This window comes from Ranitomeya variabilis, chromosome 4 (genome assembly GCF_051348905.1).
Source record: "Ranitomeya variabilis isolate aRanVar5 chromosome 4, aRanVar5.hap1, whole genome shotgun sequence".
In the NCBI taxonomy this organism is placed as follows: domain Eukaryota; kingdom Metazoa; phylum Chordata; class Amphibia; order Anura; family Dendrobatidae; genus Ranitomeya; species Ranitomeya variabilis.
This window is the reverse complement of record NC_135235.1, coordinates 168,642,773-168,703,970: the sequence shown is the minus strand read 5'-3', so window position 1 is coordinate 168,703,970 and position 61,198 is coordinate 168,642,773. Positions and strand designations below refer to the sequence as shown.

Genomic DNA, 61,198 nt, shown 5'->3' with positions numbered 1-61,198 from the left:
CCCACATATGGGGTATCAGTGTATTCAGGAGAAACTGGACAACAACTTTTGGGGTCCAATTTATCCTGTTACCCTTGGGAAAATAAAAAATTGTGGGCTAAAAAATCATTTTTGAGAAAAGAAAAACTATTTTTTATTTTCATGGCTCTGCGTTATAAACTTCTGTGAAGCATTTGGGGGTTCAAAGTGCTCACCACACATCTAGATTAGTTCCTTTGGAGGTCTAGTTTCCAAAATGGGGTCACTTGTGGGGGAGCTCCAATGTTTAGGCACACAGGGACTCTCCAAACGCGACATGATGTCCGCTAATGATTGGAGCTAATTTTCCATTCAAAAAGCCAAATGGCGTGCCTTCCCTTCCGAGCCCTGCCGTGCGCCCAAACAGTGGTTTACCCCCACATATTGGGTATTATCGTACTCAGGACAAACTGGACAACAACATTTGGCATCCAATTTCTCCTATTACCCTTGGGAAAATAAAAAATTCCAGGCTAAAATTCATTTTTGAAGAAAGAAAAATAATTTTTTATTTTCACGGCTCTGCGTTATAAACTTCTGTGAAGCACCTGGGGGTTTTAAGTGCTCACTATGCATCTAGATAAGTTCCTTGGGGGGTCTAGTTTCCAAAATGTGGTCACTTGTAGGGGAGCTCCAATGTTTAGGCACACAGGGGCTCTCCAAACGCGACATGGTGTCCGCTAACGATTGGAGCTAATTTTCCATTCAAAAAGTCAAATGGCGCGCCTCCCCTTCCGAGCCTTGCCGTGCACCCAAACAGTGGTTTACCCCCACATATGAGGTATCGGCGTACTAAGGAGAAATTGCCCAACACATTTTAGAATACATTTTATCCTGTTGCCCATGCAAAAATGAAAAAATTGAGGCTAAAATAAGTTTTGTGTAAAAAAAAGCACTTTTTCATTTTTACGGATCAATTTGTGAAGCACCTGAGGGTTTAAAGTGCTTACTATGCTTCTAGATAAGTTCCTTGGGGGGGTCTAGTTTCCAAAATGGGGTCACTTGTGGGGGAGCTCCAATGTTTAGGCACACAGGGGCTCTCCAAACGTGACATGGTTTTCGCTAGCGATGGAGATAATTTTTCATTCAAAAACTCAAATGGCGCTCCTTCCCTTCCGAGCCTTACCATGTGCCCAAACAGTGGTTTACCCCCACATGTGAGGTATCGGTGTACTCAGGAGAAATTGTCCAACAAATTTTAGGATCCATTTTATCCTGTTGCCCATGTGAAAATTAAAACATTGAGGCTAAAATAATTTTTTTGTGAAAAAAAAGTACTTTTTCATTTTTACGGATCAATTTGTGAAGCACCTGGGGGTTTAAAGTGCTCACTATGCTTCTAGATAAGTTCCTTGGGGGGTCTAGTTTCCAAAATGGGGTCACTTGTGGGGGAGCTCCAATGTTTAGGCACACGGGGCTCTCCAAACGCAACATGGTGTCCGCTAAAGATTGGAGCCAATTTTTCATTCAAAAAGTCAAATGGCGCTCCTTCCCTTCCGAGCCCTGACGTGCGCCCAAACAGTGGTTTACCCCCACATATGAGGTATCATCGTACTCAGGACAAATTGGACAACAATGTTCATGGTCCATTTTCTCCTTTTACCCTTGGGAAAATAAAAAAATTGTTGCTAAAAGATCATTTTTGTGACTAAAAAGTTAAATGTTCATTTTTTACTTCCATGTTGCTTCTGCTGCTGTGAAACACCTGAAGGGTTAATAAACTTCTTGAATGTGGTTTTGAGCACTTTGAGGAGTGCAGTTTTTAGAATGGTGTCACTTTTGGGTATTTTCAGCCATATAGAACCCTCAAAATGACTTCAAATGTGAGGTGGTCCCTAAAAAAAATGGTTTTGTAAATTTTGTTGTAAAAATGAGAAATCACTGGTCAAATTTTAACCCTTATAACTTCCTAGCAAAAAAAAAATTGTTTCCAAAATTGTGCTGATGTAAAGTAGACATGTGGTAAATGTTATTTATTAACTATTTTGTGTCACATAACTCTCTGGTTTAACAGAATAAAAATTCAAAATGTGAAAATTGCGAAATTTTCAAAATTTTTGCCAAATTTCCGTTTTTTTCACAAATAAACTCAGAAATTATCTACCTAAATTTACCACTAACATGAAGTCCAATATGTCACGAAAAAACGATCTCAGAATCGCTAGGATCCGTTGAAGCGTTCCTGAGTTATTACCTCATAAAGGGACACTGGTCAGAATTGCAAAAAACGGCCAGGTCATTAAGGCCAAAATAGGCTAGGTCATGAAGGGGTTAAAACAGAGAGCCCATGACCAAGCACAGTCATGGGGGGCCTCCCTTTAGCTCTGCATATTCCTGCCCCCTCCTTTAAGGCCGAGAAGGGCCTAATAACTATGGACCTACCCAGTCTGATAATATAAACCTGCAAGTGTCTGCTTTACCTTGCCTGGCTATCAGAAATAGAGTGATCCCATGTGTTTTTTAAAATTAATAATATATTTATTAGGTTAATACAACTACAGCAAACTACACATGCACAACACAAATTTTATATCTTATGGATATCTATCTATCTACCACATATCTATCTCTCTATATGTTTGCACATCTATTCTAACATACCAAAAAGAGACAAAAATGCATGCTTCAAAAATGTGTCAAAAAAATATGCAAAATGCAAATAAAAATAGAAGTGAGGTAAGGTGTAGGATTCATGAAGAAATTCATCTGCATGAAATTCAGCTGCGTGAAAGTCTAAACAAACACTGATTATGGAAACGTAACAGCTGGGGCAGGGACTCGAGCATGGCACTCGAGCACCCACGATACTTGATTTATGAGCTTACCATGTATTTGGCGAGCACAGTCGCTCATCACTAGTTAAAGGGAACCTGTCACCCCGTTTTTTCCGTATGAGATAAAAATACTGTTAAATAGGGCCTGAGTTGTGCATTGCAATAGTGTATTTTGTGGCCCCCGATTCCCCACCTATGCTGCCGAAATACGTTACCAAAGTAGTCGTTTTCACCTGTCAATCAGGCTGGTCTGGTCAGATGGGCGTGGTGTCTTCCCCCATATCTTGCTTAGTTTTCCGTTGGTGGCGTAGTGGTGTGCGCATGCCCAAGGTCCCAAATCCACTGCACAGGGGAGTGAAAAGAGCGCGATGTGCGCTATTTCATTGGTGATCGGTGGGGGCGGCCATCTTCCTTTGGCCGCGCGTGCGCAGAAGCGGCGCTCTGCTGGCTGCGACTTCAGGAAAATGGCCACGGGATGCCGCGCGTGCGCAGATGGAGATCGCGGCGGCCATTTTCCTGAAGCCGAGATGTGAACTCTGTTTCAGGAAAATGGCCGCCGCGAGCTCCATCTGCGCACGCGCAGCAATGAGCCCAACATAAGTCTATGGGAAACCTGAGTATTTTTACCGCGATCCCCACTGGGAGTCCTTTTAAGGTCTAAAAATGTCTGAAAATGATGGAAACACTGCTCAAATGATACAGGGATATCATGGGGATCGACCCTGGAAGCATTTTTGACTCCATGGTCACAGCTGTAAGCAATATTGTCAGAGTTTCACGCCGTTTTTACAGGTGCACCAAAAAACATACAAAAACGAAACCAAAATGGATTTTGCAGGGAAATATGTTAAGGCACATCCTTTCCAGGGTAATGACTTGTATATAAGGCAAAATAATTAACCCCAGACCAAAACGTTCCTTCACCACTTGGGCTAAGTTCACACGCAGCGTTTTTGATGCTTTTTCAACTTTTACTTTGCTTTTAACCAATACAAATGCATTCACTGGGAAATGTCATTGTAACATTTAAGAACCCTAGCTGTGACACATAAGGAGACACATCCTGTTTCATTTATGAAAGAGGGACTCAGTCAAAGTCTCAAAGTCTATTTTAGAGGGGCATCAGGCGGAAGATATTCTTAAAGGGCCATTATTAAACAGTGGGTCTCCTATGCTGTTATTGCCTATGCAGTGAGTGGCTCGGCTGCAAACAATTACAAGGCACCCCAATACCCCTTTCACGAAAGGTTCAGGAGGGATTCCTGAAAAAATGTTGCACTGAATGCCAGGCCTGCCCTGCTATCAACTTACAGTATATGCACCTCAATAAGCCTTTGAACCCAGATACTGGATGGCCATAGGAAAAGCCACTTCACATTCTTCAGTTGGTCCTGCCTTACTGTTTTCTTATCTATTACCTGCAAGGCCTGCCCCGCTATCAAGTCATATGCACCACAATAAGCCTTTAAACCCAGGTATTGGATGGCCACAGGAAATGCCACTTCACATTCTTCAGTTGCTCCTGCCATACTGTTTTCTCATGTATTACCTGCAAGACCTGCCCAGCTATCAAGTCATTTGCACCCCAATAAGCATTTGAACCCAGGTACTGGATGGCCATAGGAAAACCCACTTCACATTCTTCATTTGGTCTGGCCATACTGTTTTCTTATGTATTACCTGCAAGGCCTGCCCTGCTACCAAGTCATATGCACCCCAAAAGGCATTTGAACCCAGGAACTGGATAGCCACAGGTACTTTAAAGCCACTTCACATTCTTCAGTTAATCCTGCCATACTGTTTTCTTATGTATTACCTGCATGGCCTGCCCTGCTGTCAAGTCATATGCTGCACAATAAGCCTTTGAACCCAGTTACTGGATGGCCAAAGAAATCCCCTTTCACAGTCTTCAGTTGGTCCTGCCATACTGTTTTCTTATGTATTACCTGCAAGGCCTGCCCTGCTATCAAGTCATATGCACCCCAATAAGCCTTTGAACCCAGGTACTGGATGGCTACAGGAAAACCCACTTCACATTCTTCATTTGGTCCTGCCATACAGTTTTCTTATGTATTACCTGCAAGGCCTGCCCTGCTATCAAGTCATATGCACCCCAATAAGCCTTTGAACCCAGGTACTGGATGTCCACAGGAAAAGCCACTTCACAATTTTCATTTGGTCCTGCCATATTGTTTTCTTATGTATTACCTGCAAGGCCTGCCCTGCTAGTGCAGCGCCCCAGGGTCCTGGTCGTTGCAGTAATATCATTTTCCTTTAGGGGGGAGAGATGTTGCATTTGGAGGCAATGAAGGAGATCTCTTTACCAGGTATTACAAACATACAACACATTTCATACTCCAGTCCACCAGGGGGAGCTATGCTCCTATTTTTTAGGGCACTCTTCACACTTAGGTAAAACTGGTGGCCTGGAGAGGAAGTTAGGCAGTTGCTGGCTGAGCTTTGCTCAGGTTGTTGGTCCCTGACAGGGGTGGGAGCCTGTCAGAGATCTAGACAGAAGGATATCGGGCTGTGCCTGCCCTAAGTGCGGCAGTTCCTAAGAAAGGACACGAACAGAGAATTGTATTGTAGAGAGAGTGAAGAAGTCATAGCAAAGGAGTGGATACCAGAAGGAATTCTGTCCTGCACAGGCTGCCTCCTTCTGAGGTGCAGGATCCCGGTAGCCGGAACACCGAGGGAGCAACAGTCCTTTATGCCTTGCTCCAAAGACTGGCAGAACAGCTAATTTCACGTTACTGATCCACCCCATACCCAGGAGGCTAGGTGGCACCCATGAGAGTCCCTGTAAAGTGCCTCAAGCCACCAGTCATACAGGTTGTCCTATCCATCTGGGGGACAGAGAGAGAGATAACATCGATAACATCTACAACATCTGTGAGGACATTATGAGAGGCTTATCAGTAAGGTACTACAACACCACAGTGCTAGAGGAAGGCTACTGATTTCTATCTGGATAAGGGGACTCTGGATTTGCCTCCAAACCGACTGGACTCTGACTGCCCTGTGATCTGTGCTCTGGACTGTGGATGCTGAAGCCTTCAGTAAAATTGTAAAGAGACTGCAACCTTGTGTCCTCGTTCCTCTCTGCGCCTCTCACCATCCACCATCTACACACTGGGAAGCCCTGGGAATACACTTCACCTGTGGGAAGGTATACCATCTAGCTGCAATAACATCACCCCAACGGACCCCTTAAAGCAGCGTTGGTCACCCTGAGCGAATACCACAGGTGGCGTCACGAACATTTCCCCTTTAAAGACCTTTCCCTTTTACACAGACCTCCCGAGGGCCACGGACCGGGTCAGCCACCGTGACATCCCCCTTGAGAACCGAAGGACCCTGTGCCGAGTTCCCCCTGCCCTTGGGGGCACTCCACTATTAAGTCATATGCACCCCTATAAGCCTTTTAACCCAGGTACTGGATGGCCACAGGAAAGCCAGCAAGCCTGGAGCACTGCCTGTCAGATCGCTGATCTGACACAGTGCTTTGCAAAGTGTCAGATCAGCGATCTGACACTATACTGTGATGTCCCACACTGGGAAAAAGTAAAAAAAAAAATGTACATATGTAAAAAATAAATAAATAATTTCCTAAATAATGAAAAAAAAATGTTCCAATAAATATATTTCTTTATCTAAATAAAAAAAACAATAAAAGTACACATATTTAGTATTGCCGCGTCCGTAACGACCCAACCTATAAAACTGTCCCACTAGTTAACCCCTTCAGTGAACACCGTAAAAAAAAATGAGGCAATAAACAAAGCTTCTTTATCATACCGCCGAACAAAAAGTTGAATAACACGCGATAAAAAGATGGATATAAATAACCATGGTACGGCTGAAAACGTCATCTTGTCCCGCAAAAAATGCCTTGATACATGATTATCAGTGAAAAAATAAAAAAGTTATAGTCCTCAGAATAAACGATGCAAAAATAATTATTTTTTATATAAAATAGTTTTTATCTTATAAAAAAAATAAATGAGGTATCGCTGTAATTGTACTGACCCGAAAAATAAAACTGCTTTATCAATTTTATCAAATGTGGAATGGTATAAACGCCCCCCCCCCCCAAAAAAAAAAAAAAAAAGAAGAAGTTCATGAATAACTGGTTTTTGGTTATTCTGCCTCACTAAAATCAAATAATCAGCAATCAAAAAATGTCACGTGCCTGAAAATTAGGGTTAGGGGCTAACGCTAGGGTTAGGGTTGGGGGATAAAGTTTGGGTTAGGGTTGGGGCTAAAGTTTGGGTTAGGGTTGGGGGCTAAAGTAAGGGTTAGGACTACAGTTATAGTTGGGGCTCCAGTTAGGTTTGGGGCTACAGTTAGGGTTAGGGTTGGGGCTAAAATTAGGGTTAGGGTTGGGGCTAAAGTTAGGGTTAGGGTTGGGGCTAAAGTTAGGATTAGGGCTACAGTTAGGGTTGGGGCTACAGTTAGGGTTGGGGCTAAAGTTAGGGTTTGGGCTAAAGTTAGGGTTAGGGTTTGGATTACATTTACACTTGGGATTAGCGTTGGGATTAGGGTTAGGGGTGTGTCAGGGTTAGGGGTGTGGTTAGGGTTATGGTTGGGATTAGAGTAAGGGGTGTGTTGGAGTTAGAGGTGGTCCAATTTCTCTGGTTACCCTTGGGAAAATAAAAAAATGGGGGGCTAAAAAATCATGTTTGTGGAAAAAAATGATTTTTTATTTTCACGAATCTGCGTTACAACTGTAATGAAACACTTGGGGGATCAAAGTTCTCACAACACATCTAGATAAATTCCTTGGAGGGTCTAGTTTCCAATATGGGGTCACTTGTGAGGGTTTCTACTATTTAGGTACATCAGGGGCTCTGCAAATGCAGCGTGATGCCTGCAGACCAATCCATCTGCCTGTATTCCAAATGGCACTTCTTCCCTTTCCGAGCTCTGCCATGCGTCCAAACGGTGCCCCCCCCCAACATATGGGGTATCAGCGTACTCAGGAAAAATTGGACAATAACTTTTGTGGTCCAATTTCTCCTGTTACCCTTGGGAAAATACAAAACTGGGGGCAAAAAAAAAAATTTTTGTGGAAAAAAAATAATTTTTATTTTCACGGCTCTGCGTTATAAACTGTAGTGAAACACTTGGGGGTTCAAAGTTCTCACAACACATCTAGATAAGTTCCTTATGGGGTGTACTTTCCAAAATGGTGTCACTTGTGGGGGATTTCAATGTTTAGGCACATCAGGGGCTCTCCAAACGCGACATGGTGTCCTATATCAATTCCAGCCAATTTTGCATTGAAAAGTCAAACGGCGCTCCTTCCCTTCCGAGCTCTGCCATGCGCCAAAAGAATCGTTTACCCCCAAATATGGGGTGTCAGCTTACTCAAGACAAATTGTACAACACATTTTGGGGTCCATTTTCTTCTGTTACCCTTGAAAAAAAAACTGGGGGCAAAAAGATCATTTTTGTGAAAAAATGATTTTTTATTTTTACGGCTCCACATTATAAACTTCTGTGAAGCACTTGGTGGGTCAAAGTGCTCACCACACATCTAGATAAGTTCCTTAGAGGTATACTTTCTTAAAGGGTTTCACTTGTGGGGGGTTTCAATGTTTAGGCACATCAGGGGCTCTCCAAACGTGACATTGTGTCTCATCTCAATTCCAGTCAATTTTGCATTGAAAAGTCAAACGGTACTCCTTCCCTTCCGAGCTCTGCCATGCGCCCAAACAGTGGTTTACCCCCACATTTGGGGTATCAGCGTACTCAGGACAAATTGCAAAACAACTTCTGGGGTATAATTTCTTCTGTTATCCTTGGGAAAATACAAAATTGGGGGCAAAAAGATCATTTTTGTGAAAAATATAATTTTTTATTTTTACAGCTCTACATTATAAACTTCTGTGAAGCGATTGGTGGGTCAAAGTGCTCACCACACATCTAGAAAAGTTTCTTAGGGGGTCTACTTTCCAAAAGGGTTTCACTTGTGGGGAGTTTTAATGTTTAGGCACATCAGGAGCTCTCCAAACTCAACATGGTGTCCTATCTCAATTCCAGTCAATTTTGCATTGAAAAGTCAAATGGCGCTCCTTCCCTTCCGAGCTCTGCCATGTGCCTAAACAGTGGTTTACCCCTACATATGGGGTATCAGCATACTCATAACAAATTGAGCAACAACTTTTGGGGTCCAATTTCTCCTTTTAAATTTAAAAAAACTGATCGTCACATCCAAACATAGACTAAGTGTGAACAGGTGCTGAACCTAGAGTCGCCAACTCTTATACATTCAAATAAATAAGGCAGCACACTGCGGTAGTAAAACATGCAAACATGAAACATGAAAATTGAACTGCATTACTGCACTGGAAATATGAAAAAAATGAGAGCGTTTAGCGCATTAATTGGCCAATTCATGTGTACCTGGTAGCCACATTAAGGCATCTCTCGTACACCAGGTCCTAAACTTTCCTTTCCTCGCTGAGAATAAACGTCTTCATCTGAATGGGTACCTGTGAATCCTCTTCTAAGACTAAATTTCTCTCTCTGTGGAGGGGTAATGGACCTGCTGCAATTAAAACACCTGTGGCTAAGAGGTGGAGGAGTGCTCAGTCAGAAGGCTAATGAATACAAATTTCAAAAAACTGACTGTCACATCCAAACATAGACTAAGTGTGAACAGGTGCTGAACCTAGAGTCACCAACTTGTATACAGTCAAATAAATAATTCAGCACACTGCGGCGCTAAACAATTGCTCCTTTTACCCTTGGTAAAATAAAACAAATTGGAGCTGAAGTACATTTTTTGTGAAAAAAAGTTAAATGTTCATTTTTTTTAAACATTCCAAAAATTCCTGTGAAATACCTGAAGGGTTAATAAACTTATTGAATGTGGTTTTGAGCACCTTGAGAGGTGCAGTTTTTAGAATGGTGTCACACTTTCGTATTTTCTATCGTATAGACCCCTCAAAGTGACTTCAAATGTGATGTAGTCCCTAAAAAAAATGGTTTTGTAAAAATGAGAAGTTGCTGGTCAACTTTTATAACTCCCTAACAAAAAAAATGTTGGTTCCAAAATTGTGCTGATGTAAAATAGACATGTGGGAAATGTTACTTATTAAAGGGAACCTGTCACCACGTTTTTGGAAGATGGGATAAAAATAGCGTTAAATAGGGGCAGAGGTGGGCGTTACATTAGTGTGTTTGTTATGCGTTTATTACCCACCTAAGTTGCCCAAAATACCTTTGCAAAGTCTCTGTTTTCGCCTGTCAATCAGGCTGGTCTGGTCAAAAGGGCGTCTTGTCTTCCCCCAGATTTTGCGTAGTTTTCCGTTGGTGGCGTAGTGGTGTGCGCATGCCCAAGGTCCCGAATCCTCTGCCAGGGGATTTAAAAGAGCGCGCTGTTCGTTATTTCATTGGTGATCGGTGGGCGCGGCCATCTTCCTTTGGCCGCGCGTGCGCAGAAGCGGCGCTCTGCTGGCCGCGGCTTCAGGAAAATGGCCGCCGCGATATCCATCTGCGCACGCGCGGCATCCCGCGGCCATTTTCCTGAAGCCGCGGCCAGCAGAGCGCCGCTTCTGCGCACGCGCGGCCAAAGGAAGATGGCCGCGCCCACCGATCACCAATGAAATAACGAACAGCGCGCTCTTTTAAATCCCCTGGCAGAGGATTCGGGACCTTGGGCATGCGCACACCACTACGCCACCAACGGAAAACTACGCAAAATCTGGGGGAAGACAAGACGCCCTTTTGACCAGACCAGCCTGATTGACAGGCGAAAACGGAGACTTTGCAAAGGTATTTCGGCAACTTAGGTGGGTAATAAACGCATAACAAACACACTAATGTAACGCCCACCTCTGCCCCTATTTAACGCTATTTTTATCCCATCTTCCAAAAACGTGGTGACAGGTTCCCTTTAAGTATTTTGTGTAACATATCTCTGTGATTTAAGGGCATAAAAATTAAAAGTTGAAAAATTGCAAAATTTTCAACATTTTTGCCAAATTTCAATTTTTTTCACAAATAAACACAGGTAATATCAAAGAAATTTTACCACTATCATGAAGTACAATATGTCACGAGAAAACATTCTCAGAATCATCAGGATCCATTGAAGCGTTTCAGAGTTATAACCTCATTAAGGGACAGTGGTCAGAATTGTAAAAATTGGCCCGGTCATTAACGTGCAAACCACCTTTGGGGGTTAAAGAGTTTAACAAATCTTTTCAGATAAAATTTATTTTTATTTTATACAAATCAAATCAATTATCACTAAACACGCACTATTACAATCATATACAGTGGGGCAAAAAAGTATTTAGTCATTCAGCAATAGTGCAAGTTCCACCACTTAAAAAGATGAGAGGCGTCTGTAATTTACATCATAGGTAGACCTCAACTATGGGAGACAAACTGAGAAATAAAAATCCAGAAAATCAAATTGTCTGTTTTTTTATCATTTTATTTGCATATTATGGTGGAAAATAAGTATTTGGTCAGAAACAAACAATCAAGATTTCTGGCTCTCACAGACCTGTAACTTCTTCTTTAAGAGTCTCCTCTTTCCTCCACTCATTACCTGTAGTAATGGCACCTGTTTAAACTTGTTATCAGTATAAAAAGACACCTGTGCACACCCTCAAACAGTCTGACTCCAAACTCCACTATGGTGAAGGCCAAAGAGCTGTCAAAGGACACCAGAAACAAAATTGTAGCCCTGCACCAGGCTGGGAAGACTGAATCTGCAATAGCCAACCAGCTTGGAGTGAAGAAATCAACAGTGGGAGCAATAATTAGAAAATGGAAGACATTCAAGACCACTGATAATCTCCCTCGATCTGGGGCTCCACGCAAAATCCCACCCCGTGGGGTCAGAATGATCACAAGAACGGTGAGCAAAAATCCCAGAACCACGCAGGGGGACCTAGTGAATGAACTGCAGAGAGCTGGGACCAATGTAACAAGGCCTACCATAAGTAACACACTACGCCACCATGGACTCAGATCCTGCAGTGCCAGACGTGTCCCACTGCTTAAGCCAGTACATGTCCGGGCCCGTCTGAAGTTTGCTAGAGAGCATTTGGATGATCCAGAGGAGTTTTGGGAGAATGTCCTATGGTCTGATGAAACCAAACTGGAACTGTTTGGTAGAAACACAACTTGTCGTGTTTGGAGGAAAAAGAATACTGAGTTGCATCCATCCAACACCATACCTACTGTAAAGCATGGTGGTGGAAACATCATGCTTTGGGGCTGTTTCTCTGCAAAGGGGCCAGGACGACTGATCCGGGGACATGAAAGAATGAATGGGGCCATGTATCGTGAGATTTTGAGTGCAAACCTCCTTCCATCAGCAAGGGCATTGAAGATGAAACGTGGCTGGGTCTTTCAACATGACAATGATCCAAAGCACACCGCCAGGGCAACAAAGGAGTGGCTTCGTAAGAAGCATTTCAAGGTCCTGGAGTGGCCTAGCCAGTCTCCAGATCTCAACCCTATAGAAAACCTTTGGAGGGAGTTGAAAGTCCGTGTTGCCAAGCGAAAAGCCAAAAACATCACTGCTCTAGAGGAGATCTGCATGGAGGAATGGGCCAACATACCAACAACAGTGTGTGGCAACCTTGTGAAGACTTACAGAAAACGTTTGACCTCTGTCATTGCCAACAAAGGATATATTACAAAGTATTGAGATGAAATTTTGTTTCTGACCAAATACTTATTTTCCACCATAATATGCAAATAAAATGATAAAAAAACAGACAATGTGATTTTCTGGATTTTTTTTTCTCAGTTTGTCTCCCATAGTTGAGGTCTACCTATGATGTAAATTACAGACGCCTCTCATCTTTTTAAGTGGTGGAACTTGCACTATTGCTGAATGACTAAATACTTTTTTGCCCCACTGTAGATGAAAACATAATATTTCTTACATAATAATTTATAGCAATACAATTGATAACTGCTACATAGTGAGCCACGTGGATTGTAGTATCGGCGATACTCTTTTTTTAAGCCTCAATGGCCCTTGAGCAATACCTAGTGGGGTGGAGTGTAAAGGACGGAACACACGGTGTGGTGTGAATAGAGTCCGTGCCTTAGATGATCCATCAGTTTTGTTCATTGGAATTTTTAATCGACCAAATTGTTCTCGAGCAGTGGAATTACCCACAACAATGGAGGGCACATTTAATTCCGCCATAGCATGCATAAACATATCCCAGCCACTGGGTAAATTCTTCCTGGACATGGCATGACTCTGAGTTGTGTTACGTACCAAATCCAGCGTTGGAGCCGGGAATTACAGTTCCTTTGAATATAAATTCACTTTTGTCATTCCACGATGTAATATTTTGGTTCAGTAACAGTCTGCTTAGTAAAAAGTCTGCACTCTTTTTATATCGAGGATTTACATGACTTACAATGTCAAATACATCTGTATTTTTATCAGGTTCTGAATTCAACAATTGTTGGTGATCAGATTCAGGAGTGCTAATGAGCTTTAAAGGGACTCTGTCACCTGAATTTGGAGGGAACAATTTTCAGACATATGGGCGGGGTTTTTGGGTGTTTGATTCACCCTTTCCTTACCCGCTGGCTGCATGCTGGCTGCAATATTGGATTGAAGTTCATTCTCTGTCCTCCATAGTACATGCCTGCGCAAGGCAAGATAGTGTATTTATTTTTCACCGTGATCTGGTTGAGATGCCGATAGTCTATACAGAGTCGGAGTGATCCATCATTCTTTTTAACTGAGAAAAATCGGCCCCAGCAGGAGAGGAGGATTTCTGTATGAACACCCTGGCAAAATTCTCCAAAATGTAGTCCGACAGCCTGAGTCTCAGCTGAGGAGAGGGGGTAAATTCGACCTCTAGGGGGCGTAGATCCAGGAAATAAGTTGATAGGGCAGTCATACAGCCTGTGGGGTGGCAAAGTCTCTGCCTCCTTTTTGTCAAATACATTAGCAAAGGACCAATATGCAGATGGCAAACCGGGCAGTGATACTGGAGAAGACGGGACCTTAGCTGGACATGCTGGAGCCAGGCACTTCTCATGAGAGGAATATCCCCAGCAGAGCACCTCTCCAGTTGCCCAGACCAACACAGGTTCATGCTGTCATAGCCATGGTAGACCTAAGAGAAAGGCATGAGACATGTGGGAAAGAAAATAGAAGACTATCTTCTCAGTATGAAGCATCCCAATATGAACCTCAAGTGGCTCAGTGGCCAGACGAACCGTCTCCCGAAGAATTTTCCCATCAACAGATGTTATAGCAAGAGGGTCTTGGAGCAGACAAACTAGGATTCGTTAGTGATCCACTACAGCCTGGAAGGAAAAATTCCCTTCTGCACCAGAATCCAAATACACAGTCTGAATAAACTGGAATTCACCAGTTGTCTCGATCACAGTAAGAGTCAGGGGTAGAGAGGTATCTTTTCCATCTAGGGAGGCCTCTACCTACGACCCTAGATGCTGGAGTTTCCCGGCTTCACTGGACAGGCTCAAATGAAGTGGCCTTCATCTGAAAAATACAGACACTGGCCTTTAGCATAGTGATCCCTCTGTCGCTGACTGGTGAGGGCAAAGAGGTTGACCTGCATGGGTTCCAGTGAGGCGTCGACAAGGGAGGGTGGAGGAACAAGCGGCCTTCAAAAGGACAGAGTCAGGCCCACAATCCTCTTTCATGTGCCACGTCACGAGCACACTCTTGGAAATGAATGTCTATATGAATTGCGAGGGAGACCAGGTTGTTGAAGGTAGTTGGTAGGTTTCGACCAGCTAGCTCATCCTTAATGTCTCCGTAAAGCCCCTCCCAGAATGTCCCCATCAAAGCTTCATTATTCCATCAAAGTTCGGACAACAGAGTACGGAAGCGTAACGCATATTGTCCCACAGAAGAGTTGGACTGATGTAAATGGAGAAAAGCGGAAGTTTTCATCCGGGTTCACCGAATACTTTATGGAAAGCCTCCAAGAATACAGGCAAATTGGAGATGATTGGATCCTCTTTTTCCCATAATGGGTTCAACTACGCCATGGCCTCACCTCCAAAGTGCGACATAAGGAAAGCTACATTTGTTTGGTCCGACGGAAAGTGAGGGGTAAGAAGTTATAAATGTAGCAGGAACTGATTTATGAACCCTTGGCAGAGCTTCAGATTGCCGTCAAAGCAGGGTGGAGCTTTAAGTCGGGGATCTGATGCTCGAACTAAACAAACAGACTGAGAAGTTTCTGGAGAAAACACAGCTGCTTGAATGTGAGAAGACTCTGGAGAGATGTTTAATGCCTCCAAATTGGTAGTCAGGGTCTGCAACTGTATTGACAACCTCTCCTGCATGCTTTTCTGTTGGCAAAGCTTCTTGGTACATGGTCTGATCAGGCAGGATTGGGGATCCAGTGGGGTCCATGGCCTGAGCAAACTGTAATGGATGTGGTTTGTGAAACCACTGTGCTTCGGACCATAGAGAGCCTTGAGGGGTGTGACTAAGTGTGCACCAGACTGTTCACTAGAGCCTCTGATGGTGAGGTTAGAATTGGGTCCTGAAGAACACCATATTTCACTCCATGACAGACCAATGGACGCTCGGCAGCTGAACCCACAAGGACAGACTGGATGGTGCAGTAGGCAGAGTATGTATCAGAGTGCAGCAGACAGAGTGCGTGTCAGAGTGCTGCAGACAGGATCTTCACCAGAGTGAATCAGGCAGGATCTGCACCAGAGTGCAGCAAGGATTGGTACGCAACCTTACACAGCTTAGACTGCAGAACAGGAAGGTTGCTCAGGCATCTCCCCAGTGGGGAGGAAGCAATATATACATAATACCTGACATCTATTGGGGAGGAAATAGCAAGTGCACACGTTGACCCTTTAAGAGGGTGGGAGCATGCGCTCTAGGGACATGGCTGGAGGCCCAGCTGGAAGCTCTGCTGGAAGCATGCAGAGCATGGGGAAGGGAGGCACCGACTACAGCACGTGTGAGTGAAGTGACACTCCGGAGATCCTGCCTGTCAGAGCAGGGGATTCAGCATGGTGCTAACACCCTGAATACTATGTACCTGTTGAAGATACTAGTTTTGTGATCTTTCTTGCAACCTCTGCTTTAGCAACATTAAATACTCAGTATGTTAATATTTTAGTGCTATGCAGATAAGTGAAAGCTATGGTAAGCAGTATTTTATTAATATTGGCATTTTCTTCCACATGGATTGTGATTTCAAGGGTTTAGCTTGGTTTAAAGAGTGAGATAACAAAATGAAAAGTTTGAGCTCCCCTTATATAACTCACTTAAAGAGATCTAGTCAGATTTCAATACGAAATGATGATTTGTTTCAGTTTGAAAAGCTGGCCTGGGACTATAGAGAGAGACCAGACTAGTCAGATGAGGTCATCGGCCAACTCCAGGTGATTAGCTGGTCTCTCCAATGTGTGTACTTATAGTTCCAAGTAAATGTTTGGGCAACCCTGGTAAAAATTATTGTCATTGTGAACAGTTAAGCAAGTTGAAGATTAAATAATTTCTAAATGGCATACATTTAAAGATGACACATTTAAAAGTACGGTATATATATTTTCTTCTTTTTAATTTTAAACATTACAAAAAGGAAAATGGATCATTGCAAAAGATTGAGAACTCTGTATGGATAGAACCTAATAGCATCCACTTTTGAAAGTATCACAGGTTGTAAATGCTTTTTATGGTCAGACAAGAGTCTTTCAATTTTTGTTTGAGGGATTTTCATCTATTCTTCCATGGAAAATTCTTCAAGTTCTGTGAGATTTCAGAGTTGTCTTGCATGCAGTGCTATTTTGAGATCTACACACAGATTTTCAATGATGTTCAGATCAAGGGACTGTGTTATGATCCGGTGACCTTGGAGCAGCATGAGACTTTCTCGGAGTAGGTGGAACCTGTACTGACCGCAAACCCTAAACTGACACCGCAACTAGAAGTAGCCGTGGGGTGTACCTAACACATCCTAGACACCTCGACACAGCCGGAGGATTAAATACCCCTATAGATGGAAATGGGAATTCTATCTTGCCTCAGAGCAGAACCCCAAAGGATAGGCAGCCCCCCACAAATATTGACTGTGAGTATGAGAGGAAAGACACACGCAGGCTGGAGACAGGCTTTAGCAAAAGAGGCCACTCTGGCTAAATAGGAAAGGATAGGACAGAATACTAAGCAGTCAGTATAAAACCCTAAAAATATCCACTGCAGATAATACAAAAATTCCACATTTAACTAAAGGCATGGAATGTATATCTGAGGAGGGGTCACCGAACCCTCACCAGAACCCCAGGCCGATTAGGACGAGCCAGATGAAAGGCACGGACCAAATCAGCAGCATGGACATCAGAGGCAAAAACCCAAGAATTATCCTCCTGGCCATAACCCTTCCATTTGACAAGGTACTGAAGCCTCTGCCTCGAAAAGCGAGAATCCAAAATCTTCTCAACCACATACTCCAACTCCCCATCAACCAACACAGGGGCCGGAGGATCAACAGAAGGAACAGCGGGCACCACATATTTCCGCAATAAAGATCTATGGAAGACATTATGGATAGCAAAAGAGGCCGGAAGGGCCAATCGAAAAGACACCGGATTAATAATCTCAGAAATCCTATAAGGACCAATAAACCGAGGCTTTAACTTAGGGGAAGAAACCTTCATAGGAACATGACGGGAAGACAACCAGACCAGATCCCCAACCCGAAGCCGGGAACCAACACACCGATGATGGTTAGCAAAACGTTGAGCCTCCTCCTGAGACAACACCAAATTGTCCACCACATGAGCCCAAATCTGCTGCAACCTGTCAACCACAGAATCCACACCAGGACAGTCAGAAGGCTCAACCTGCCCCGAAGAAAAACGAGGATGAAAACCAAAATTACAAAAGAAGGGCAAAACCAAAGTAGCCGAACTAGCCCAATTATTAAGGGCAAACTCGGCCAATGGCAAGAAAGCCACCCAATCATCCTGATCAGCAGACACAAAGCATCTCAAATAAGTTTCCAAAGTCTGATTAGTTCGCTCGGTCTGGCCATTTGTCTGAGGATGAAATGCGGAAGAAAAAGACAAATCAATGCCCAGCCTAGCACAAAAAGCCAGCCAAAACCTAGAGACAAACTGGGAACCTCTGTCGGACACAATATTCTCTGGAATACCATGCAAATGAACCACATGCTGAAAAAACAACGGAACCAAATCAGAAGAGGAAGGCAATTTAGGCAAAGGCACCAAATGAACCATCTTAGACAACCGGTCACAAACAACCCAGATAACCGACATCCTCTGGGAAACCGGAAGATCAGAAATAAAATCCATAGAAATATGCGTCCAAGGCCTCTCAGGGACCGGCAATGGCAAAAGCAACCCACTAGCACGGGAACAACAAGGCTTGGCCCGCGCACAAGTCCCACAGGACTGCACAAAAGAACGCACATCACGTGACAAAGAAGGCCACCAAAAGGACCTACCAACCAAATCTCTGGTACCAAAAATACCAGGATGGCCAGCCAACACAGAACAATGAACCTCAGAAATCACTCTACTAGTCCATCTATCAGGAACAAACAGTTTCCTCACTGGACAGCGGTCAGGTTTGTCAGCCTGAAATTCCTGAAGAACCCGTCGTAAATCAGGGGAAATGGCAGAAAGGACCACCCCTTCTTTCAGAATGCCGACCGGTTCAAGGACCTCAGGAGAATCAGGCAAAAAACTCCTAGAGAGGGCATCGGCCTTAATATTCTTAGAACCCGGAAGATACGAGACCACGAAATCGAAACGGGAAAAAAACAAGGACCATCGAGCCTGCCTAGGATTCAGCCGTCTGGCAGACTCGAGGTAAATCAGATTCTTATGATCGGTCAAGACCACAATACGGTGCTTAGCTCCCTCTAGCCAATGTCGCCACTCCTCAAATGCCCACTTCATAGCCAACAACTCCTGATTGCCGACATCATAATTGCATTCAGCAGGCGAAAACTTACGGGAAAAGAAGGCACACGGTTTCAACAAGGAACCAAGAGAATCCCTCTGAGACAAAATGGCCCCTGCCCCAATCTCAGGAGCGTCAACCTCAACCTGAAACGGAAGAGAAACATCCGGTTGACGCAACATCGGGGCAGAAGTAAATCGGCGTTTAAGCTCCTGAAAGGCAGAGACAGCCGAAGAGGACCAATTCGTCACATCAGCGCCTTTCTTCGTCAAATCGGTCAAGGGTTTAACCACACTGGAGAAGTTAGCAATGAAACGGCGATAAAAATTAGCAAAGCCCAAAAATTTCTGAAGGCTCTTCACGGATGTGGGCTGAATCCAATCATGAATGGCCTGAACCTTAACCGGATCCATCTCTATAGATGAGGGAGAAAAAATGAAGCCCAAAAAAGAAACCTTCTGCACTCCAAAGAGACACTTAGACCCCTTCACAAACAAAGCATTATCACGAAGGATTTGAAATACCATCCTGACCTGTTTCACATGAGACTCCCAATCATCGGAAAAAATTAAAATGTCATCCAAATATACAATCATGAATTTATCAAGATAAGTCCGGAAGATATCGTGCATGAAGGACTGAAAAACAGATGGAGCATTATAGAGCCCGAATGGCATCACAAGTTATTCAAAATGACCGGGCGTATTAAACGCAGTTTTCCATTCATCACCCTGCTTAATTTGAACAAGATTATATGCCCCCCGAAGGTCAATCTTTTTAAACCAACTAGCCCCCTTAATCCTAGCAAACAAATCGGAAAGCAGAGGTAAAGGGTATTGAAACTTGACCGTGATCTTATTCAAGAGGCGATAATCAATACAGGGTCTCAAGGAACCATCCTTCTTAGCAACAAAAAAAAATCCCGCTCCCAATGGTGAAGAAGATGGCCGAATATGCCCTTTCTCCAAAGACTCCTTAACATAACTCCGCATGGCGGTATGTTCAGGCACAGACAGGTTGAAAAGTCGGCCCTTAGGAAACTTACAGCCTGGAACCAAGTCAATCGCCCAATCACAGTCCCTATGCAGTGGAAGGGCACTGGACTTGGACTCATCGAATACATCCTGAAAATCAGACAAAAACTCTGGAATTTCGGAAGAGGAAGAAGAGGAGATTGACATCAAAAGAACGTCACTATGAACCCCCTGACAACCCCAACTAATCACAGACATAGACTTCCAATCCAACACAGGATTATGTACCTGCAACCACGGAAAACCCAGCACGATAGCATCATGCAAATTATGCAACACCAGAAATTGACAATCTTCCTGATGGGCTGGCGCCATGCACATGGTCACCTGTGTCCAAAACTGAGACTTATTTTTAGCCAAAGGTGTAGCATCAATGCCCCTTAAAGGAATAGGGTTCTGCAAAGACTGCAAGGGAAAACCACAACGCCTGGCAAACTCAAAGTCCATTAAGTTCAAAGCGGCGCCTGAATCCACAAACGCCATGACAGAAACTGATGACAATGAGCAGATCAAGGACACAGATAACAGAAATTTAGGTTGTACAGTACTGATGGTAAATTAACTAGCGATCCTCTTTGTACATTTAGGGCAGACTGAAATGACATGAGAAGCATCGCTACAATAAAAACACAACCTATTCTGACGTCTGAATCCTTGTTGTTCCGTTCTAGGCAGAATCCTATCACACTGCATTGGCTCAGGCATCTGCTCTGAGGACAACGCCACAGCGTGCACAGTTCTGCGCTCCCGCAAGCGCCGATCAATCTGAGTGGCCAGAGACATAGAATCACTCAGACCGACAGGTGTGGGAAATCCCACCATAACATCTTTAACGGATTCAGAAAGACCCTTTCTGAAAATTGCCGCCAAAGCATCATCATTCCATTTAGTCAACACAGACCATTTTCTAAATTTCTGACAATACAATTCTGCCGCTCCTTGACCCTGAGACAGGGCCAACAAGGTCTTCTCCGCTTGATCCACAGAATTTGGTTCATCATATAATAATCCTAAAGCCTGAAACAAGGCATCTATATTAAGCAATCCGGATTCCCAGATTCCAGGGAAAATGCCCAATCCTGAGGATCGCCACGCAGCAGGGAGATGACAATTTTAACCTGCTGAATGGAATCACCAGAGGATCGAGGTCTTAGAGCAAAAAACAGTTTACAGTTGTTTTTAAAACTCAAAAATTTGGACCTGTCACCAAAAAACAAATCAGGAGTAGGAATCTTAGGCTCTAAAACCGGTCTGAACAATATAATCAGAAATACCCTGTACCCTAGCAGCAAGCTGGTCTACACGAGAAACTAATCCCTGAACATCCATGCTAGCACAAAACTCCTCAGCCACCCAGAGAAAAAGAGGGAAGGAAAGACAAAGCAGACTACAGAAAAAAAATGGCTCAACACCTTTCTTCCCTTCTTCTGAGATGCATTTAACTCATTATTGGCCAGTTGTAATGTTATGATCCGGTGACCTTGGAGCAGCATGAGACTTTCTCGGAGTAGGTGGAACCTGTACTGACCACAAACCCTAAACTGACACCACAACTAGAAGTAGCCATGGGGTGTGCCTAACACATCCTAGACACCTCGACACAGCCGGAGGACTAAATACCCCTATAGATGGAAATGGGAATTCTATCTTGCCTCAGAGCAGAACCCCAAAGGATAGGCAGCCCCCCACAAATATTGACTGTGAGTATGAGAGGAAAGACACACGCAGGCTGGAGACAGGCTTTAGCAAAAGAGGCCACTCTGGCTAAATAGGAAAGGATAGGACAGAATACTAAGCGGTCAGTATAAAACCCTAAAAATATCCACTGCAGATAATTCAAAAATTCCACATCTAACTAAAGACATGGAATGTATATCTGCTAGTGTTGAGCATTCCGATACCGCAAGTATCGGGTATCGGCCGATACTTGCGGTATCGGAATTCCGATACCGAGATCCGATACTTTTGTGGTATCGGGAATCGGTATTGGATCCATATTACTGTGTAAAATAAAGAATTAAAATAAAAAATATTGATATACTCACCTCTCCGGAGGCCCCTGGACATCACTGCTGGTAACCGGCAGCCTTCTTTGCTTAAAATGAGCGCGTTTAGGGCCTTCCATGACGTCACGGCTTCTGATTGGTCACGTGCCGCTCATGTGACCGCCACGCGACCAATCACAAGCCGTGACGTCACTCTCAGGTCCTAAATTCCTAGAATGAGGAGTTTAGGGCCTGAAAATGACGTCACGGCTTGTGATTGGTTGCATGGTGGTCACATGAGCGGCACGCGACCAATCAGAAGCCATGACGTCATGGAAGGCCCTAAACGCGCTCATTTTAAGCAAAGAAGGCTGCCGGTTACCAGCGGTGATGTCCAGGGGCCTCCGGAGAGGTGAGTATATCAATATTTTTTATTTTTATTCTTTATTTTACAAATTAATATGGATCCCAGGGCCTGAAGGAGAGTTTCCTCTCCTTCAGACCCTGGGAACCATCAGGATACCTTCCGATACTTGGTGTCCCATTGACTTGTATTCTTGTATTGGTATCGGTTATCGGTATCGGCGATATCCGATACTTTTCGGGTATCGGCCGATACTATCCGATACCGATACTTTCAAGTATCGGACGGTATCGCTCAACACTAGTGTTGAGCGATACCGTCCGATACTTGAAAGTATCGGTATCGGAAAGTATCGGCCGATACCGGCAAAGTATCGGATCTAATCCGATACCGATACCCGATACCAATACAAGTCAATGGGACTCATGTATCGGACGGTATCCCTGATGGTTCCCAGGGTCTGAAGGAGAGGAAACTCTCCTTCAGTCCCTGGGAACCATATTAATGTGTAAAATAAAGAATTAAAATAAAAAAATATTGCTATACTCACCTCTCCGACGCAGCCTGCACCTTACCGAGGGAACCGGCAGCGTTGTTTGCTTAAAATTCGCGCTTTAACTTCCTTACGCGAAGTCCCAGCTTGTGATTGGTCGCGCGCCGCCCATGTGGCCGGGACGCAACCAATCACAGCAAGCCGTGACGTAATTTCAGGTCCTTCAGGATTTTAAAATTACGTTCCGGCGTTGTGATTGGTTGCGTCGCGGTCACATGGGCGACACAACCAATCACAAGCCGTGACGTTATTTATTTTAATTCTTTATTTTACACATTAATGTTGTTTCGATACCGATACCCGATACCACAAAAGTATCGGATCTCGGTATCGGAATTCCAATACAGCAAATATCGGCCGATACCCGATACTTGCGGTATCGGAATGCTCAACACTACTCAACACTAATATCTGCATCTCCTGAGAATCCAACTTGACTGAAAAAGACCTAACACAGTCTAAGCTGGACAAGAAGAAACAATGAAAAGCACTGAATTGTAAAGCACACAGCATGTGTGCTGATGAAGAAACAAAAACCGGACACTTATCTTTGCTGATTTGGCAACAGGGCAGGAGGAACCGGAAAGAGATGCAAAACCTCCAAGAATCAATGGGCAACTGGCAAGGACTAATGAATCCTGCACACCTAAATACCCCAGTGAGAACAGCAATAAGCAGGGACACCTGAGCAGGATTACAACCCAGGGACAACTGCATTACCACCAAAAACCACCGGAGGGGACCCAAGAGCAGAATTCACAACAGGACTGTGAGGGTCATTGTAAAACTTTCCACTTGTTCCTTTTATTGTTTTTTTAAATTGTTATTCTATTGTGAATTTTGACGTGTGTTCAGGATCACTATTAGTGATGAGCGAGCATGCTTGGATAAAGTGTTATTCAAGCATGCTAATGTGCTAATAGAGTCTTCAGTGTGCTTGAATACTATGTTCAAGTTACCGTGGCTACATGTCTTGTGGCTGTTCAACAACCGCAATACATGCAGGGATTGCTTGTTTGTTAGGCAATCCCTGCATGTGTTGTGGTTGTTGATCAGCCGCTAGACATGCAGCCACAGCTACTCAAACATAGTATTTTGCTCATCACTAATCATTATCCATGTGTAGAAGACATCTTCTTTTAAACTTCAGCTTTTTATAGATGGTCTTATGTTTGCATCAAGAATTTCTTGAAATTTCATTGAATCCATTCTTGTCTCTACCTGTGAAATGTTCCCAGTGCCATCAGTTGCAATACAACCCCAAAGCATGATTAATTCACCCCCATACTTAATGGTTCTTTTGTTAAATGTTCTTTTCCTGAAATTCGTTGTCCTTTTTTTCACCACACATACCTTTGATCAATGTGGCCAAAGAGTTCTATTGTAACCTCATCAGTCCACATGACTTGTTTCCAAAATGCAACAGGCTTATTTAGATGTTCTTTTGCATACTTCTGATGCTGAATTTTATGGTGAAGACACAGGAGAGGTTCACTTCTGATGACTCCTCCATGAAGGCCATATTTGTCCAGGTGTCTCTGAACAGTAGAACAATGTACCACTAGAGCCTGCTAAATCTTTCTGAAGATTTTTTTAAGCAAAGCAGGGGTTATGATTTGCCTCTCTAGCAATCCTACAAGAAGCTCTCACTGAAATTTTGCTTGGTCTTCCAGACCTTATCTTGACCTCCACTGTTCCTGTTAACTGCCATGTCTAAATTACATTTCTAACAGAGGAAAGAGCAACTTGAAAATGATTTGCTATCTTCTTATAGCCTTCTCCTGCTTTGTGAGCCTCCACCATTTTAATTTTCAAATGGTCCCATGGTTGCTGTTTTTTGGCACAAGGTTAGAAGAAACTTAGTTTTTATAAACCTGGGAAATTTGCATCACATGGCCTTTCCTAACAATGATAGTGAACAATCTATAACCCTAACAGGCTAATTAAGAGTTGAAACATTGGCCGAAGTTATCTGAGCACACAAATCTCCAAGGGTGCCAAACTTTTGCACTGGCCCATTTTCCTTTTTGTAATTTTTGAAATGTGTCATATTTAACTTTAGGCCTTTAGAGATAATTTTGTCTTCAACTTGCTTAATTGTTCACAATAACAGTAATTGGAAGAGGGCAGGGAAAAACCATGTCGGCTAAGTCAACTAGTTCAACTGGTATCATGAATGACAGGATTCCTTTATATGGGCAAACACATATCATTATGATATTTAATTCATTTCAATATGTAAATTCAACATTAAGAGTCTCAATATTTAACTCAATATTGAATTACTAGTTGCCTGGTAATAGTATCAATAGATTGGTGGTTACCTTTCAAATACTGTAATAATATTGTGTTTTTCTGTCTTTACAAAATAAAGTTACTGTATATGAACAAACTTTGATACGCTTTTACTTTGCAGCACTAAGGTTATTGCTTCATCGATTGGTCAAGTTCATTATGAAATACGCCACTCAGACTTGTTCTGAACAACTATAAATACTTGAAAGATCAGTTTGGTAATTTCAAATACCCCTTAATCTATTAGTGTTTGCAATGTGGAAATATCTGAGTTAATTCAAGATGTTTTATAATACTTATAGAAATAATAAGGAAGTTGTAAAGTGGACATTTACCGTACTTTCCTAAGTAACATCATATTACCACCTGATGCATAAATAAGTGTTGCAAAATAATATAAAAACAACAGAAAATGACCAATGCCCACTACGCTTGGATTTTTCAGAGGTATGTATGACAAGGGTCTTCTCATCTCAGTATAGCAAATTCATATGATCTTTGCTTAAAGTGGTTTCCTTTGACATCTATTGCCTTAAATATAAAATTGGTGGGGATCTGACTCCTATGCCCCCATTGATAAGCTGATTAAGGGGCCATGACACACCGGTTAGCACTGCAGCCCTTTGTTTAATTCTCATAGCTCCCTACATTTTGTAGTGAATCATTCTCCAGGTCAGTATGAGTACACAGATACCAAATATGTAGAGTTTTTTTATTTAAGTGGTGAAACTTTTATAGAAAATTTGTAAAGATAAAAACTTTTCTGAGACCTGTGACGTTTTTAATTTTCGGGATATGGGGCGTTTGATGGCTTATTTTATGCTCCCTGAGAAACCGGTTTACAGAACCAATTTTAGAATAGATAAAATGTTTGATCACCTCCTATTGCATTTTATTGCAATGTTGCAGTGGCCAATAAACCGTAATTCTGGTGTTTTAATTCTTTTTCTCGTTACGTCATATACCAAATTAATTGTTTTATATTTTTATAGATTAAACTTTTATGGTTTCATTAATATCAAATGTGTATTTTTAAATTTTCTAAATTGCTTTATTTTTAATGAGGCAAAAGGGGTGGTCTGAACTTTTGTGTTTTTTCTACTTTTTTTCATATTTTTATGAGCAAAATTCACTTTGGACTGAATGTAATAGTAAACAACAACCTATATAGAAAGAAACACCAGAGATAATAATTTTTATAAACTGAGGAAAAACACTATAGAAATGAAGCCTTAAAAAATTCCATCAGACCAGATTATATTAAATAAAATATATTTTTTTATTAAAAATAAATTGCAATCACAAAAAACATCACCAAATTGTATGGAAATTTTTATTATTACTAAAATTGTATAATCTACAACAGATATTTATTTATTAAGAATATAAAACATACAACTATAGATAATATGTATCTCCTCCAATCGAGGTTTACTTAGGGATAGATAAAAATATATATATATAAAAATCCCGTATGTGCAAGACAGGGCAAGTCCAAACTGATCAGTATAATAAACATAAAAATATATATAATGCAGCAAATAATAATTTAATAATATAATATGTGATAAAAATCAGTCAAATAAATTTGTGAATAATGTGTGTGTATATCCATATATACACACACACACCTATTGTGTGCAGCAAAATAAATCAATTCATAATAAAGTGCAATAGTGCAATAAAAAATAAATTGCATACAAAACAACCAGTGTGTCCACAAAAGTTGTGAGCCAAAAACAAAAAAACAAATAATTATATATTACCCAGTAAAAGCGCTGCCAAATGTGCCAAAATATATTATGAATACTGACCAGTTAGGAGTACCACTGCCCTGCACACACCACTCCAACGCCGTTTCGCTCACTGCTTCCTGATGAAGCAGTGAGTGAAACGGCGTTGGAGTGGTGTGTGCAGGGCAGTGGTACTCCTAACTGGTCAGTATTCATAATATATTTTGGCACATTTGGCAGCGCTTTTACTGGGTAATATATAATTATTTGTTTTTTTGTTTTTGGCTCACAACTTTTGTGGACACACTGGTTGTTTTGTATGCAATTTATTTTTTATTGCACTATTGCACTTTATTATGAATTGATTTATTTTGCTGCACACAATAGGTGTGTGTGTGTGTATATATAGATATACACACATATTATTCACAAATTTATTTGACTGATTTTTATCACATATTATATTATTAAATTATTATTTGCTGCATTATATATATTTTTATGTTTATTATACTGATCAGTTTGGACTTGCCCTGTCTTGCACATACGGGATTTTTATATATATATTTTTTTATCTATCCCTAAGTAAACCTCGATTGGAGGAGATACATATTATCTATAGTTGTATGTTTTATATTCTTAATAAATAAATATCTGTTGTAGATTATACAATTTTAGTAATAATAAAGATTTCCATACAATTTGGTGATGTTTTTTGTGATTGCAATTTATTTTTAATAAAAAAATATATTTTATTTAATATAATCTGGTCTGATGGAATTTTTTAAGGGTTCATTTGAATGTAATAGTACCCTTAGGGGACTTGAAGCAGTGATCAGCCGATCGCTTGTGCTATACATAGCAGTTCATCATCACTTCTATATATAGCAGAAATCATGATCTCCTATGACCGCCAGCTACAGACTAGTTTAGACTGGAGGGTTGTAATGACAGGTTTAAGGCCCTTAGCAGACCCTTGGCTGTGATGACAACCTATCGGCACCCCTATTGGTGGGAGTGTGGAATAATGTGGGCCCCTGTTATCATGTGTTAAATGTTGCTGTCAGAGATTGACAGCAGAATTTACCAGGCAAACAGCAGTTGGGGGAGCTCCACTCCACCCACGCTCTAAAGGCACATGATGACCAATTAACTCAGCTATCATATGTGGGTAAAGATGTTGGCTTAGCGTGCAAGCCTGCATCAAAATTAGGGACCCGCCATGTAACTATAAGGGGTCAAGGGGTTTATATTATCATCCTCAATAGCTCCTTCAAGCATCTTTAAATTTGATATATTGGGAGCATAAAGAAAACATATTGCTATGTTGTAGATTGTTTAAATCTGTTGATGCCTCATGAACCTATATGTATATTATTATTTAAAAAAAAATACAAACATGGTGGTTGGAGATTTCTGCTATAAATTGTTATGGGACCCAGACTGTCACAGCCAAATTAGACTCTCTGTAGGACTTAATGAATCTACTGTATATTAGAAAGTTAAGAATGATTAGAGTTTCTGTGTTTTTTTTATATGTTCCCTATGCAAATTATACAATTTCAGCTTTCTTTCATCAGCTATCTCCAAAAATGTTCTGTCATGGATCCCTACTGCTCACAGTAGTAGTCGGTCTGGCATCTTCCTTTCCTCAACTATTTGGTTCTGGGAAACTTCCATTGGTTGAAAACATTCCAATTCCTTTGCCTCCCAAGGTCGATGCAGAGATACCAAGTGTGTCATGGGGGATATTGGATAAAATCGGACTGACAGGTTTGTGATTTCTACAACAACTATTAACATAAATACAGCAGAAAAAAAGATTTTTCACACACTTACAAAGAGAGAGAGAGAAGAGAATATGTTAGAAATCAGTTCCACAGATCTGCTTGAAATTGCTCAAGGAGTTTTATTTGCAAATCGGAATTGCTAGTAAAAGTCGTTTATTATGCTCTGAAGTGTCTCCAGAGCAAAAAAGGGTTAAAAAAATTAAACTCACCTTGTTCCTCACATATCCTGGCACTGATGGGCTTAAAAGAGAAGACTGAAGAGAGAATAGAGGACTGGAGCTGAGGGGAGGAAGGAAGCCAGCGGGCCACTGCCAGGACAAGTGAGGGGCAAGGTAAGTATAATGCTTTTTATTTTATTAACCCCTCCTGTTCAGTGTGCCTTGGGGTTCTTTTAACCTCACCCAAGAAATAGAAGGGAGATTGAAGCCAATTGAATGAACATAAAACTTACAGAAATCAAACAAGTTTTGATCAATATTTTTAGACTATTGTTAACATGCCAAGTTAATGAAACCTTTATGTGTCCCTGCTTCTAAGGACTGCTTCGATTTCTCGGACTATTATCGACAGCCATACCTGGATTGAATAGTATAATGGACGCTAAGCCAAGTTTCCCTGCTTTTGGTGTTCCAGGTGGATATGATTCATTAACTATATTCATGAAACTTGACATCACATTGTAAATTCTTAATGATTAAAATGTAAAACTATTATTAATTTGAATAACATTATTTATAAAGATTGTTATGTTTTGTGTCTATGTTTGATGCACATTGTATGAATGTATTGAATGACCGATGTAATTTAAAGACTTGAGATGATACCCATCCATTTAATATCCATTTTACCACTAGGTACAGTTATATGAAAAAGTTTGGGCACCCTTATTAATCTTATGCTTAATGTTTTATAAAAATTGTTTTTTTTTGCAACAGCTATTTCAGTTTCATATATCTAATAACTGTTGGACACAGTAATGTGTCTGCCTTGAAATGAGGTTTATTGTACTAACAGAAAATGCGCAATCTGCATTCAAACAAAATTTGACAGGTGCATAAGTATGGGCACCTCACCAGAAAAGTGACATTAATATTTAGTAGATCCTCCTTTTGCAAAAATAACAACCTCTAGTTGCTTCCTGTAGCTTTTAATGAGTTCCTGGATCCTGGATGAAGGTATTTTTGACCATTCCTCTTTACAAAACAATTCCAGTTCAGTTATGTTTGATGGTCGCCGAGCATGGACAGCCCTCTTCAAATGATCTCACAGATGTTCAATGATATTCAGGTCTGGGGACTGGGATGGCCATTCCAGAACAGTGTAATTGTTCCTCTGCATGAATGCCTGAGTAGATTTGGAGCGGTGTTTTGCATCATTGTCTTGCTGAAAGATCCATCCCCTGCGTAACTTCAACTTTGTCACTGATTCATGAACATTATTGTCAAGAATCTGCTGATACTGAGAGGAATCCATGCGTCCCTCAACTTTAACAAGATTCCCGCTGTCGTCATTGGCCACACAGCCCCAAAGCATGATGGAACCTCCACCAAATTTTACTGTGGGTAGCAAGTGTTTTTCTTGGAATGCTGTGTTTTTTTGCCGCCATGCATAACGCCTTTTTGTATGACCAAACAACTCAATCTTGGTTTCATCAGTCCACAGGACCTTCTTCCAAAAAGAAATTGGCTTCTCCAAATGTGCTTTTGCATACCTCAGCCGACTCTGTTTGTGGCATGCTTGCAGAAACGGCTTCTTTCGCATCACTCTCCCATACAGCTTCTCCTTGTGCAAAGTGCGTTGTATAGTTGACCGATGCACAGTGACACCATCTGCATCAAGTTGATGCTGCAGCTCTCTGGAGGTGGTCTGAGGATTGTCCTTGACTGATCTCACCATTCTTCTTCTCTGCCTTTCTGATGTTTTACTTGGCCTGCCACTTCTGGCCTTAACAAGAACTGTACCTGTGTTCTTCCATTTCCTTACTATGTTCCTCACAGTGGAAATTATCAGGTTAAATCTCTTAGACAGCTTTTTGTATCCTTCCCCTGAACAACTATGTTGAATAATCTTTGTTTTCAGATCATTTGACAGTTGTTTTGAGGAGCCCATGATGCCTCTCTTCAGAGGAGATTCAAACAGGAGAACAACTTGCAAGTGGCCATTTTAAGTAGCTTTTCTCATGATTGCATGCATACACCTGGCTATGAAGTTCAAAGCTCAATGAGGTTACAAAACCAAAAAAGTGCTTTAGTAAGTCAGTAAAAAGTAGGTAGGAGTATTTAAAACAAGAAAATGATAAGGGTGCCCATACTTATGCACCTGTCAAATTTGGTTTGAATGTAGATTGCACATTTTTTGTCAGTACAATAAACCTCAATTCAAGGCAGAAACATTACTGTGTCCAACAGTTATTAGATATATGAAACTGAAATAGCTGTTGCAAAAAAAACAATTTTTATAAAACATTAAGCTTAAGATTAATAGGGGTGCCCAAACTTTTTCATATAACTGTATCTCTTCTGTAGGAGGCTCACCTAACGGACTGCAAGATGTTAATAGTTGGCAAAGCACACTGGAAGCAGGTTTGCAAGTCTTTCAGATAATTCAATAAATGTTGTTTTCTGGTTTTCCATAAGTTTACACACTGTCAGTGTAGAAAAAAATGTAATTAACAAAAACAGTAGAATAGTATTTTAGCATGAATTGTCTAAAATTAACAAATCTTTTAACACATGAAATCTGTTCTATGATCGGTTGATCACAAGGGGAAGCTGCAGTGGCCATATAGTACATGAAAGGCCCATGTGCATCATGTATTAGGAGTTTACTACATCTGTGTCTGGAGCTCTATGTGAAGGTTGTGCTGTATTCTGACACCTAATCACATGTGATTCTACTGGATTCTGCACCCACATGGATGTCCATTTCAAATGTGCTGAAATTCCACCCATCATTCTTCTACATCATTCAATACATGTACACAGGCTAGATCTGCCAGGTAGACTAATATTCTTTTTAGTATCTCTCACCATTCAAGCTCATCCAGACAGTTCTGAAAAGGTCTAAACAGGCATAGGTAGATTTGTAATAGAGCAAAGCAAAGTCCAGCTCACCATAGTTGACATCTCTTGATTCTCGGAGCACGGAACCGCTGTGTCAGGGCGTAGAAGGATCAGAAGAGAAAAGGAAAATCCAGCTCAACGAGATAGTGAAAAAAACGTGTAGTTCCTTTATTCACTTCAATCATATGTGGAGGATAAAAGCATCAGCGACAACATAAAAACAGTATCAACGCGTTTCTGGTGACAAAGCACCCTTAGTCATGACTAAGGGTGCTTTGTCACCCGAAACGCGTTGATACTGTTTTTATGTTGTCGCTGATGCTTTTATCCTCCACATATGATTGAAGTGAATAAAGGAACTACACGTTTTTTTTCACTATCTCGTTGAGCTGGATTTTCCTTTTCTCTTCTGATAGGTAGATTTGGACTGGGGTGCCAAGGGCCCAAGTGTAACATTGACTATGGGGGCCCACTGTTCAGCTACATGCAAATATTACATTACCTTCATTCTCAAATTTACCTATGCACCTACATAATAATAGTTGGGTAGTTTGTTTCATGAATGATAAAATGCTGTCATAATCTGCACAGAGAATTACATGTGTTTTGCAATCTATTGCTGATATATAGGGGAGGAGGGCTCACTCCTGACCAGAGACAAAGCAGTGGATTCACTTGATCACATGTAGACCACTCCAAGCTTGGGCACAGGGCATTTAGACAAAAGTTGATTTGGTCAGTGACGTTAATTCAGAAAGACATCAATTAATCCTACCTTAAAATGGTCACCCTGTAGATAGTATTTAGTCTATCAGAAATCGTGTGTGTCATCGTTCAGACACCACATCATAATCTTGTGACATCATTCAAAAGCCTTGTTGAGCCAGGGTGCAAGGGTGTAAAAGAAAGAAGGCAAAATGGAATGTGTGTGAAGAGGTCCTGAGGACCGGATGACGAGTCAGCAGTGAGGTGAGTATCGATTTTTTTAATCAGTTGCTTTGCCCTCTATGGTTCGGCAAAATAGCAACCAAGCTGGAAATCATTTTGCTGAATTGGTAAAAATCTGGATAATACATATTCTTGAAAAGTTTGAGTAGAATTCAATTCCATGTTTGGCATGAAATAATTTTTGTATTATTTAAAAGGAACCTGTGATTAGATTAATGCTACCCAAATCATTGACAACATGATTCTGAGCTTTGCTGTGCAATTACAGCCAAGAATGTGTTTCCCAAAATGCAGCTTGTTCTCAGAGAAAACTAAGTTGAAAAAGATAGCTGGATCATTATATAGAGGCTAGTGATGAGCAAATGTACTCGTTGCTCAGGTATTCCCGAACACGCTCTGGTGATCTCCGAGTATTTGTTAGTGTTCGGAGATTAAGTTTTCATCGCCTCAGCTCAATGATTTACAGCTATTAGCCAGTCTGAGTACATGTGGGGGTTGACTGGTTGCTAGGGAATCCTCACATGTAATCAAGCTGTCTAGTAGCTGTAAATCATTCAGCTGCGGTGATGAAAACTTAATCTCCGAACACTAACAAATTCTCGGAGATCACCCGAGCAACGAGTACACTAGCTCATCACTAATAGAGGCCTATCTAGTCCACTGCAATCCCTGGCTGGCGTCATTAATCCAGTTCATTGATACATTTTTCACTACGCACATACGGGAGAAACCTGTCAATCAACTGTAGTAGAGTGGGGAGAAGACGGCAGGTATCCGCTCCAGACTGGTCAGATCTCTAACTATTAGTGTTGAGCGATACCGTCCGATACTTGAAAGTATCGGTATCGGAAAGTATCGGCCGATACCGGCAAAGTATCGGATCTAATCCGATACCGATACCCGATACCAATACAAGTCAATGGGACACCAAGTATCGGACGGTATCCTGCAGCTTCTGATTGGTCGCGTAGCGGTCGTGTGACCGCTACGCGACCAATCACAAAGCAGTGACGTCTTCTAAGGTATTTCAAGCGCTTGAAAGACCTTAGGTGACGTCACTGCTTTGTGATTGGTCGCGTAGCGGTCACGCGACCGCTACGGACCAATCAGAGCGCAGTGACCTCATCTAAGGCCCTTCAAGCGCGCATTCTTAGGTACAACGGCTCCCGGTTACGGCGGTAAAGTCCAGGCTGCGTCGGAGGGTGAGTATATCCCTATTTTTAATTTTAATTCTTTATTTTACACATTGATATTAATCCCGATACCGATTCCCGATACCACAAAAGTATCGGATCTCGGTATCGGAATTCCGATACCCGCAAGTATCGGCCGATACCCGATACTTGCGGTATCGGAATGCTCAACACTACTAACTATAGATCCCAACCTTTCCAAAGAATGTAATAACTAGCTACAATTGTGCAGCCCGGCTTTGGAGCATGCTGCTTTTGGCTCAGGCACCGTGAATTTAATGATAAGTTTCTTTTATTAAATGTAAGATATACTGTATGTAAAATGGAAACTAAAAACTAATTTTGACATCATTTGTTTATAGTAAAGCTCATATTTTTTATGTGATAGTTGTTGGACAGTATAATAATTGAATGATGTAATAGAGAGACTTCGGATGATATTCGTCCATTCAATGTTCATTTTACCAATAGGTTCCCCTGCGGTAGGAGGTTCACCTAGTGAACTGCAAAACCTAAATCATCGGATAAGCAGACTGGAAGCAGGTGAATACATATTTAACCTAGTAAATATTTCTTTAACTTTTGGGACAGAGGTTTACCATTGGTTTACACGCTGTCAGATACGAAAGAGAATACAATACTAACATACATTAGAATATATGAACAATGAAGTTAGAGCATCAAGAAGAAAAAAATCATGGAATTATGAAATCCATAAAACGGATAGACATATTACTGAAATGCAAATGATGAAAAAATGTAAGCAAAATTTTCAAAGCATCTCAGTTTACACAGAAATCCCCGTACTTTCACGGCATGGCTGCTATCAGGGGGGTTATTAATGGCTGTCTGAGGAATGTTCTGCCACGCTGAATGCACTTGGACAAATCATCACGAGTGAGCACGTCTCTGTATACGTCACAAGCCAAAAATAATACGTCAAACTGTGTCTACACAAACCATCAGAAGGTGTTTGCATGCCATAGGCCTCTGAGCAAGATGTCAGCTCTCACTGACCTCATGCCACTGCTCTTAAAGGCTATTATTTTGAAGAGCAAGATGGCAATTGAAGCTGGAATTGAGACCTATCCTATTCCACAAAGAGTCCTTGGTCTTGAGATCAAGTGGGTAAAGCCATGAAAAGGAACATCATGAGGGAATGTGAAAGTATGAAAGTGTCCTAGGAGCCATATTTCAGCACAACAACACCAGGCCGCTTGCTGATACTGTGAGCATCCAGTGTTGCTTAAACTTGCTGCCATGGCCTGCAGCTTATATGATGGACTTTCCCATCAAGCATATCTGGGACGATATTAGTCGGTAATTATACTGGGAGCTGCCAGCAGTGAATCTAGTAGTGCTTCTAGGGATGATTTATCCAAGTAAATTCAGTGTGGCAAAACATTCTTCAGATAACCATTAATAGCCTCATTGATAGCAGCTAAGGCGTATGGCTTGTGGAATTTTAGCACATGGCTCTTATACTCCATACTCAGTAATTTGAGATGTTTCAAAAAAATGTGCTTCGGTTTTTTTCATCATTTGTGTATCATTAACAAGTCTATCCATCCTGTGATTTCCATAATTTCACAACTTTTCCTTCTTTGTGTTGTAACTTCATTGTTGAGGAGTGTGTTTTATCATGAATTGTTTAAAAAGACAACTTATTTAAAGAGAACCTATCAGCATGATTTTGTAATGTAAAAACATGGCTGTAATGGTGCTGTAATACTCATTAAATTGATACATTTAGTGAGAAAATCCACTTTGTGATTGTTTTTTATCCACCCTTTGAAGTTTTATGATAATTAGATTTCGGTGTACAGGGATGGAACGGTGCACTGGGTCTTCTCCTCCCTGTCTGGGAGTCCCCAATTCCCGCGCCTCCTACGGTCTTTGAAAAATAGGTCACTTGCCTCCTTTGTTTTAAATCTCCTCTTTAAATAGAGGAAGCTGATAGAATGGCAGGTGATCACAGACAGGTAGGAGAAGACCCAGTGCAAAGTCTAACCCAGTGCACCAAAATCTAATTAACAGAAAACTTTAAAGGGTGATTAAAGAAGAACAGCAAAAATGATTTCTTCACATAAGGGATCAATTTAATAAGTATAACAGTCATGCCTTTACTTTACATAACAAAATCATGCTGCCATCATGCTGTTTTCTTTAACAAGTGAGGCCATTTGTAAAATTGGTTGATCATGCTGAAAAGCTGTGATGGCCATAATGCCTTTTTTTCTGAGGCACGTAATCATACTTACTGATACTACTGGATTCTGCATCTATATTGAAATCCACTTCAAATGTGCTGAAATTCCACCCATCATTCTACTACAATCAACTATTCAATACATGGACAGTCCAGATTTTCAAGGGAATGTGATGTTCTTTGTTAATATTTCTCTACTCAGTCTTAAGCAGAGGCTTCGAGAAAAGGTCTAATTGAGCATAGGAAATATAGACAAGAGTTGTTTTAGTCAGTCACATTCATTCAGTAAGTCTTCAATTAATACTTGTCTAGAAAATATTTTTCTATGGAGGTTATAGTGTACTAGCTATTGAACCCGTTCTACGCCCGGGTGGCGAGCATTTATATTGGTATATAGACTCCATCCTGGTATGTGCTGCTTCCATCCTGTGTCCTAACTTTGTCATGTGCTGCTACCATCTTTCACATCCATCCTGTCATATGCTGCTCTTATCCTGCGCTCATTTTCTGTCACGTGCAGCCCCTATCCTGTGCTCTTATCCTGTTTTGTGCGTCTGCATGTTGTCATTCTGTTATGTGATGCTCACATTATGTCAAGTGCTGCTTTGATCCTGCGCCTCCATCCTGTCATGTGCTGTTCCCATCCTGCGCCCCCATTTTGTGATGTGGTGCTGTCATCCTGCTCCCATATTTTGTAATGTGCTGTTGCCATCCTATGTCCCCACCCTGCCATGTGCTGCTGCCATCCTACGTCCCCATCCTGCCATGTGCTGCTGCCATCCTACGTCCCCATCCTGCCATGTGCTGCTGCCATCCTACGTCCCCATCCTGCCATGTGCTGCTGCCATCCTACGTCCCCATCCTGCCATGTGCTGCTGCCATCCTACGTCCCCATCCTGCCATGTCCTGCTGCCATCCTACGTCCCCATCCTGTCATGTGTTGCTGCCATCCTACGTCCCCATCCTGCCATGTGCTGCTGCCATCCTATGTCGCCATCCTGCCATGTGCTGCTGCCATCCTACGTCCCCATCCTATCATGTGCTGCTGCCATCCTACATCCCCATCCTGCCATGTGCTGCTGCCATCCTACATCCCCATCCTGCCATGTTCTGCTCCCATCCTGCGCCCCCATTTTAATCAGTGATGGCAACAGACACTGTGGCGGTATTGAGTCGAAAGTGGCTGCCTTGCTCTACAGACATGTGTTATATATTCTTTAGAAAGTTACTTGGTAGCTTTGCTGACATATTGTATAGTGCAGATATTCTTACACATGCTCCTGATATCTAACAAAATCATTAAAGGGACTCTGTCACCTGAATTGGGCGGGCTATGTAAATGCCCTGTGTCCGGTTCGATGGGCGGTGTTTCCTCTTCTTTCATTCACCCCTTCCTTTCCCGCTGGCCGCAATATTTTCTTGAATTTCAGTAGGTTTCCTCCATAGTTCATGCATGCACAATGCAATCTTGCCTTGCGCACGCACAGTATGCTTTACCCAACTGCGGGCAAAGCCGAAAAGCATTAGTGCACATGCACCACCGCACTATGTCTCGGAACACAGCAAAATACTTCCGGGACATAGTGCGGCGGCGCCCTTCAAATTTAAAAATGGAACATTTCTGCCAGAAAACTATGTCAATTACACATGTTTTGCTATATGAATGTTTATTTCCTTAGTGTGTATTAGAACCACACTACAAAAATTAGAAAAAAGGCAAATTGTACATAATTCCACACAAAACCAAAATTGGGCTGGACAAAATTATTGGCACCTTTCCAAATTTGAGAATCAACAACTTTGTTTCAAGCATGTAATGCTCGTTCAAACTCACCTGTGGCAAGTAACAGATGTGGGCAATGTAAAAATCACACTTGAAACCAGATAAAAAAACGATAGAAGTTGATAGAATTTTTGCATCGTGTGTCTATGTGCCACACTAATTATGGAGAACAGAAAGAAGAGGAGACAGCTGTCTTAGGACTTGATAACCAACATTTTTGAAAAATATCTACAATCTTGAGGTTATAAACTGTCCATCTCTAGAGATCTTGATATTAATTTGTCCATGGTGTGCAACATAAAATAAACAAGAAGTTTACAACTCATAGCACTGTAGCTAATCTCCCTGGCCGTAGACAGCAGAAACAAATGTATGAAAGGTTGCAATGCAGGATAATCCGGATGGTGTATAAGCATCCCTAATCAAGTTCCAAAGAAATTAAAGCTGTCCTGCAAGCTCAGGGTGCATCAGTGTCAGTGAGAACTATCAATTAAAATTTGAGTTAACTGAAAGGCTATGACAGGAGACCCAGGATGACACAGTGCTGACACAGAGAGACAATAAAAAGCTAGACTGAAGTGAGCAAAATGTATGTGAGTAAGCTAACATCTTTCTGGGAAAGCATCTTGTGTACAGATAATAACAAGATAGAGCTTTATGTTAAAGCACATCATTCTACTGCTTGCCGAAAATGGAATGAGGTCTACAAAGAAAAGCTCACAGTGCCTACAGTGAAATATGGTGGATGTTCAAAGATATTTTGGCATTGTCCTGCTGGCAGTGGGGAGTCGGGAGCAGCTGGGTCAATAGTTGAAGAGAGGGATGATAAATGCAGAGACAAGAGAATTCCTGTTTTTACATAGAGCATAGAAAAGAGAAGAATTAACTGGGTAGAAAGGTAAAATAAACAATTGTAAGTACACAATGCTATATAATATGATCATTGCAATATATTAAGAGGATAAAAACTTTGATGGGAGCTTCTTTAATCTAGTTTTCTGTCTTTGAAGCCTCTCTAGCTTTCAAATATTCTTTTCAAAGTGTTGAGCTGAAATCTGGATCCCATATTAAAGATGTGGTTTACAGGGGTAATTTTACATTGCTATCACGGAATTTAATTTTTCTTTTCATGCACTCTAATATCTTATTAACAAAGTACTAGTGCTTAGTTTACTTCTACTCAAAATATTCAAGCCCTTCTGTTCTGCAGTCTTCAGTTTTATTCTCTCATCTATATTAAGTAATATTAGCATTGCACCATAGGTGGAGTGTGTATTTTGTGAATTTCATGGTAAAATGTAATATGATTATAATAATGTATTATTTGATTATTTAGTTCTTAAACTTGAAGGGAGAATCCAACTAGTAGGTGACAAGATGATGGCTACAAATGGAAAAGAAGAAGACTTTGCAACATCAAACTCTTCATGTAATCTGATTGGTGGACGCATTGTTACTCCCATGAATGAAGCCGAGAACAGCGCTGCATTGGTATTCGTGAAGAAATATAACAGTTATGCATTCCTGGGAATGACACAGGGGCCAGTACCTGGCGCCTTCTGCTACTTGAATGGAACCCCTGTAGTTTTCACCCACTGGAGAAAAGGTGAACCTAGTGGAAAAGGAACTGAAGGCTGCACTGAAATGTATACTGATGGCCAGTGGAATGATAAAGCTTGTAACTACAAACGTCTTACTATCTGTGAGATATAAATCTACAATATGTTCTTTAGTACATTATGGAGCAATCATAAAGATGGTAAATGGAGTCTCTGAGGGTATTTCAAATACTGTACAATAAATTGTTACATCTTAAAGAAAAATGTTTTGCATCTAGTGAATATGAAAAAAAACTTTACCGTGACACCTAAATAAACCTAAAAGCAAATAATATTGTCTTTGTGTTTTTTCTTTTTTGTCATATTATTTCATTCATTCATTTTAAAACAAAAAAAGCTGAGCATATTACATTATTTTTCAATAATTTCCTGAAACAGTTTCTAATGTCCAAAAAAGTCAAGCATAAATGTGAAAATCTATGAGCAATAGTGTTCACTGTAATTTAAAAAAAAAAAAACAACTAATAGATGGGTATGAAAAGTATTCAGAACCCTTTAAATGTTTTACTCTTTGTTTCATTGCAGCCATTTGGTAAATTCAAAAAAGTTCATTTTTTTCTCATTAATGTACACTCTGCACCCCATCTTGACTGAAAAACAAACAGAAATATAGAAATTTTTGCAAATTTATTAAAAAAGAAATACTGGAATATGACATGGTCATAAGTATTCAGACCCTTTAGTCAGTATTGAGTAGAAGCACCCTTTTGAGCTAGAACAGCTATGAGTCTTCTTGGGAATGATGCAACAAGTTTTTTCACACCTGGATTTGGTGATCCTCTGCCATTCTTCCTTTCAGATCCTTTCCAGTTCCTTCAGGTTGGATGGTGAATAGTGTTGAGCGATACCGTCCGATACTTGAAAGTATCGGTATCGGAAAGTATCGGCCGATACCGGCAAAGTATCGGATCCAATCCGATACCGATACCCGATACCAATACAAGTCAATGGGACTCAAGTATCGGACGGTATTCCTGATGGTTCTCAGGGTCTGAAGGAGAGGAAACTCTCCTTCAGGCCCTGGGATCCATATTAATGTGTAAAAGAAAGAATTAAAATAAAAAATATTGCTATACTCACCTCTCGGACGCAGCCTGAACCTCAGCGCGGGAAGCGGCAGCGTTCTTTGTTTAAAATTCGCGCTTTTCTTTCCTTACGTGAAGTCCCGGCTTGTGATTGGTCACGTGCCGCCCATGTGACCGCAACGCAACCAATCACAGCAAGCCGTGACGTAATTTCAGGTCATTCAGTATTTTAAAATTACGCTCCGGCTTTGTGATTGGTTGCGTCGCAGTCACATGGGCGACGCAACCAATCACAGCAAGCCGTGACGTAATTTCAGGTCCTTAAGGATTTTAAAATTACGTCCCGGCTTTGTGATTGGTTGCGTCGCAGTCACATGGGCGACGCAACCAATCACAAGCCGGGACGTCACGGGAGGCTGGACACGCGCGCATTTTAAAATGCCCGCGAGTCCAGCCTCCCGTGACGTCCCGGCTTGTGACTGGTTGCGGCGCGGTCAACCAATCACAAGCCGGGAGGCTGGACACGCGCGCATTTTAAAATGCCCGCGAGTCCAGCCTCCCGTGACGTCCCGGCTTGTGATTGGTTGCGGCGCGGTCAACCAATCACAAGCCGGGAGGCTGGACGCGCGCGCATTTTAAAATGCCCGCGAGTCCAGCCTCCCGTGACGTCCCGGCTTGTGATTGGTTGCGGCGCGGTCAACCAATCACAAGCCGGGAGGCTGGACACGCGCGCATTTTAAAATGCCCGCGAGTCTAGCCTCCCGTGACGTCACGGCTTGTGATTAGTTGCGTCGCCCATGTGACTGCGACGCAACCAATCACAAAGCCGGGACGTAATTTTAAAATCCTTAAGGACCTGAAATTACGTCACGGCTTGCTGTGATTGGTTGCGTCGCCCATGTGACTGCGACGCAACCAATCACAAAGCCGGAGCGTAATTTTAAAATACTGAATGACCTGAAATTACGTCACGGCTTACTGTGATTGGTTGCGTCGCCGCCACATGGGCGGCACGCGACCAATCACAAGCCGGGACTTTACGTAAGGAAAGAAAAGCGCAAATTTTAAACAAAGAACGCTGCCACTTCCCTCGGTAAGGTGCAGGCTGCGTCGGAGAGGTGAGTATAGCAATATTTTTTATTTTAATTCTCTCTTTTACACATTTTTACATTAATGTTGTTTCGATACCGATACCCGATACCACAAAAGTATCGGATCTCGGTATCGGAATTCCAATACCCGCAAGTATCGGCCGATACCCGATACTTGCGGTATCGGAATGCTCAACACTAATGGTGAATATTGGTGGACAGCCATTTTCAGGTCTCTCCAGAGATGCGCAATTCGGTTTAGGTAAGGGCTCTGGCTGGGAAGGTCAAGAATGGTCACAGAGTTGTTCTGAAGCTACTCCTTTGTTATTTTAACTCTGTGCTGAGGGTCATTGTCTTGTTGGAAGGTGAACCTCTGGCCAAGTCTGAGGTCCAGAGGACTCTGGAAGAGATTTTCATTCAGGATATCTCTGTACTTTCATGTTTCTTTCAATGGCAACCAGTCATCCTGTCCCTGCAGCTGAACAACACCTCCATAACATGATGCTGCCACCACCATCTTTCACTGTTGGGATTGTAGTGGGCAGGTGATGAGCAGTGCCTGGTTTTCTCCACACATACCGCTTATCACCAAAAAGGTCTATCTTTGTCTCATCAGCCCAGAGAATCTTATTTCTCATAGTCTGGGAGTCCTTCGTGTGTTATTTTTAGCAAACTCTTTGCAGGCTTTCATATGTCTTGCACTGAGGAGAGGCTTCCGTCGGGCCACTTTGCTATAAAAGCCCGACTGGTGGATGGCTGCAGTGATAGTTGAGTTTGTGGAACATTCTCCCATCTCCCTGCTGCATCTCTGGAGCTCAGCCACAGTGATCTTGGGGTTTTTCTTTACCTCTCTCACCAAGTCCCTTGTCCCACGATTGCTCAGTTTGGCTGGACAGCCAGGTCTAGGAAGACTTCAGGTGGTCCCAAACTTCTTCCATTTAAGGATTATAAAGGCCACTGTGCTCTTAGGAACCTTAAGAACTGCAGAAATTCTTTTGTAACCTTGGCCAGATCTGTGCCATGCCATAATTCTGTCTCTGAGCTCCTTGGCCAGTTCATTTGACCTCATGATTCTCATTTTGTCTGACATTCACTGTGAGCTGTGAGGTCTTATATAGACAGGTTTATATCTTTCCAAATCAAGTTCTATCAGTTTACTTAAACACAGCTGGACTCCAATGAAGGAGTAGAACCATCTCAAGGAGGATCACAAGGAAATGGACAGCATGCGACTTAAATATGAGTGTCTGAGCAAAGGGTCTGAATACTTATGATCATGTGATATTTCAGTTTTTCTTTTTTATACATTTGCAAAAATTTCTACATTTCTGTTTTTTCAGTCAAGATGGGATGCAGAAGGGAATCTGTCACCTACATTTTCATATATAAGCTTCAGCCACCACCATCAGGGGCTTATCTACAGCATTCCATAATGCTGTAGATAAGCCCCCGATGTAACTTCAATGATAAGAAAAACAAGTTTTATTATACTCACCTGGGGGGGCAGCCAGTGCGGTTTGGTCCAATGGGCATCGCGGTCCGGGTCCGTGCTCCCATCTTCATGCAATGACGTCCTCTTCCTTGCTTCCTTGCAGATGATTTTAACCTGTGCCACCACTCCTGCTATTGCTGCTGCTGACTGAAGACCTGAAGAAAAGAAGAACGATTTAATCTTCTCCTAATCCTGTTCCCCTTTTTTTTCTGGTCCACCCAAATCTCACTGACCCCCCGGACCCTTTTCCACTGCTTTTCACACTTCCCTAACCCCTTCTCCATTGCCCCTTCTGCCACCAAGCACTGATCAGTCCTTAATTGATTTATTCTTGGCAGGTTTTTTTATTTTGCACCTCAGTGCATGTGTCCTGCTGAAGCTGAGTGATAATCCGTGATAAACAACAATGTACCGCATCCATGCTTACTATTGAGCAGGACATTTCTTTTGCCTGTTCATTTTTCCTTCCCCTGATTTTGCACCACTTTCATGACTGCGTTCTGCAGCCATTGAGCCGCTGATCAGTGACATACATCACTGATCGGCCTCTGTGCTTGGTTTTTGCCAAGACCTTTTCCTGTCCATTTTTTCCCCTTTGCAACACCTCCATGTGTGCATTCTGCAGCCACCAAGCACAGATCAGTGATATACACCTCGGATCAGCATGAAGCCATAGATTACTGATTTTTTGGCGCAATCAGAAATCCAATTTAATAGTACCAGCCTCATAGAGAGCGACTTTTTCAAAGTATTGTTTTTCCTGACTATTTTTTGGATCTCATCAAAATCCCACTTCATCATTAGCCAAATGGAGCCCCATAAGTAGAAATTATGAAGTTATGAGGCTTTAAACTTCACATGGTGTTAGCGAAGAAGTCAAAAGTTCGGTATTATCGGAGTGTTCATGTTTTATGTAACACTCCAGTTTGCCGCATTGCTATGTCCTAGACATGCTTGGAGGCCATTCAAAAATGTTTGCATTACAAAGTAAATTGCCTCTTCAGAGAGGAAGAGAACTTAAACTCTATAATACTATCTGTTGGAAACAGCAATCCCACAAGTTACATTCGACCATATGACTTAGGATAAAAGCCAAATCAGAGTCTCACAAAGATGGCCACACGCTGAACCTTATCTTCACTTGCCTCTGTTCCCTTACTAATCTCACTAACTCACCCCTCCCCCTGTCTAAAAACAACCTACTGAGGATGAGTGTGATTGAGGCATATTTGAAGGATGAGGAGAAGACACCATTTTCAAGTGAAAGGTTGAAGAGATGTGTTAGGGTAGGGATGAAGACTGTGGCGAGGTTAGGGATGAGGAGGGATGGGAGCGGGTAAAGCATGCAAGAGGTGAAATGTGATCTTGACAGTAGGGTGGAGAGCTTATCTTCTGTCATTGTGAAGAAGCTGGTTTTGGAAGAACATGGCTGAGCAGTTAAGAGGAGGGGCATTGGGGGCTGAGGGGCAAAGCTTTCTCTGATGTTATCAATCTTCTGCTTAAAGAAAGAGGCAAAGTTTTCAGCAGACCTGAGAGGAGAGGGAGGAGGAGCTTGGGATGAAGTAGAGAATTGAAAGTGTTGAAAAGCTGTTTAGGGTTGTGAGACAGAGAAGATATGAGAGATGAGAAGTATGTTTGTTTTGCGGCAGTGAGCGTGGACTTGAAGCTGGCAAGGGACTGCTTGTATGCGATAATGTTTTTTTATCAGAACAGGATCCTGTATCCATCTCTGCTCAGCAACCCTGGAAGCCTGTCTCAGTTATTTGGTTCGGCTGGTCAGCCAGGGTTGCTTGTTGATTGTACCAGTTTTTCTCTGAGTGAAGGGGCAGCCGAATAGAGAGCTGCTATTATTTGTCGTGTTATGTAAAGTGGCAGCAGCATCTGTGTCATGTAAGGAAGCTATGTCTGTAAGAGGGAGAAGGGACTCAGAGAGTGAGTGTAAATTGAGGTGTTTGAAATTTCTGCGACGGTGGGTGAGCTTTGGAGTAGGGGTTGCGCACTAAGAGAGAAGAGGGAAGAGAATGTCAAAAAGTCATCTCTCGACCTATCCTTTGTGTCTTTCTATCGCCTGATATCACTTCTCCCTTATGCCTCAAAACTACTGGAAGAGCATGTCCATCTTGAACTGTCCTCCCACCTCTTCTCCTGCTCCCTCTTTGACCACTTGCAATCTGGCTTCAGACCGCATCACTCAATTGAAACTTCCCTAACTAAAGTCACCAATGACCTACTAACTTCCAAGAGGAAGCAACAGTACTCTGTCCTCCTTCTCCTGGACCTGTCTTCTGCCTTTGACACTGTGAACCATTCCCTCTTGTTACAAAATCTCTCATCTCTTGGCATTACAGATTTAGCCTTATCCTGTATCTTGCCCTATCTACCAGACCAGACATTTAGTGTCTCCCTCTCCCACACCACCTCCTCACCTCACCCCCTGTCTGTCGGTCTTCCCCAAGGCTCAGTTCTAGGACCCCTAATCTTCTCCATCTACATCTTCGGCCTGGGACAGCTCATAGAATCCCATGGTTTGCAGTATCTTCTCTACGCCGATGACACACAGATCTACCTATCTAGTCCTGACATCACTTCCTTATCTACCAAAATCCCACAATGTCTATTCGCTATGTCATCTTTCTTTTCTGCTCGCTTTCTAAAACTTAAAATGGACAAAAAAAATCATCATCTTTCCCCCATCTCACTCTACCCCTCTACCAGACCTATCCAGCAATGTCAATGGCTGCTCACTTTCCCCAGTCCCGCATGGTCGGTGCCTCAGGGTGATACTCGACTCTGCCCTCTCTTTCAAGCAACATCCAAGCCCTTGCCTCCTCCTGCCAACTCCAACTCAAAAACATTTCCCGGATTCATACATTCCTTGACCAAGAAACTGCAAAAACGCTCATGCATGCCCTCATCGACTCCCCTCCAGCACTCTTGCACCAATCTATCCTATACCTATGTTGCCCGACTAATCCAACTTTCTCCCCATTATTCCCCAGCCTTTCCTCTCTGCCAAGCCATTCACTGGCTTCCTGTTGTCCAGAGGCTCCAGTTCAAAACCCTAACTATTACATACAAAGCCATCCACAACCTGTCTCCTCCATAAATCTGTGACTTGCTTTCCCGGTACTTACCTACACGCAACCTTCGATCCTCTCAAGATCTCCTTCTCTACTCCCCTCTCATCTCTCCTTCCCACAACCACATACAAGACTCCTCCCGTGCTTCTCCCATACTCTGGAACTCTCTACCCCAACACATCAGATTTTCACCTTCCACGGAATCCTTCAAAAGGAACCTAAAGACCCACCTCTTCTGACAAGCCTACAACCTGCAGTGATCCTCAGTCTTCTGAACCACCAGACGACCAGCTCTACCCTCTCTTAGTGTATCCTCACCAATCCCCTGTAGACTGTGAGCCCTCGTGGGCAGGGTCCTCTCTCCTTCTGTACTTGTGTGTGCCTTTTATTGCTCATGTTTATTGTACTTGTCTATGTATGACCCTTTTTCACATGTAAAGCGCCATGGAATAAATGGCCCTATAAAAGTGAATAATAATAATAATATTAATAATAATTACAGGAAAAGTGCCCCTGTCCTGGGAGTGAGTGGGAAAATTGTATGGAAAATTGTGCACCCACTGCTGGATCAGAGATATCACCTTCACCTTGTCTGCCAGGTGCTCGGGTTTGGCTTATTGTGGATCGGATAGACAGATTGTTGGGAGGTGTTGAGAAAAGCCTACAGTTCCTGGTACTCATCGGTACAAATGACAAAGTTTGAGGGAAGTGGGAGGTCCTTAAAAACAGGGAACTAGGAGAGAAGCTGAAGGACAGCACCTCCAAGGTAGTGTTTTCAGAAATACTACTAGTGACACAAGCATCACTAGAAAGAGCTTTGGGAGACAAATAAGTGGCTTAGAAATTGGTGCAGGAAGGAAGAGTTTGGATTCATGGAGAACTAGGCTGACTTCTCTGTCGGCTACAGGCTCTACGGTAGGGATGGGTTGCATCTTGATGGGGAGGGTGCAGCTGTGCTTGGAGAAAAATGGTCAGACAGATGGAGGAGCTTTTAAACTAGGATCTGGGGGAGGGAAGGTAGATGTGCTAAAAAGTTACAGAGTAGACAGAGAGAGTGAGACATTAGGGGTCCCTGAGCATTTGGAGTGCTGGGACATGTAAGGAATATGGGAAGGTGAGAAGGAGTAATAAATGTGCTAATAGCATTAAATGTCTGCTGGCAAATGCAAGAAGTCTTGCAAACAAAATGAATAAACTGGAGACTCTTATATTAGCCACATAATACGATGTGGTAGGTATTACAGAGACCTGGCTGGATGAAACCCATGACTGGATGTCAAATATAGAGGGTTACACTACATTTATAAAGGATAGGAAAGACAGAAAAGTGTGATTTTTTGTTAAATCTAACTTAATACCAGTGCTCAATGACGACATTGGTGGGATCTTGGACAATTTAGAGTCATTGTTAGGTGTCGAGTTCCGGCCGCTGCACAGGGGGAATCTCAAACCACCTCCGCTGTGGTCTCCCATTTTCCTCTAGCCACAGTGGAGCCTGCTCAGCAGAGACATCAGTCCCAGCACCTGGCTCAGGCAGATAATGTGCATTTGGTTACTGCTGCCCTTCCAGGTTCAGCCATTATAACCAGCACTGATCAGCGGTGAGCAGGCACTCCTAGTTCTAAGTCCTGCTTTTCTTCTTCTGAGCATGCCCAAGGGAAGACCTCTCATTAGAGGTCGGGGTCACATGCTCAGGTCCTGTGGCAGCTCCTATTGGACCACTAGGAAGGTCCTGCAGAGCTACAGCTATAAAAGGTTTGCATGGCCTCACTACCATGTGCTAGTATAAACCTGTTATCATGTGTGTGGATGTATGCCTGTTCTGGTGATTGCTCCTTAATCATTCCCATTCCTAGTGATGTTGAATGCTTGCGAATGTTGTAGCTACCTAGCGCCTGACAGTGCTAACTTGTACGCACTCTGTGCCGTAATCTTTAATTACTCCTGACAACCGGTCAGTGAAGGGTAGGAACTCCCGCTTGATCTCAGCATCTGACTCAGGGCATCCTCAGGCGCGGGCTCAAGAGCTATCGAGGGTCAGAGCGAGATCAATCACTAGCATAGTGGGGGTGAATTGCAGGGATCCCACTAGCGTTCATCTGCTGCACCCTGTGACTGCTAACAGGGCACAGCATTTCCTTTGTTTCCCTGCGACTCTGTGAAGTAACAGAATTCACATCTGTTCATACCGGGAGACCGAACCCGTGTTTATTCTGGAGTAGTACCACCTAATAGTGCCGCCATTACCTAGCAGCAGGTTCCATCTCTGCACGGCGGACCCCGAGTTGTGAATGCACCTTTTACTATCTTTATATTTATTCGGTGTGTTCCGCCAGCCCTATCAGTCAGTATGGTTAAATGTACATGAATATGGCAATAAAGGAAAGCTGCTAATTGAAATTTGCTACAAGCCTCTTAACATAGCTGAACAGGTAGAGGAGGAAATGCTGCAGCAAATTAAAAAGGCAGCAAATAATAATAGGGTCCTTATTATGGGGGATTTTAACTATCCAGACATTCAAAGGGACATGGAATCTTCTAGTTTTGCTAAAAACTGCACATTCTTACAAACACTTCAGGATAATTACTTGTCTCACCTGATAGATGAACCAACTATAGAAGATAATCTGCTGGATCTGGTTCTGTCAATACAGATACAATTTCAGATCTAAAGGTCAGGGAGCATTTGGGATGCAGTGACCATAATATGGTCATTTTCAAAGTAAATTTCAATCAGTAATTCAAAGGGAGAAATGCAAAAATTGGGAACTTTAGGAAAGCTGATTTCAACAAATTAGACAAAGAGCTTAATCGTGTAGACTGGGACCATCTCATGGTAACTAGGGGACACCCACAATAAATGAGGCTTGTTTAACCCCTTTCTGACCTCGGACAGAATAGTTAATCCGAGGTTAGTACCCCCCCGTTTTGAGGTGGGCTCCGGCGGTGAGTCCACCTCAAAGCTGGGACACGTCAGCTGTTTTCAACAGCTGACATGTGCCCACAATAGACGTGGACAGAATTCGGATCCACCCGCTCCTATTAACTAGTTAAATGCCGCTGTCAAATTTGGCATTTAACAAGCACCTCCGGGCATCCGGTCGGAAAGACGTGCACTGCTGACCCCCGTCACGTCATCGGGGGTCAGCAGTGCATCGGCATGACAACCAGAGGTTTCCTTCAGACATCTATGGTTGATGATGCCAGGTTGCTATGAGCGCCACCCTGTGGTCAGCGCTCATGGCAATGCTGTAATTCTGCTACATAGAGATGATCTGAGCATCGCCTCTATGTATCAGAGGCAATTGAATTATGGCAGCTTCTAGCCTCCCATGGAGGCTATTGAAGCATGCCAAAATAAGAAAAAAATGTTTTTAAAAATAAGAAAACCGCACTTGGAATATTTTTCATGTTTTCTAGTACATGACATGGTAAAACCAATGGTGTCATTCAAAAGTAAAACTCGTCCTGCAAAAAATAATAAGCCCTCACATGGCCATATGGACAGGAAAATAAAAAAGTTATGGCCCTGGAAAAGAGGGGAGCGAAAAACGCAAAACCGAAAAAAGCTCTGGGGGTTAAGGGGTACATGATAAACTACTAGAATCCTATAGAAAACTTATATCATCTGGTAATAAAATGTCTAGGAATAGAAATAAAACATTATGGATAAATAACACACTACAAAGTTTAATCAGACTAAAACAAAGAGCATTTAAAATCATGAAGGCTGAGAATACTGAAAAAGCATTTCAGGAGTATAAAGATATAAATAAGGAATGTAAAAAAGAAATAAGGCTGGCAAAGTTATCCACAGAGAAACAAATTGTTAGTGACGTTAAAATAAATCCAATTTTTTTTTTAAATACATCAATGCCAAAAAGGAAGCAAAAATGATAACAAGATAATAATAGAGGACAAAGAAAAGGATGAGATATTAAACAGGAATTTTTCATTCATGTTCACCAATGAACTAACTGTTCTTCCTGGGATCATTCAACAAGGTAAAAATCAAAGTTCACCACCTGATACAATTAATAGCACAAGAAGAATGCCTGTGTCTGAGCAAATTATACATTGACAAATTCTCCGGGCAAGATGGCATTCATCCAAGGATACTGAGCGAATTGGGCTCAGTAATTGACAGACCACTGTATCTTATATTATTAGACTATCTAGTAATAGGGGTGGTGCCACAGGATTGGAGGATGGTTGATGTGGTACCGATATTTAAGAAAGGTAAGAAGGCAGAGCCAGGCAACTACCGTCCAGTAAGCCTGATATCAGTAGTGTGCAAAATTTATGAGGGCATTATAAGAGATGACCTGCAGAAATATATTGCAGAGAATAATGTAATAACTAATAACCAGCATGGATTCATGAAAGATAAGTCATGTCTAACATGTTAGGTTCCTATGAGGAGGTAAGTGCAAATCTGTATGTTGGTAATGCAGCTGATTTGATTTAACTGGACTTTGCAAAGGCATTTGATAGTGTACCACATGAAAGCCTTATACTGAAGCTCCATATGCAGGGACTAGGGGAAACCACATGCATATGGGAAAGGAATTGGCTGAATGACAGGAAACAAAGAGTTAAATGGTACATTCTTTAAATATGATATAGTCAGCAGTGTGGCACCACAGGTATCTGTGCTAGGACCGATTCTTTTTAACCTAATTAATAATGCTCTTTAGGATGGGATTGAGAGTAATGTGTCAGTGTTTGCTGACGTGATGACACCAAACTATGTAGGATATTAAAATCTGACCTTGACATTACAATTTTGCAAAATAATCTGGATAAATGTCTAAATAGGCAAACACTTGGCAAATGAGGTTTAATGTAAATAAATGTAGAGTAATGCACCTGGGATGGAGTAAACCCGTAGCTGCATGTACATTAATTGGAACCACTTGGGACTACAGAACAGTAGAAAGACTTGGACATTCTGGTTACAAGTAAGCTGAGCAAATTTTAGGCCTTTTTTCAGTGGGGATGCTTCATTTTCTTTGAGCAAATATTTACTTACCATATATACTCGAGTATAAGCCGACCCAGGCACCTACTTTTGCCACGGAAAACTGGGTAAGCTTATTGACTCGAGTATAAGCCGGTTATGCATTTGTAGGATGCTAGCAGGTGATGGTCGGGGGCGCAGGAGAAGAAGCAGAGAGTTCAGTAAGCAAGGCCACAGCAGGAGCACACAGTCCAGCGGACACAGCCACAGGCAAAGGCTGGTTTTCAGCAGGCACTGCAAGGATGGGACTAAGTGGTGTCTCTGAGGTGGTGAACGGAGCGAAGGTAAGTACTCAATTCTGGTCACTACCAGGTGAAGAAGTCTCCCTGGGTTGAGGGTAGGATGTGGCGGCAGTTTGGCTAGCTGGGGGTATGGGCACAGCTAGCGGGTGTGGGTCCGTGAAGAGGGAGTTAACATCTTACTACTCACAGGCTGCTCCGGTGAGCAATCTCTTCCCCCTGCAACACTGGTGACAGCCCCAATGGTTCCAGGCCAGACATGCAGGAGAGACCATTAACTTGGCTCTCCTCCCTACACTCCCCCGCTATTTTTCCTCGCCATTCCATGGGCAACACTACTCGAGAAATGCATTGCCGTCTTCTCTTTCTCTGTGTGAATTGTTGCCAGACAAAGTTCTCTTGGTCATAACGTTCGGGGGGCTTCCCAGCTGTTGTTCGCTCGGAGCATCTCGGTTCAGAAGAAGTAGTGGGGCCCTCTTGTGTGGCCGAATCCAGCTGAGAGGGAAAAACCAAGGGGAGCTTGCATCCTCTGGTTCTAATCTCTCGGAGCTTAATCCTTCACCCCCTTCTTCATTCTCTCCTTCTACCGGCATATGGACCATTTCAGGAGCCTCTGGCTCCTCTTCTACTCTAACAGGGTTCTTGGACAAGCAGGGTCAGAGCATATTTCGATGAAGAATTTGAGTGGGAGCAGATTCTTTTCCTTCAGGTTGAACTTCGTAGACAGGTCCCTCTGGACTAACTCTTTTCTTCACCCGATACGGGTCTTTCTCCCAACGATTTTCCAGCTTGTCTTAAGGGGCTTCTCCTGTACTAAGACACGGTCTCCAGCTCGTAACTCTGCTACTCCGGACGAAATCCCCTCTGCATGCTCTAGCTCCTGTAACCTGGTCTAGACCAAGCAGTGTAAGGTCTGCAGGCGATGTTGATATTCTCGAACCCAAGGACGACACCCCCATCCGTGGATCGTCCTCTTCTGGGTCCAACACCAACTCAGTAATTCCTTTTCCGTTTCAGCCGAACAGAAGAGAGTAAGGTGTATATCCCGTGGTTCAGTGTATTCAATTATTATACACCCACACCAGTTCAGAAACGTACTCTGCCATCGGGCCTTCATATATTCCTCTAGATTTCTTGACATATGGATCAGTGTATGGTTGAATTGTTCACATGCACCATTACCTTGAGGGGTGTGGTGCAGGATTTGTCAATCCTGATGGTGCAATTCATCCTTTACTTTTCCCAAGAAACAAGCTCCCTGATCGGAGTAAATTCTCTTCAGACACCCATAGGGTTGAATGAAGTTCTTACATATTGCATACACAGCGGTCTCTGCTGTCTGATCCCGTGTTGAAGTCACCATGGCGAATTTCGTAAAATGATCCACCATTGCCAGGCAATATTCATAGCCCTGATGGGCCGGGCTGATGGTTAGGTAGTCTATTGTCAAGAGTTCCAGAGAAGCGGAGGTTATAATGGACTGAACGGGAGCCTTCTGTTCTGGCGGCTTAACCAACTCACATGTTCAGCACTTTATACAGGCTTCGTCCACTTTTGCCTTCAACTGAGGATGGAAGATGAACCGTTGTAGCCATTGGAAGGTCTTCTCTGAATCAAAGTGGGCTCCTTGCTCGTGTGCAGCGACAGCAATTTCATTTAGTGATGTTGTTGGAACAAGGACTTGCCAAGTCACATTCGGCTCAGTCCGCAGTTGCATTTTTCAATATAGTAAACCATTCTTCATTCACAGTTGTCCCCACTGTCGTAAGATCCGCAACACCTCCGGGGACAAGGCCCCCCTTTCCGACGAGCTTGGTAGTCTCTGAGAAGCCAGACATGGTCTTAATAAAGCTAGTTCACCATCTTCCTGTTGCAGCTGAACCTACTCATCTCGAGTTTGTCCCAGTTTGTCATCTTGGATTGGGGTATGTGTCTGTCCTTACGTTGCCACCCACCACTGTCCTGGTGGACCTCCAGAATCTGGGGACCTCTTCATCCTCTAGCTCTTCGTCTCTGTCCTGCTCGGGTCTGGTACTCTTCCTCCGGGACAGGGCAACGGCATGGGTATTTTCTGCCCCCCTTCTGTAGCCGATTTAATAATGGAATTTCACCATTCTGTCACCCACCGCTGTTCTAAGGCCCCCAGTCTCACATTTTCCAGGTGCGCAAGCAGGTTGTTATCAGTACACACCAAAATTTCAGAGCCGGACACATATTCCAGGAATCTCTCCATCATAGCCCACACCAATGCTAACAGCTCCAACTTGAAAGAACTGTAATTGTCTGGATTGCGTTGGGAATTGTGAAGGGACCGACTTGCATAAGCGATCACCCTCTCTCTTCCATCCTGCATCTGCATCAACACTGCCCCAAGTCTCAGCAGACTCCCGTCAGTGTGGAGAATGAACGGTTGGGAGAAATCCGCGTAGGCCTGGATTGGAGCTTCGATGAGTGCACTTTTGAGATCTTGAAAGGCTTCTTCTTGGGGCTGCTGCCAACAGATTTTCCAGTTCTTGGCACCAGAGGGTACCTTTTTCAACAGTTCCTGTAAGGGCTTTGCCCATCGAGCGAAATTCTTCACAAACCGCCTGTTACAACCAGTCCGTCCCAGGAACACACGCACATCTTTCAAGGTCTCTGGAGTGGGCCAGTCTTGAATCACAGCGACCTTCTGTCTGGAGGGCTCCACCCCTTCAGCAGAAACAACATGACCCAGGTATTCAATCTGTGTGCGGAACAAATGGCACTTCTGGGCTTCACCTTTAATCTGTGGTTCTGAAGGCGGGCCAACATCTGTTCCAGATGTTTGTCAAATGAAGCCGCGAAGACTATACTATTGTCCAGATAGATGAGTGTCGACTCAAAGTTCAAGTCCCCCAGGCATCTCTCCATCAGACGTTGGAAAGTTCGGGGAGCATTGGCTAGGCTGAATGGCATGCGGTTATTATTATTATTATTATTATTCATTTTTATAGCGCCATTTATTCCATGGCGCTTTACATGTGAACTACGGGGCAAATATAGACAAACACATTAAACATGAGCAAAAACAAGGCACACAGGTACATAAGGAGGGAGGACCCTGCCCGCGAGGGCTCACAGTCTGCAGGGGATGGGTGATGATACACTAGGAGAGGGTAGAGCTGGTTGTGTGGCAGTTCAGTAGGTTCAGGATCTCTGCAGGCTGTAGGCTTGTCGGAAGAGGTGAGTCTTCAGGCTCTTTTTGAAAGTTTCTATGGTAGGCAAGAGTCTGATGTGCTGGGGTAGAGAGTTCCAGAGTATGGGAGAAGCACGGGAGAAGTCTTTGATGCGGTTGTGGGAAGAAGAGATGAGGGGGGAGTAGAGAAGGAGGTCTTGAGAGGATCGGAGGTTGCGTGTTGGTAGGTACCGGGAGATCATGTCACAGATGTATGGAGGAGATAGGTTGTGGATGGCTTTGTAGGTCATTGTGAGGGTTTTGAACTGGAGTCTCTGGGCGATAGGAAGCCAGTGAAGGGCTTGGCATAGGGGAGAGGCTGGGGAATAGCGGGGAGACAGGTAGATTAGTCGAGCAGCAGAGTGTAGGATGGATTGGAGTGGTGCCAGAGTGCTAGAGGGGAGTCCAGAGAGTAGGAGGTTGCAGTAGTCGAGGCGGGAGATGATAAGGGCATGCACTAGTGTTTTTGCGGTGTCGCGGTCAAGGAATGCGCGGATCCGGGAAATGTTTTTGAGTTTGAGGCAGCAGGAGGAGGCAAGGGCTTGGATATGTGGCTTGAAAGAGAGGGCAGAGTCGAGGATCACCCCGAGGCACCTGGCGTGTGGGACTGGGGAAAGTGAGCAGCCATTGACATTGATGGATAGGTCAGGTGGAGGGGTAGAGTGAGATGGGGGAAAGATGATGAATTCTGTTTTGTCCATGTTCAGTTGTAGAAAGCGAGCAGAAAAGAAGGCTGAAATAGCAGACAGACAGTGCGGGATTTTGGTAAGTAAGGAGGTGAGGCCAGGTCCGGACAGGTAGATCTGCGTGTCGTCGGCATAGAGATGGTACTGCATACCGTGGGATTCTATGAGCTGTCCCAGACCGAAGGTGTAGATGGAGAAGAGAAGGGGTCCTAGAACAGAGCCTTGAGGAACACCGACTGACAAGGGGCGAGGTGAGGAGGTGGTGTGGCGGAGGGAGACACTGAATGTCCGATCTGTCAGATATGATGAGATCCAGGAAAAGGCCAAGTCTGTGATGCCAAGAGATGAGAGGATTTGTAGCAGAAGGGAGTGGTCCACAGTGTCAAAGGCAGAAGACAGGTCCAGGAGAAGGAGGACAGAGTAGTGTTGCTTGCTCCTGGCAGTTAGTAGGTCATTGGTGACTTTAGTTTGGGCAGTTTCAGTTGAGTGATGGGAACGGAAGCCAGATTGTAATCGATCAAAGAGGGAGCAGGAGGAGAGGTGAGAGGACAATTCAAGATGGACGTGTTGCTCCAGCAATTTAGAGGCATAAGGAAGAAGAGATATCGGGCTATAGCTAGACACAGAGGATGTGTCGAGGGAGGGCTTTTTGAGGATGGGTGTGATCTTGGCGTGCTTGAAGGATGAGGGGAAGACACCTGTTGTGAGTGAGAGGTTGAAGAGGTGCGTAAAGGTACCGTCACACTAAGCGACGCTGCAGCGATAGCGACAGCAATGCCGATCGCTGCAGCGTCGCTGTGTGGTCGCTGGAGAGCTGTCACACAGACCGCTCTCCAGCGACCAGCGATGCCGAGGTCCCCGGGTAACCAGGGTAAACATCGGGTTGCTAAGCGCAGGGCCGCGCTTAGTAACCCGATGTTTACCCTGGTTACCAGCGTAAAAGTTAAAAAAACAAACAGTACATGCTCACCTGCGCGTCCCCCAGCCTCTGCATCCTGACGCTGACTGAGCTCCGGCCCTAACAGCAGAGCGGTGACGTCACCGCTGTTGCTTTCACTTTCAGTTTAGGGCCGGCGCTTTAGTGTCAGGAAGCAGAGGCTGGGGGACGCGCAGGTGAGCATGTACTGTTTGTTTTTTTAACTTTTACGCTGGTAACCAGGGTAAACATCGGGTTACTAAGCGCGGCCCTGCGCTTAGTAACCCGATGTTTACCCTGGTTACCAGTGTAAAATATCGCTGGTATCGTCGCTTTTGCTGTCAAACACGGCGATACACGGCGACCTAGCGACCAAATAATGTGCAGACCTTCTAGCAGCGACCAGCAATTTCACAGCGGGATCCAGATCGCTGCTGCGTGTCAAATACAGCGATATCGCCATCCAGGTCGCTGCAACGTCACGGATTGCTGGCGATATCGCCTAGTGTGACGGTACCTTTAGGGTTGGGATGAAGACCGTGGAAAGGTTAGGGATGAGGTGGGATGGGAGCGGGTCGAGCGTGCAGGTGGTGAGGTGTGATCTTGACAGGAGGGTGGAGAGCTGATCTTCTGTCATGGTGGAGAAGCTGGTTTTGGAGGAGCAGGGGTGAGCAGCTAAGAGGGGCAGTGGGCGCTGTGGGCCAAAGCTTTCTCTGATCGTATCGATCTTCTGTTTAAAGAAAGAGGCAAAGTCTTCAGCAGAAATGAGAGGGGAGGGAGGGGGTGCTGGGGGACGGAGTAGAGAATTGAAAGTGTTGAAAAGCTGTTTAGGGTTGTGAGACAGGGAGGATATGAGAGATGAGAAGTAAGTTTGTTTTGCGGCAGTGAGCGCGGATTTGAAGCTGGCGAGGGACTGCTTGTATGCGGTGAAGTGGTCAGCAGAGCGGGATCGCTTCCATTTCCGCTCAGCGATCCTGGAAGCCCGTCTCAGTTCTTTAGTCAGGCAGGTCAGCCAGGGCTGCCTGTTGATTGTACGAGTTTTGCTATGTATGAGCGGGGCGGCCGAATTGAGTGTTGCTGTTATTGTGGCGTTATAAAAAGCAGCAGCAGCATCTGTGTCATGAAGGGAGGCTATGTCGGTAAGAGGGAGAAGGGACTCAGAGAGTGATTGTAAGTTGAGATGTTTGAGCGGTTGAACTCATCCAGAATGAAGGCAGTCTTTGCTCGATCTTGCTCAGAAATGGGGACTTGCTAGTAACTGCTGGCGATGTCCAGTGTAGAGAAAAACCTGGCTTTTCCCAGAGCACACAGAGACTCCTTAATCCGGGGCAGCGGATACAAGTCCCTCACTGTACAGGCATTAAGTTTTCAGTAGTCCACACAAAACTGCAAGGTGCCATCTTTCTTTCGTACCAACACAATTGGGGCAGCCCACGGACTCTGGCTCTCCAGGATCACATCGACCTGCAACATTTGATTCAACATGTTTTTCACTTCCTGGTACAACTGTGGGGCAATTTGCCGGTAACGTTCTTGTATGAGCGCAGTACTTCCAGTTGGAATTTCATGCGTGATGGCTGTGGTGCAGACAAAATCATCTTAGTGAAGTCCGAAGACTTCCTTATAATTCCCCAGCAGAGCTTCTACCTGTTGCACCTGAGAATGTTCCAGTTCGGCCAGTTCAGCCCACATTTGTTCCAATATGGGTCAGCCCTCCTTGATGTAACGAGGTTCTGACACTGAAATGGAGTTAACTGACACCGTCCAGGGGTCTCTGGGTTGTACCTCCAATTGCACTGTTCGAGGGGGCATTACTTCTTCAGGTAGGTTTCTTGATTCGGGCCACCACGCCTCTGGGAATGACAGTAATGTCCTGATCTCCTACGTTAATGCACAGCACCGGAATAGTTCCTTCCCTTACAATGGCCAAAGTATGCACCGTGGGTAGTGGTTCAGAAGAGGATGGTTCAATTTGGACATCATCCCCCTCCAGGGTGATACAAGCACGAACAGGCAGGGACAGCACTGTTTGTCCTGGTGGGAGTACAATTTTGGTGGAGGCCAGAACTATTACTTTTCCTAACACTCCTCCCTCACAGTTAGACTGCTGTACTCATGCCACTTGTGCCAGTTGTTGGAAAACTCTTCTCTGTGATGTGTGTGGGCCCTATTGTTTCAGAGTCTCATTAGAGGGGTCTCTAAAGGGAAGGCTTCCAAACTCCTTCAGCACATTCATCCCCAAGGTGATGACCGGTCCATAATTCAACTCTCCCTGTGTCAGTACCACGCCTTTCCGTCACAGGTCTTTCCCACAGATGGACACCTTGCATCCATACCACCCATACGACTAGGATGGGTAGTTGATTGGCCATCATTAACTTTATCTCAGAGGCCCATTCAGGCCGGTTTGCCTGAGGAAAATTCTGCCATAGTAAGCATCTAAAATCATTGTCACCTGCGAGCCCGTGTCCACCTGGAGTCATGGCGGGGCTCCAGACCTTCCCTGCCCTCTGTAGAGTTACTGGTAGCCTCTATTTTTCTCCTGATGTCAGCCAGTTCTACTTTCACACTCAGGAGTTCTCTTCTCAGTTCTTCTACCCACTAGGGTTCAGCAATAGTATTTACAGACACCCCTATGCTCTGGACCTTTCCCACTGGGACTGTCACCCCCTGCTCCTGTTCATGCATGTGTGCCTCACTCCCTACTTCAGGGAAAGTCATTTGGGGGTTCACCCGTACATGTTCTCGCAGGGCTTGTTTTGTCAGCACGTCTCTCAAGCCTGTCACTAGGAGGTCTCGTAGCATTATGTCAGTGGTTCCTACTCCCCTGCCTTCTTTCCTAATAATGGCAGTGTGTAGCTATTGCAAGGCATTCATATATTGGGTCACGGTCTCCATCTCCTTCTGCATCCTACTAAAAATTTATGTTCTCAGTTCCCCTATGTCTGTGTGGTCCCCGTGTGTCTCCTCCAAGATCTGTAGCACCTTTCTAAAGATATCCTGGTCATGTGGGGTCCGCAACGTTACTGAATCCCAGGCTTCTCCATCCTGGGCCAAATTCGCCACCTCATCCTCCAGGGGTCATGGGGTGCATTCTCATCATGCCTGTAAGTCGCTCAGTCCAGCTCCAAAGCATAGTACTGCTCAACTTGAACATTGGCAAATTGCTCAGCATGGCCCCAAAGGAAAGACTAGTCCTGAGGCCACCCCAACTGATTGATCTGCCACCTGCATGCTATTGGAATGCAACCTGCTGACTACACCACTTGTGAGATGCTAGCAGGTGATGGGTGGCGGCACAGGAGAAGTAGCAGAGAGTTCAGTGAGCAAGGCCGCAGTAGGAGCACACAGTCCAGCGGACACAGCCACAGGAATAGGCCGGTCCTCAGCAGTCACCGCAAGGATGGGACTAAGCGGTGTCTCTGAGGTGGTGAGCGGAGCAAAGCTGCATACTCTATCCTGGTTGCTACCCAGTGAGGAAGGCTCCCAGGGCTGAGGGTAAGACGCGTTGGCAGTCTGGCTAGCTGGGAGTATGGGCACAGATAGCGGGCGTGGGTCCATGAAGAGGGAGTTAACCATCTTACTACTCACAGGCTTGCTCCCCACGAAGTGTCCTGTCTTCCTGCTCAAACTGCTATTTAAGTTGGACCACCCTCATAAGTCAGATGCCCTGTACTGCTCCGGTCAGCAATCTCTTCCACCTGCAACATTGGTGACAGTCTGAATGGTTCCGGCCCAGACATGCAGGAGAGACCATTAATTTGGCTCTCCTCCCTACACATTGTTCCCTCATCCCTTTCCTGCTATGCATGGCTCCCCCTTCCCTGTCCAGATATGAATGTCTCCCCATCCCTGTCCCTGTATGCATGCCTCCCCCATCAATGTATGCATGCCTCCCTCTTCCCTATCCTGGTATGAATGCCTCCCCCTCCCTGCCTCTGTCTGCATGCCTCCCTCGCTCCATCCCTGTATGCATGCCTCCCCCTTTTCTGTCCTGGTACGAATGCCTCCCCCATTCTGTCCCTGTTTGCTTGCCTCCCAGTTTGATCCCTTTATGCATGCCTCCTTATCTCCTATCCCTGTGTGCATGTTTCCTATTGAAAAAAAAACAAAAAAAACATCATACTCACCTACCTGCGCGCCTTGGGTGCTGGCACTGTATCTCGCTCCGGCCACCGGCGCCAGCCTGCAGCTCTTCCTGTGCTCATCGGTCACGTGGTACCGCTCATTAAGGTGATGAATATGCACTCCATTCCTTTGGGAGTGGAGACGTGTCCATATTCATCAACTTAATGAGCGGTACCACGTGACCGCTGAGCACAGGAAGAGCTGCAGACAGGCACCGGAACAAGATGAAGTGCTGGTACAGAGGGCCACGCAGGTAGGGGAGTATGATGTGTGAGCCAGCTACTGGCGCCCGCTGCTCTGCGGGATTTCTGTACCGTGACTCATGTATAAGCTGAAGGGGGCGTTTTCAGCACAAAAAAATGTCAGCACAAAAAAAATCTGTCATAAAATCCCCGTGCAAAAAATGTTCGTGGGATGCACAAAACACCCCTTAAATTATATAAATAAAAGAATTAAAGAGAATCTTCTTAACGTAAGGAACTAATTTGATGACCACCCCTTATAAAAACACTTTGCAGCATTTCATTGGGGTCCCTACATGATGTTAGAATAACAGGTATTCAGATTTTATATAAACATTTGCGTAATGGTGACTTCATCAATCAAATGTCAAAAGAAAAAAGTCGCTGGATTTTTCAACTAGATACATTAAAACCTAAAGGCTTGAACAATGAAATTGAACTGTTTGCCTTTGATTGACTTACGTATGAATGAACCATGGGTATTTAAGCCCATACAGACACAGGAGGAGCCATCCTTGATGAAGGAATCCTCAAAGCATTCCGAAACGCGCTGTTTTTTTGGCCCTCTTTGCAATCTGTACTTTCTTCTGACACCACGTGACCATGCGAGTCAGGTCCTGCAAGTATACAGTTGAGTATACCAACCCTTCCGGCATTAACTGAGCGCCTGTCACCGGCCGGAACAGCGCTTCTGGACATAATCTAAAGCCAACAGCTGACGATTTCTTCTATGCCCAGCAGGCGACAACTAATGCTGACATAAATTAGAATCCTGTCGCCAGGCTCTTCTGC

At 43.5% G+C, this 61,198-nt stretch overlaps 1 protein-coding gene across 2 annotated transcripts; it reads left to right on the top strand.

Moving 5' to 3' along the window:
- The first annotated feature begins 28,271 nt into the window (after positions 1-28,271).
- Positions 28,272-39,402, top strand: LOC143768561 (pulmonary surfactant-associated protein A2-like). 2 transcript variants are annotated; one of them, XM_077257206.1, is made up of 4 exons: positions 28,272-28,460; positions 29,015-29,110; positions 34,152-34,223; positions 39,009-39,402. In XM_077257206.1, exons 1-4 carry the CDS (start codon positions 28,280-28,282, stop codon positions 39,383-39,385), a joined length of 726 nt encoding a protein of 241 aa, XP_077113321.1. In that variant the 5' UTR covers positions 28,272-28,279; the 3' UTR covers positions 39,386-39,402. The 2 variants fall into 2 exon arrangements, with proteins under 2 accessions (XP_077113321.1, XP_077113322.1); XM_077257207.1 differs by lacking the exon at positions 29,015-29,110.
- The last annotated feature ends 21,796 nt before the right edge of the window (positions 39,403-61,198 follow it).

Coding starts and splice junctions, on each gene's coding strand:
- LOC143768561 (XM_077257206.1), top strand. CDS start 28,280: ATGTTCTGTCATGGATCCCTACTGCTCACAGTAGTAGTCGGTCTGGCA. Junction 29,111..34,151: donor CCCTGCTTTTGGTGTTCCAG/GTGGATATGATT, acceptor TTTTACCAATAG/GTTCCCCTGCGGTAGGAGGT. Junction 34,224..39,008: donor GATAAGCAGACTGGAAGCAG/GTGAATACATAT, acceptor TTGATTATTTAG/TTCTTAAACTTGAAGGGAGA.